Source organism: Cetorhinus maximus, unplaced genomic scaffold (assembly GCF_964194155.1).
Source record: "Cetorhinus maximus unplaced genomic scaffold, sCetMax3.hap1.1 HAP1_SCAFFOLD_1316, whole genome shotgun sequence".
Classification (NCBI taxonomy): Eukaryota; Metazoa; Chordata; class Chondrichthyes; order Lamniformes; family Cetorhinidae; genus Cetorhinus; species Cetorhinus maximus.
Genome location: NW_027597257.1, coordinates 2612 through 73789, shown reverse-complemented (window position 1 = coordinate 73789; position 71178 = coordinate 2612). Strand labels below are relative to the sequence as shown.

At 50.7% G+C, this 71178-nt stretch overlaps 1 protein-coding gene and 8 pseudogenes across 1 annotated transcript; 7 read left to right on the top strand and 2 right to left on the bottom strand.

Annotated features, from left to right (window-relative positions):
- Positions 1-10220: 10220 nt before the first annotated feature.
- LOC144676039 (zona pellucida sperm-binding protein 3-like) lies at positions 10221-11168 on the top strand (the record flags this gene model as incomplete). The annotated part of the gene is made up of 5 exons (XM_078536565.1): positions 10221-10336; positions 10425-10528; positions 10620-10797; positions 10884-11010; positions 11091-11168. Coding segments are annotated over 5 exons (603 nt in total), but the record flags the coding sequence as incomplete, so codon positions are not given.
- Positions 11169-15393: 4225 nt separating this feature from the next.
- Positions 15394-15564, bottom strand: LOC144676044 (U2 spliceosomal RNA; annotated as a pseudogene).
- An 18078-nt stretch (positions 15565-33642) lies between these two features.
- LOC144676042 (U2 spliceosomal RNA) lies at positions 33643-33819 on the bottom strand (annotated as a pseudogene).
- Positions 33820-40406: 6587 nt separating this feature from the next.
- LOC144676040 (U1 spliceosomal RNA) lies at positions 40407-40550 on the top strand (annotated as a pseudogene).
- An 8169-nt stretch (positions 40551-48719) lies between these two features.
- Positions 48720-48899, top strand: LOC144676047 (U2 spliceosomal RNA; annotated as a pseudogene).
- A 3360-nt stretch (positions 48900-52259) lies between these two features.
- On the top strand, positions 52260-52438 carry LOC144676043 (U2 spliceosomal RNA; annotated as a pseudogene).
- Positions 52439-57655: 5217 nt separating this feature from the next.
- LOC144676045 (U2 spliceosomal RNA) lies at positions 57656-57836 on the top strand (annotated as a pseudogene).
- Positions 57837-64666: 6830 nt separating this feature from the next.
- LOC144676048 (U2 spliceosomal RNA) lies at positions 64667-64847 on the top strand (annotated as a pseudogene).
- A 3346-nt stretch (positions 64848-68193) lies between these two features.
- Positions 68194-68373, top strand: LOC144676046 (U2 spliceosomal RNA; annotated as a pseudogene).
- Positions 68374-71178: the final 2805 nt, after the last annotated feature.

The window sequence follows — 71178 nt, the reverse complement described above, 5'->3', positions numbered from 1 at the left end:
ACTCTAGTTCTAACAAACTCTCCAAGGTTCTATTAACCTTGATACAACTGGCTGATATATCCTTGGTATCAGTTGATGCTTCCCTACTCCCCACTGCCAGTTTTTCTCCTCTCCACTCTGAATTTCCCCTCAGGGTCCCATCCCCATACCAATCTAGTTTAAACCCTCCCCAATAGCACTAGCAAAGCTCCCCGCGAGGACATTCGTCTCAGTCATATTCAGGTGTAGATCGTCCAGCTTGTACAGGTCCCACCTCCCCCAGAACCTGGCCCAATGCCTCAGAAATCTAAAGCCCTCCCTTCTCCTCCATTTCTCTAGCCACGTGTTGAACTGCTCAATCTTCCTATTCTTGTGCTCACTGGCACGTGGCACTGGGAATAATCCTGTCATTACTGTTCTTGAGGTCCTGCTTTTTAATTATCTTCTTAACTCCCTAAAATCTGGTTTCAGGACCTCATCCCTTTTCCTACCTATATCATTGGTACCAATGGGGACCACGACCTCTGGCTGTTCACCCTCCCCCAAAAGCATGTTCTGCAGCTGCCCTGTGACATCCTTGACCCTGGCACCAGAGAGGCAACATACCATCCTGGAGTCATGTCTATGGCCACAGAAATGCCTGTTTGCTCCTCTAACTATGGAATCCCCTACTACTATAGCACTCCCGCCCTTCCTCCTCCCCTCCTGTGCAGCTGAGCCACCTGTGGTGCCATGAACTTGGCTCTTGATATCGCCCTCCGAGGAACCATCTCGCTCACCAGTATCCAAAATGGAAAAGCAGTTAGAGAGTGAGGTAGCCTCAGCAGATTCCTGCACTACCTGCCTGTTTCTCCTAGATACTCTGGCGGTCACCCATTCCCTCTCTGTGTTCTTCGAACCTGCTGTGTGACTACCTCTCTAAAAGTGCTATCCACGTTATCCTCGGCCTTGTGGATGTACTGCAGTGACTCCAGCAGCCACTCAAGCTCCCCAAATCAGAGCTCAACTTTCTGCCACTAGTGACGCTTCCTGCAGATATGATCATTGAGTCCACTCTGTGCCTGCGCGACTTCCCACATCCCACAGGATGTACATTCCACATGGCCGAGCTGCGCTGACATACCTTAAACTTTGTATGAAGCATTTACTACGGTATTTATTTTATAATTTATTCTAAATTACTCATTTAAAAAAATTATTTTCTTAATTAATTTGGAATATTTCCCACGTATAGTACAGTACTGTGTTTATTAAATGCTAGCATCACCCACAATTACAACTAAAAGTTACACATTCCTTAATTACACGGGTATGTGTTTTAAGTATTTATTTTAATTATTTTATTTTAGCTATTTTATTTTACTTATTTTGTTGTATATATATTTTTTATTTTAAAGTTTTACTTCTTGTTATTTACAAGACCTACTTTAACTCCTGCATCCTAAGCTGGCTTTTAACACACTAACCCTTACACCAAGCTCTTACCAGCCAATCAGCTTCCTGGTTTCATGTGATGTCACAGTTGCTTTTACCACTCAGCTTCTACAGAAGCTGAAATGCTCCTGGTTCCAGACTTGCCTCTGCTCCACTCTCAGGCAAGAAAGGCTGTGCTCTGAGCCCAAGTATCTATTTATGCTGATCCTGGTTCCTGACTTGCCTCTGCTCCGCTCCCATAGCCACACCTTTTAGTTGGAGGAAGTGAGACAAGTTAAAGGAAAAGTTATTCAGTGGGAGAACAAGTTCAGCCAGACAGAGGAGAGTGGTGGTAGATGAGGATTGTTTGGGCCTCATTTCAATATATGACTGAATTCAATAACAAATGTTAAAACCTTAATAAGTTCTCAATCAAGCTAGTAACTTTGTTCTCAACCTGATGTATTTTACCCCACTTTATTTTCCTTCTTCACAGTTAACTTAATGGCGATTAGAATACTGTCTCAGCAAAAGTGCGGTCTCTCCAGATGTGTTACTTGCTACCTGGTGGCCATGGCAGTGGCAGATCTACTGGTCATTATCCTGGACCTGATATTAAGACACATACCAATTGTTTATGGGGAGCAGTTCCAGTTCCTGTTTTCCATTCCCGTGTGTAACATACACGCTGTTTTCCTTTATGTAGCCACTGACTGTTCTGTCTGGTTCACTGTCACTTTCACCATTGACCGATTTGTGGCCATTTGTGTCCAGAAGCTGAAAAGTAAATATTGCACTGAGAAAACAGCGACTGTGGTTCTGGGAACAGTGACTGTGCTGAGCTGTTTAAAGAACATTTTCTGGTATTTTATGTTCATAGGTGAATATTTGCTGTTGAATGTCCCCTGGTTTTGTGATGTAACAGGGGGTATTCAGTATTCTCAAGTCTGGGGATCAATCGAGTTCCTCCATAATATTCTAAACCCAGCGGTCCCATTTGTTGTGATTTTGCTGCTCAATGTTTTCACTGTCAGACACATTTTAGTGAGCGGCAGAGCCCGCAGGAGACTCCGGGCTGACAGCAGTGGGGAGAGTCCCAGAGACCCAGAGATGGAGAGTCGAAGGAAATCCATCATTTTACTGTTTGTTATCTCGGCAAATTTCATCCTGTTATGGACGACGTTAATGGTTTATTCCGTGTGGTACCGGATGTGGGATTTGGGATATGATTCTGTTTGGATTGATGAAGTTGTGCTGGAACTGGGCTTCATGCTGCAGCTCCTGAGTTGCTGCACAAACACTTGTATTTATGCCGTGACCCAGACTAAGTTTAGAGAACATCTGAAGGATATGCTGAAGTATCCCTTCACCCAAATTGTTCGACTCATTCATTGATCAGAAAAACTGAATCACTGAGAGCTTCAAGCACCTTCTCATTTTATTTCACATTTCCAGCAGGGGCCATGTCCTGTTCCCCATGGTGATAGGGAATGGGGGTGGGTCCTGTTTCCCACAGTGACAGTGAAGTGAGGGTAGAGCCTGCGGCCAATAGTGATGGGAGACTGAGGGTGGGGCCTGTTCCCATGGTGAAAAAGCATTAGGGGAGAGGCCTGTTGCCAAGGTGACATGGAACTGGGAATTGGGAGATTTCCACATGGTGACAGGACGTAGGGGAGGGCATTGGGTGATCTCTGGCACGGGATCAGCTCACTCAACGCAGGCCCGGGATGGAGCTCCGTGCTCCGTTTGGCTCGCTATCACACCAGGAGACTTCAGCTAACACAGCATAATCTGGAGCCTGGGCCTGTCCTGCTCTGGGGGCTCAGTAACAAACCCCATGAGATGAACTTTTAATAAACACTGCGGTGTATTTAACTCCTTGTCAAACACTGTGAGGCAGCTTTCAGTTTTTAGGTTGATTTCACAGGCGATCTCCAGCTCTGAATTCCTCAGCAGAGAGCTTCTGATCTCCAGATAGTCGGAGTCCGGATGGATGTACCCCGGAAGATGCGCCATGGGACATTATCGGAAGTCCCAACGCACTGACTCCACGGGAACTGCCAGGGAAGTTTTAACATCTGATGGGCAATTCACCTGCTCACTGGGACCCTCCGCAAAAGTCTCCAACTTCAAACAGTTCCCGTGTACTTACCTGAATAGATAACCAGGAAATGTTAGACCGATGAAAACCTAGTCTAACTCCTGGGTAACTGCACAGCTGACCGACCAATCACTCACCATGTCCCCCCCACCTGACTGCCTCGTGACCCCCAACTACCCCCGACCCCTGACTCCCCATTGACCTCCCAACACCCCCAACTCGACCTGACTAGCTGCTCCACCCGACTCCGCCGACGCACCCTATTCCCCCGACTCAACCTGACTAGCCTTTGCCCCAGCTACCCGCTTACCCACCTGCCAAACTGCCCACCTCACCCACCTGCCAACCTACCCAGCTTCCACCTTACCTACCTGACATCCTATCCCCTTACCCATTTACCTCACACAACCTACCCCCTTGCCCGCCCACCCCCATTACTCACTTACCTTCTCTCTGTAGCTTTCCAAAGAAGCTTTGGGACATTTAAACTCTTTACTTACTGGTCAAAGTCCTGGAGCTCCCTTCCTAACAGCGCTGTGCGTGTACCTACACCACATGAACTGCAGTGGTTCAAGAAGGCAGCTCACCACCTCCCTCTCGAGGGCCACTAGGGATGGGCAATAAATGCTGCCCCAGCCAGTGAAGCCCACATCCAGTGAATGAATAACAAAAAATCCGGGAGCTGGTGTTGTAAAAAGGGGGCGTGGCCTGTCCTCCCCCAACGATCCGACGCTAGGAAGAAGCAGTTCCATTTCAGGCTCGCTCCGCATTTCTGGAGAAGCCGGGATGGGAAGACCTGGTCAGGAACGCCGCGCTCCGGTGTGCTGGAGGATAGTAGGAGCGGAGTGGCAATCCGACAGTGATTGACATTCCTCGGAAGATTCTGGCCTCATCTTTCAATTGGATACTTTACAGCCTTCCAGACTCAACACTGAGTTCAACCATTACAGACTGGAATCTCTGTCTCCATACTGTCTCCATTTCTTTTCATGTTTCACTCTTACTCTTGTTCTCACATTCGGAATGCAGCACAACTGCTCGATGCACATCTTTTGTTTCTTTACTTGTCCCATTTCCACTCCCTTTGACTCTGCACGACTAACTCTTCTGTCATTTAATCTCTCCCTGTCTTACACCCAATCACAGAGCTTCCCTACTGTCCTTTTTCTCACCCTCCTGTTGCTTAAAGTCGATGACATTTCAAACTTGTCCAGTTCTGATGCCTGAAATGTTAACTCGATTTCTCTCTGTACAGATGCTGTCAGACCTGATGAGTATATCCAAGGATTTCTGAATGTATTCAGAGGAATTCTCTGTTACTCCAGCCCGGGATCACGGATGCAATGGATGTTATTGAAAACAAGTTCCCTGGGCCATTTTGTTAGAGCTTGTTTGCTTCTAAAATTGTATTTTTACTCTTCTGACATTGTCTCAAATTAACCATTAAACTTCTGACATGGATCCATGTATCCATTTAGCATGGGTGGATGATTGGACAATGGAGAAGTAGCAGAGCGTAGGGATAAACGGGACATTTTCGTTTTCTCAGCCGCTAACTAGGGGATTTCTGCAAGGATCAGAGCTGGGGCCTCAACTATTTACAATCCCTGTTAATGATTTAGACAAAGAGATCAAGCTGAGAGAAGTAGGGAAAGCGGAGGGGTGAAATCAAAAAGGAAATTAGGACAGTAAAGAGAGGGCATGAAAGAATATTGGCAAGCAAAATCAACACAAAGATGATTGATCAATTTAGAGTGAGAGGATCACGAAGGAAAGAGTGGTGCTCATAAAACACCGAAAAGGTAACCTGTGGGTGGAGGCGGAGGATGTGGGTGTGGGTCTGAATGAATACTTTGCATCTGTCTTAACAAAAGAGGGGGAGAATGCTGACATTGTAGTTCAGCCAATTTTGGATCCAACATGCCACTTTGCCTTGGATCCCATGGGCTCTTACTTTCATGCCCAGTCTGCCATGGGGGATCTTTTCAAAAGCGTTGCTAAAGTCAAATGCATTACCCTTATCAACACTCCTGGTTACCTCCGCAAAAAATTCGATCAAATTTTTCAAACACGACCTTCCCTTAACAAACCCATGCTGACTGTCCCCGATTAATCCTTGTCTCTCCAAGGCCAGATATATTCTGCCCCTCAGAATTCTTTCTAGTAACTTCCCCGCCACTGAGGTTAGACTGACTGGCCTGTAATTTCCTGATCTATCCATTCCTCCCTTTCTTAATATTGGAACAATTTTAGCAGTCCTCCAGTCCTCTGGCATCACACCTGTGGCCAGAGAGGATTTGAAAATTATTGCCAGGGCCCCTGAAATCTCTTCCCTTGGCTCCCTCAACAGCCTGGGATATATCTCATCCGGGCCTGTGGATTTATCCATTTCTAAGGCCGCTAGACCTGCAAGTGCCCCCTCGCTCTCTATGTTAATTTCCTCTAATATTTCACAGTCCTCCACCCTGATATCTGTATCTGAGTCGTCCTTTTCCATTGTGAAGACCGACGTAAAGGACTCATTGAGGACTGCACCCATGTCTTCCGGGTCCACACACAGATTACCTCTATTATCCCAAATTGGCCCTACTCTTTCCCTAGTTATTCTCTTACCCTATATATATTTAAATAACCCCTTTGAGTTTTCCTTTATTCTATCCACCAATGCTTTCTCATGCACTCTCTTAGCTTTCCTAATTTCCTTTCTAAGTTCCCTCTACACTTTTTACATTCCAGGAAGGACTCAGCTGTATTGAGCCCTCGGTATCTGCCATAAGCTTCTCTTGTTTTCTTCATCCTAACCTTTATGCCTCTTGACATCCAGGGTTCTCCAGGATTGGTTCCCCCCACCCGTTGCCTTTACGGGAACATAATTGCCCTGTGCTTCCGCTATTACCTCCTTGAAGACCCCCCACTGCTCTGACAGTTTTATCTGCAAGTAGCTGCTCCCAGTCCACTTGTGCCAAATCGCATCTCATCTTAGTAAAATTAGCCTTTCCCCAGTTTAGAACTTTTATTCCTGGCCCAACCTTATTCTTTTCCATAACTATCCTAAATCTAACTGAGTTATGGTCAATATCTCCAAAATGCTCCCCTACTGATATGCCTTCCACCTGCCCGGGCTCATTTCAGAATATTAGGTCCAGAACTGCCCCCTCCCTTGCTGGGCTTTCTACGCACTGTCTAAGAAAGTTCTCCTGGATGCAACTTCAGAATTTTACTCCCTCCCTACCTTGCACACTGAAACTATCCCAGTTAATATTTGGGTAGTTAAAATCCCCTACCATTACTGCCCTATTATTCTTACACTTCTCTGAAATTTGTCTACATATTTGATCCTCTATCTCTCCCTGACTGTTTGGGGGCCTATAGTACACAGATCATATCTGACTAATTAGATTGAAGTTTTTGAGGAAGTAACAAGTAGGATTGATGAGGGTGGTGTAGTTGATGTGATACACATTGAATATAACAAGGCTTTCGACAAGGTTCCACATGGCAGACTGCTTAAAAAAATAAAAGCCCATAGGATCCAGGGGAACGTAGCGAGCTGGATACAAAATTGGTTCAGTGGCAGGAAACAAAGGATGGATGTTTTTGTGACTGGAAGGCTGTTTCCAGTGGGGTTCTGCCGGGCTCAGTACTGGGCCCCCTGCTTTTTGTGGTCTATATTAATGATTTGGGCATAAAAGTAGAATGATCAAGAAGTTTGCAGAAAAATTGGTTGATAGTGAGGAGAGTTGCTGTGGACTGCAGGAAGACATCAATAGACTGGTTAAGTGGGCAGAAAAGTGGCAAATGGAATTCAACCCAGAGAAGTGTGAGATGATGCATTTGGGGAGGTCAAACAAGGCAAAGGATTACACAATAAATGGGAGGAAACTGAGAGGTGTAGAGGAAGTGAGGGGTCTTAGAGTGAATGTCCACAGATCCCAGAATGTAGCAGGACAGGTTGAGAATTTGGTTAAGAAGGCAGATGGAATCCTTTCATTTCTTAGCCGAGGTGTAGAATATAAGAACAGGGAGGTTATGCTGGAACTATAGAAAACATTAGTTAGGCCACAGCTTGAGTACTGTGTGCTGTTCTGGTCATCTTGTTACAGAAAGGATGTAATTGCATTCAAGAGGGAACAGAGGAGATTTACCAGGATGTTGCCTGGGCTGGAAAATTGCAAATATGAGGAAAGATCGGAGAGGCTGGGGTTGTTCTCCTTGGAACAGAGGAGGCTGAGGGGAGATTTGATTGAGATGTACAAAATTGTGAAGGGCCTGGATAGACTGGATGGGAAGGGCCTATTTACTTTAGCAGAGAGCACATTGACGAGGCGATATAGATTTTAAGTGATTGATAGAAAGATTAGAGGGGAGATGAGGAAAACCTTTTCTCACCCAGAGGATTGTGTGGGTCTGGAACTCACTGCCTGAAAGGGGAGTAGAGGCCGGAACCCTCAACTCATTGAAAAGGTGTCTGGATATGCACCTCAACTGCCGGAAGCTGCAGGGCTACGGACCAAGTGCTGGAAAGTGGGATTAGGCTGGGGGGGGTTCGTTCTTCAGCCGGGGCAGACACGATGGGCCGAGTGGCCTCTTTCTGTGTTGTAAAAATTCTACGATTCTACGTTACATTCAGACGGTTGCTATGCAGCCATTCACACCTCATCTGGACACATCTTTTGTTTCTTTACTTTACCCATTACCACTGCCTTTGGCTTTTGCACCATGAAACCTTTTATCCTTTAATCTCTCCTGCCCTCCACCCTATCACGCACCTTCCCTTTTGTTCATCGACATCATTCCCCCCCCCAGACCAACTCCTATTGGTCCAAATAAAATCAGCCTTCCTGGTAATAAATCCATGAGTTCTGTCATTGGTGGAGATTGTGGAGTTTGGGGCTGGTTAATTGGTTCAATGTTGCTGCTTCCGGTCTCATTGGTGTCAGGTGAGTGCAGCTTGTGTGTATAAAAGGTGCTGCTCGGTGGCTGAAGGGATGGTTGAGTTGTTTGGTATCATGGGTGATTTTGTAGTGAGGCCTTTGTTCCCAGTGCTGGTGTTAGCTGGAGCTGTTTGTGGCTCTGATACTTGGCAACTGTTTCTGGGCCAGAGGTTTCCATGGAGCAGAGTCAAAGCCACCCCTGTGCCTCAGACAGTCTCTCCTCCTGGGCCTCCCTTTGGTTCCCATTTCCGTGTGTCTGAGGGTGGAAGTGTGTCTCCACTGCAGACTGTGATGGTGCAGTGTGGAGAGGACAAGCTGCTGCTCAGGGTCCAGCTGGATTTATTTGGAACCAGGCACCTGATCAAAGCTGCTGACCTGACCCCGGGGACAGCAGGTTGTCGGCCAACCAGGATCTACTCTCAGAACCACACTGTCCTCTTTGACTATGGACTCCATGAGTGTGGCAGCAGGTTGCAGGTAATGGGAATCCTCAGCTCTTGCTCTAAGCTTGGGCTGTAGGTTGTTCCCCACTCTTCATTCCAACACTGGGTGAGATGTCAATGATATTGAGGAGATAGCTGTCTCCTGCTTTATAAAACTACAAATTAGCTTTCTATCTTGTATTGTACTTTACTTTAACTGATCCCTGAGTCTCTCCAACCTATGACATCAGCCCCATTGGTCTTGAACCTTCTCTTTGGATCCTCCAAGCTTTTCCTTTTGTTCTTTTGAGGATTTTCAGCTCTATTCCCCTCATTCAGATCAATCCAACTGGAGGTTTCAGTCCAGTTTAATCGAACCAGGTTTAGAATGAGATGTGATGAAAATTTGCTTTTTTATATAAATTTGGATAGCTTGAATTTCCAAGCAATGGTGGGATGTGACACCCAGCTTTCAGAAACTAAGCTGAAGTGTTAATTTTTTTCAAAAGGTTACTGATAAATTAGTACTAAAGTTTTATATTATGAAAAGTGAAGTTGCAACAAGATATGGGAACAATGGAATTTACCTGTAGAGAGGATGAGGCTGAGTCAGTATTGAAGACATCCTAAGATCTTTCATAAATGTGAGAAGCCTCCAGCCTCTGCATCAAGTTCCTGTCTAAAGGAACCAAGGATGTGTCAACTCGTATTGAATTCTCCTGTCCAGGTGGTGTTGCTTTGCCTGGGTCTGTACAAATCTGTTTTTTAACTGTTGCCTTAATGAAGGTGTCACTGGGAGCCAGATTAATCAGAATTTTGGGAGTTCTTATAGTAATTTGTAGACATAATGGATGTGCTTAATCTTTTCTTTAAATGTTTACATTTTTATCTAAACCTCCTGAATTTGTGGCAGTCTTTGCTGTTCCTGAATTCCGGACACTGATCTCAAAATAAAATACTAATTACAAAACAGTTGAGTGCCTAATCAAGCTTCCCTCGTATATTTGATCCACCTGACTAGCATCATCTGCCACATCATAACATTGCCTTCATTCCCCAAAATAAATCCATCTGTCTCCAATGTACTCGGTGACTGAGCATTCACAGCTCTCTGGGATAGAATCCCAAACATTCACCACCTGCTGTATGAAGTAATTCCCTGTCACATTAATCTTAAGTGACCCCCTGACCTGAGATGCCTACCCCTAATAATCAACTCTCCTCCGGCTGGGGGGAAGCAGCCTCTTCACACTGATCCTGTCCATCCCCCTCAGAATTGTTTTCAGGGGATGGGATGACTTCATTGTTAACCCCTGTGGAGAACATTCTCATTTCAGATCAGTTCTTCATTCCTTCACCTGATTCTTTCAGATGATTGGAGATTTCCTCATCTACACCACCCACCTGAACCACACCCCAGAGTATCATGGATCTGTCATTGTGAGAACGAATGGAGCTGTCGTTCCCATTGAGTGTCGTTATTTGAGGTGAGAATCTTTATTCGCTTTGTCAATAAGATCTACAGCTGCTGGTGGTCTCTGAAGATGTCCTAAAATGACTCCCCTGCCTTTCCAGGAAGGGCAATGTGAGCAGTGACCCCATCAAGCCCACCTGGATCCCATTCAGCTCCACCAAGTCTGGAGAAGGGCATCTGTCATTCTCTCTGCGCCTAATGAATGGTATGTGATGGGTGGATGGGGAGTGATTTCCTGTAGTCACTCACTGGGAGTTACAGCCGCTGTTTCTAACCCTTGTCCTCTTGTACTTCAGGTGACTGGCTTACAGAGCGCACTTCGACTGTCTACTACCTGGGTGAGCTCATTCACATTGAGGCCTCTGTTTCAATGATCAACCACATGCCCCTGAAGCTCTACATTGACCGCTGTGTAGCTACACTGAGCCCAGACAAGGACTCCACCTGGAGATACAGCTTCATTGACCACAATGGGCAAGGATCTCTCTGCTTTCTCCAGCTGGTCCCATCTCAATGGCTTCACTTGATTCACTTCCTGTCCCTTTTTAATCTTTCTTCAGTTGCCTCCTGGACAGCAAAGCTGAGGACTCCTTTTCAACCTTTGTGTTGCCAAGAGACGAGCGGGAGCTGGACAAGCTCCGCTTTGACCTGGATGTGTTCCGTTTCCTTGGAGATGACCGTTCCTTGGTAAGAGGAAGCTGATCATTGGGGTCTCCATGTTGGGAGGGAGTCACTGAATCATGACTTGTGTTGAATGTGTCCCTGAGATTTTCATCACCTGTCACCTGAAAGTTGCTCCATTGGATCAGAGGGATTCCAGGAACAAAGCTTGTACTTTCCAGAAGGTGCAGAATGTGTCAGTTCCCCCTCTCTCTCCCTCAGGGATGTTGTGTGGGGATGTGATGCACAACCTGGTTGATGGGCTCTTTCTCTTGATTAGCTGGACCCCATTGGAGGAATCGAGCATTGACATTTGTGCCTGTTGCCATGTGGGTAACTGTGGTGCCACAAGGGAGTTGTGGTTAGGTCCCAGAGGAAGGAGAGATCTTGTACCTGAAGCTGGTGGGACATTGATCCTCTAGATGTTGGACGTCCCCTTTTCCCCTCTCTAACTGGAATGTTTGATGTTGCAGAGAGTGAAGCTGGATTGAAGTGGGAGGGTGAGGCCTCACTTGGACCCCTGCAGGAGATGAGAAGTGGTATCGCACACTCCTGCAGAAACAACAGGTCAGCTTTGACCTTGGCAAGGTAGTCCAAGGTCGCAACACATCGAGTAGTAGATTTAATGCTACGCACATTTCTGGATACAATCTTTACACCCATTTTAAAGCATTTAGTCTCTTACCAAACCTGTTGTCTCTGAGAGTCCGAGGCCTTTGGTCTGCTCCTGCTTACCCATAGTGTTCACAAATTGCCTCACTTTGGATGGGCTGAGGAAACTGTCCTGAACCTCCCCATTGGAGATGTTCTGCTCAGGTGGCATCTGGGGATTCGTGTAGAGGACGGGATTTGAAATGTCCTCTGTTGGAGAAGCTTCCCCAATCCTCTCCCCCTCTGGGGCGTTGCTGCTCCCGGCTTCCCGGAGCTGGGGTGCGCTGAGCGCTTCACTGCTCCCAGATTGCTGGGGTTGGGGTGCACTGGCCTCTTCAGGTTGTGGGCAAAGTCGGGGTGCGCTGGTCTCCTCATTGTCGCCAATGTTCTGGAGCTCGGGTGTCTCGTCCTCCAACTCCCTAGAGCTTTTCCGCTTCTTCTGTAGGTGCCGCCCTTACCTTTCTTCGTCTGAAGAGCAGCTGTCCTTGTCATCCGTGTCGGATAGGAGACGCCTCTTGCCACTTGTCTGGGAAGTGGCTTGGTCCCTTCTTAGCCCCTTCTTCCTTTTGGCTCTCTTCACCAGCTGCCACTCCCCCTGCTGATTTTCCGCTGCTTCCTCCTCCATTGATTCGCTCTCCTGAGGAGTGGGAGGTTCAGGGGGCAGTGCTGTTGATTGGCTGTCTGCTGCCTCAATCTTATCCTCCACCTTGTCTCTCTCTGTGTCCTCCTTTGTCCCGTTGTTCTCACTGGGGGCCATGGTGTTTGGAGTGTTACAAGAGTCCTTGGTAGTAGTGACACGAAGCATTTCTTCTGCTTCCCCCTCATTGGCGTTGGCTGCCCGTGCATAAGTGAGGCAGCGTTTGGGGCAGGTCCTGTAGAGGTGACCTGCCTCGCCACACAGGTTGCAGCACTTAGTCTGTTTTCAGTCCTTTGTCTGGTGCCCTTCCTGTTTGCAGTTCTTGCAGAGGGCGGCGCTGCAGTTGGCCGCCACATGACCAGACTTGCCGCATGAGTGACAAAGTTTGGGTTGTCCAGCGTAGACCAGGTAGCCACGGCTTCCCCCGATAGCAAATCTGGAAGGAGGGTGGAAGACGGCTCCCTTACCGTCGGTCTTGAGCGTGACCTTAACCTGGCGTTTGCTGGTCCAAATCCCGAAGGCGTCTCTAACCTCGGTGCAGCTCCCAACCTTGTCGACGTACCTGGCGAGGAAGGTGAACACGTCGGCGACAGGGACTTAGGGGATGTAGAGATGCACCGTCACCACACGGTCCCGTTGCAACGGCAGAGCAAAGAGCGGCTCCACCGTCAGGATCTTCATCTCCGGCTGGTCTCTCTTCTCCTCGAACACCTTCAGGAACTTGACGCAGGCAGCAACATTCCTGAAGGTCACGTCGAAATATCCAGCGCTGGGGAAGTCTTGCAGGGAGTAGATCTCATCCGCTTCCAATCCAAACGCCTTCAACAGGATCCGCTTGATGAAGAAGGCCCGATCCATGGGTGCTCCTCCTTCACTGTCCTTCACTGTCACCCGAACGGTGTTACGTACCCCCTGGTTTGGGGCTCCTTTGGTTTTAGCCGTCGCTTCACTACAACTGATCTTAGCCAAAAGGCCGAGAAGCGATAACCCAGAAACCCATGCGCCCGTCCCGTCTTCCTCGGCCTCCGGCTTCACCGTCCGTTTTGCTGCGTGTGGCCGAACACGGGCTGAAGACCCGACAGCCAGCATTGAGCATCAGGACCTTTCTTGCTTGATGCTGCCTCCCTGAAGCAGCGCCTGCAACAGCTTCAAAACCCAACAGGGGGCATCGTCCAGTCCCGGGCTCCGCCCTGACAAGCAGCACAAGTGCACACCAGCAGCAGCCCTGCAGTTGTACCAATATCCAACAGGGGGCATTTTCCAGTCCAGGATTCCACCCTGACAAGCAGCACAAGCGCACACCAGCAGCAGCCCTGCAGTTGCACCAAAATCCAACAGGGGGCATCGTCCAGTCCCAGGCACCACCCTGACAAGCAGCACAAGTGCAAACCAGCAGCAGCCCTGCAGTTGCACCAAAATCCAACGGGGGGCATCATTCAGATATAAAAACAAAGAACTGCGGATGCTGGAAATCCAAAACAAAAACAGAATTACCTGGAAAAACTCAGCAGGTCTGGCAGCATCGGTGGAGAAGAATAAAGTTGACGTTTCGAGTCCTCATAACCCTTCAACAGAACTGAGTAAAACTAGGAGAGGGGTGAAATATAAGCTGGTTTAAGGTGGGGGGGTGGGGGGAGAGAAGTCGGGCGGGGGGGGGGGTGGTGTGGTTGTAGGGACAAGCAAGCAGTGATAGGATCAGATAACCAAAAGATGTCAGAGACAAAAGAACAAAGAGGTGTTGAAGGTGGTGGTATTATCTAAACGAATGTGCTAATTAAGAATGGATGGGAGGACACACAAGGTACAGCTCTAGTGGGGGTGGGGTGATATAAGACTAACAGGGCATAAAAGGTATAAATTTAAAAATAATGGAAATAGGTGGGAAAAGAAAAATCTATATAAATTATTGGAAAAAATAAAAGGGAGGGGGAAGAAACGGAAATGGGGGTGGGGATGGGGGAGGGAGTTCAAGATCTAAAGTTGTTGAATTCAATATTCAGTCCGGAAGGCTGTAAAGTGCCTAGTCGGAAGATGAGGTGCTGTTCCTCCAGTTTGAGTTGGGCTTCACTGGAACAATGCAGCAAGCCAAGGACAGACATGTGGGCAAGAAAGCAGGGTGGAGTGTTAAAATGGCAAGCGACAGGGAGGTTTGGGTCATTCTTGCGGACAGACCGCAGGTGTTCTGCAAAGCGGTCGCCCAGTTTACGTTTGGTCTCTCCAATGTAGAGGAGACCGCATTGGGAGCAACGAATGCAGTAGACTAAGTCAGAGGAAATGCAAGTGAAATGCTGCTTCACTTGAAACGGGTGTTTGGGCCTTTGGACGGTGAGGAGAGAGGAAGTGAAGGGGCAGGTGTTGCATCTTTTGCGTGTGCATGGGGAGGTGCCATAGGTGGGGGTTGAGGAGTAGGGGTGATGGAGTGGACCAGGGTGTCCCGGAGGGAACGATCCCTACGGAATGCCGCCAAGGGGGGTGAAGGGAAGGTGTGTTTGGTGGTGGCAGAACTGTTTTTGAAGGTAGCAGCATCAGAACAGATGCGACGGACGCAAAAGAACTGAGAGAATGGGATGGAGTCCTTACAGGAAGCAGGGTGTGAGGAGCTGTAGTCAAGGTAGCTGTGGGAGTCGGTAGGCTTGTAATGGATATTGGTGGACAGTCTATCACCAGAAATTGAGACAGAGAGGTCAAGGAAGGGAAGGGAAGTGTCAGAGATGGACCATGTGAGAATGATGGAGGGGTGGAGATTGGAAGCAAAATTAATAAATTTTTCCAGTTCCCGACGAGAGCATGAAGCAGCACCGAAGTAATCATCGATGTACCGGAGAAAGAGTTGTGGGAGGGGGCCGGAGTAGGACTGGAACAAGGAATGTTCCACATACCCCATAAAGAGACAGGCATAGCGGGGGCCCATGCGGGTACCCATGGCCACACCTTTTATTTGGAGGAATTGAGAGGAGTTAAAGGAGAAATTAAAGGTAAAGGGGGCATCACTCAGTCTGGCACCAATGAGCCTGTCCTGCCACTCAGCACAAGTTCAGTTCAACCAGATCAATGATGGAAAGCAGGACAATGCTCTGAATGACTTTTTCTTCTTTTCAGTTTCCCTTTCACCCTGTAGAGGGCAAAACTGCACCATTCCTGAAGACGCTGCAATACCAGGTCGATGTGTGGAATGGACGGAGAAAGATCCTGTTCCATCTCCCTGCTCCAAAAATAAATTTAATATTTGGTCCCCAGATAAAGGACGTATCGGATATTAAACTGATAAGAACAGATTTTTTTTTGAAAAATATACTTTATTCATAAAATATCTGGAGGAACATTCCAAAACATTTCAAAATCACCATCACAAAAGTACAATCAGATTCAACTTTTACACATTGATCACAAGGTGCATCGATACAATCAATGAATATTACAATCATTTCAATATGGTCAATGCAGACAATCAGACAAAAGTATTGGAGTTATCAACATACATCATGTTGCTCTCTGAGGTGCTTCAATATAATTAGTATTCACTGCAGACATTCATTTGGAGCTGTACAGCCCGAGGGGCTCTCAACATTTCCCAGTCCCTGGGTGCACTGTGGCAGAAAGGTCTTAGACAGCGACCCTTCCCCATTGCGCCTTTGCGGTGGCTGCCCCAAGCTTTAGTGCGTCCCTCAGCACGTAGTCCTGGACCTTGGAACGTGCCAGTCTGCAACACTCGGTCGGGGACAACTCTTTGCGCTGGAAGTCCAACAAGTTTCAGGCAGACCAAAGAGCGTCTATCACCGACGTCCAGACCTTCTTTGCAAAGGCACAACCACAAGGAGGTGAACAACGGTCTTGTCCCCACCACAGCCACCTCAAGGGGAACGTGCAGAGGGGGTGAGACTCCTGCCGTGTTGCGGAATCCCTCCCCAAATCTCATTTTGAGAGCACATCCACCATGTTTGTCCAGACTCTCCCATGTACTGTCATCAAAGCCCTTTGTAATGGAGGACAGGAAGGACTGGGACTCCGTACTGTCTGTGGGCTTCACGTCATACAATCCGACATAAAAGGATTTGCTGATCCTCAAAATGTCGGACTGCGATGACTTTACTGAGCCGTCTTCTTCCTTCAGGCTGCTGATCACAGAGCTCTCTCTGTGTACCTTTTGGAAGAAGAAACGTGAGCACGTCTCATCCTGCTCCACGGAGCGGACTCTGGAACGGAAGATGATCTTGGAGGCCTCCGAGGCAAAGAGCGAGGCTTGCTGGCCCTTCACCTATTGGAGTTCCTCCTTGACATCGACCCCCATCGACTGCAGCTGGAGCAGGTTTTTCTGGAGACAGGAAACGTTCCCCCAGCCTCTCCCTCTCTCTCTTGCCTTCTGAATACCTTTGAGGGTGAAAATCTCTTCATGTTACTAACAAAAACACATGAACATATGAATTAGCAACAGGAGTCGGCCTCTCAGCCTTTCAAGCCCACTTCGCCACTCAATAAGCTCCCGGCTGATCTGATCGTAACCTCATTTCCACATTACCCCCTACCCTCGATAACCTTTCACCCACTTACTTCCCAATAATTAAAAATATTCAACGATTCTGCTTCCATCGCCTGTTGAGGAAGAGAATTCCAAAGTCTCACGACCCTCTGAGAGAAAAGAATTTCCCCTCACCTCTGTCTTAAACAGTGGCCCCAAATACAAGATTCTCCCACAAGAGGAAACATCCTCTCCACATCCACCCTCTCAAGGCCCCTCAGCTTCTTGTATGTTTTAATCAGGTCGCCTCTTACTCTTCTGAACTACAGCAGATACAGGCCTAGCCTGTCCAATCCTTCCTCATAAGGCAATCCGCCCAATCCAGGTACTAGTTGGGTAAACCGTATCTGAATGGCTTCCAACGCATTGACATTCTTCCTCAAATAAGGAGACCAATAGTGTACACAGTGCTCCAGATGGGGTCACACCAATGCCCTGAATAACTGAAGCATCAGCTCTCTACTTTTCTATTCAACAGTGAGGCCCGAGTGCGCAGGCGCAACTGTTGCTGACGCCTTTCCAGTCAGCGGAAGGAGTTACAGTATTTTCAGTGGTAGCAATAGAATCAACATCAGTGCTGCCTCTATTAAATAGCTCAAGGAATGCTGCTTATGGAAAACAAAGAAAAGATTGCTTTCTATTATTCTGCCTGATTGCGTTGGTTGATCTTAGATTTTTCCTTTCTGATTGTGCAATTTAATTAACGGTAACTCGAAGCATAACCATACCAGTGCACTTTCAAACGCTATTTGGGCCCAATTTCCAGATGACAGTCGAACCGGAATTGTCCCGGCCTGTTTCTGTGCTGTAAACTTGTGTGCAGACGACTGAGATGATATTTACACCAGGGAATGGAAAGAAACATTAAAGAATTTCAAGACATCAGCAAAAAAAAAGTCAATGTGAAAAGCTAAGACACTGATGTGAGGGGGGCAGTGAGACAACTGAAAACAAAGAGGACATGTCGCTAAAGTCTGAATTTAAAATAGAAAATTCTGGTCAAACAGGTTAGGGACAGTTGCAAAAAACAACACAGCTTCCCCCTCTCCCCCACCCACCCAGCCAAAAGCTGTTTACAGAATGTCTGTGAAAAGAGCTACGCAGAGATTTAAAGAGACACTCCATTCAGCTGACTAAAAGTATCTTCACTTACATCAGTATAGCTCCAAACTCACGATCCAGCTCCATTTTCTCCTGTGCTTCACTTGCTGACTCTGTAGCCTCTCAAGCAGAAGGTTGTGGGTTCAAATCTCACTCCAGAGATTTGTGCACTTAATCCAAGCTGACAGTCCTGTTGGAGGAGATCGGAAATCAAGGCTTTAACAAGTAGCTGAAAAAGATCCCAGGTACGATTCAAGCTGGGGAATTCTCCCTGGTTTCCTGCTGAACATTTATTCTTCAACCAACATCAGTTAAAAGAGGTTATTTGTCATTATCCCGCTGTTGTATATGGGTCCTTGCTGGGTACAAAATAACTGCCACACTTACAACAGCAAAACACATTTCAACACTTCAAAAGTGCTTCATGGAGTAAAGTGTTTGGAATATTCAGTAATGAGCAGAAACAGATTATCTCTGTGATAATACACACAGAAAATGATGGAAATACACAGCAGGTTTTCAGCCTCTGTGTGGAGTAACAGAGTTAACGTTTCAGGTTGTGATGAAAGGTCATTCACCTGAAAAGTTCACTCAGTTTCTCTCTCCAAAGTGATCAAGGTAAGCATCAAGAGGTTTTTCATCCTCAAAGGCACCCAGAAAGCTAGAAAGGAACAGAGGGAAATGTCCCGACTCCAGAAAAACATGCAGAATCTGCTCTGGCTGCAGTCGATGGGGGTCGATGTCAAGGAGGAACTCCAAGAGGTGAAGAGCCAGCAAGCCTCGCTCTTTGCCTCGGAGGCCTCCAAGATCATCTTCTGTTCCAGGGACTAAGGCCCTTGAGTCCTTCGAGAAGAGTAAAACTCCTGGAAGCGACGGCTTGCTGGCGGAGTTGTATTCGGCTCTGTGGGACTTGATCGGCCCAGACCTGCTAGGATTGCACGAGAGTATGCTCCTGGCCGGCAGTATGTCAGAATCCATGAGGAAAGGCATCATCACCCTCATCTACAAGCACAAGGGGGAAAGGGAGGAAATTAGAAATTGGTGACCCATTTCACTGTTGAATGTGGACTATAAGCTTCTGTCCAAGGTCATCGTCAATCGGGTCAAATCCGCTCTGGAATTGGTGATCCACCCTGACCAGACCTGCACTGTGCCGGGCAGGAAGATCTTTGACAGCCTGGCGCTGCTCAGGGATACGATTGCCTATGTACAGGACAGGGGTGTGGATACCTGCCTCATCAGCTTGGATCAGGAGAAGGCCTTTGACAGAATATCGCACACCTACATGGTGGATGTGCTCTCCAAAATGGGGTTTGGGGACGAAATTCGCAACTGGATCCAACTGCTCTACACTAACATCAGTAGCGCAGTCTCAATCAATGGGTGGGAAACAGATAGCTTTCCCATTAAATCTGGAGTCAGGCAGGGCTGTCCTCTCTCGCCTGTCCTGTTTGTGTGTTGCATAGAACCCTTTGCTGAGTCCATCAGGAAGGATCCGGGCATAAGAGGAGTGACGATCCCAGGCAGTGGAGGCACTCAGGTCAAAGCCTCCCTGTACATGGACGATGTCGCCGTCTTCTGCTCGGATCCACTGTCGGTGCGCAGACTGATCCACATCTGCGACCAGTTTGAACTAGCCTCGGCAGCCAAGGTAAATCGTGGGAAGAGCGAGGCCATGTTCTTTGGGAACTGGGCTGACCGATCCTTTGTCCCCTTCACCGTCAGGGCTGACGGCCTGAAGGTGCTGGGGATATGGTTTGGAGGGTCCGGGGCATGTGTTAGAAACTGGAAGGAATGAGTGGCAATGGTAATAAGAGCACTGGGCATGCACCCAAACCCATTCTTAGGAAGGATGAGTGCCCATGAGTAGCATGTTGGCATGGGTCAGTGTGGAGAACAGTTAGGGGCTGGCCATCCCCCATGGACCTCAGGGGTGTTACAGTCAGTGGCAGCTGCCAATGATGCCGAAGTTCGCCAAGGGGGTGAGCCCTGGCTGCATGGACTGAGTGCCTTGCGGGTCGAGTGCCACGAATCGGATGTGCCCTGCGAGATGGTCCTCAGCTGGGGTTGGACTGGCTGCAATGGCGCTGCAGGTAGAGAGTGGACTCACTGCTCCTCTATACTTTCAGGAGAAGACATCCCATAACAATATTGAGAGGTCACAGACTGGCGGGGAACCCCACACCTCCTCATCCTCACTCACTATAAGCAGAAGGCCTTGGAACTCGAGGGGCAGCAAGTACCTCGGTCAACCAGCCATGGTGAGGTTGGGGTATCAGACGAAGGTCAGAGTGCAGCGCACTGAGGTGAGAACTTCAGCTTGTGCAACCATTCTAGTGTAGCCTCTTCATTGATGTGCGCCTCGAACCTGGAGTCCCCATTGACAATCAAAAGACGAGGGCACCATGAAGCAGATCTCCGTTGTCTCACCAGGGTGCCTGGCATGTACAGTGAGAGTCTGATGACTTTCACTAACGACATGTTCATCTTCTCCCTTTTGGGTTCAGCAGCAGGCGCTCGCACTCAGGACCCTGAAGGGCCACCCCTGACCCCGGAAGATCACCATGTTCCCCACGCGCCTGCCTCACACCCGCTCTGTCAAGCAGGCACCAGCGCAGATACCAGCATTAGATGGCCGTCCAGTATCTCAGTGCACATTGGTGAGGGAACTTCACACTCGTTTGAGGTGCAGGCGGAGGCAGAGAGTGCCCAGGGTGCTGGCAGTCGGAGGACTGCTGGAGACCAGGACGATGCTCAGTCGAAGGCTGATGATGAGCCTCTGGAGTCGTCCATTAGGAAGCAGATGCTGGACGTCCAGCGGGGTGTGCGGGAGGATCTAGCGGAGATCTATGAGGGTATGTGCGCCATGGTCTCCATTATGGAGGAGTCCATGCGGAGCATGACCACTGAGCGCACTGCCTCAGCCAAGGAGAGAGTGGTGACTGTCAGGGAGAGGCTGCCCCAGGGACAGGATCAGGGGTCCCTGGGGATACACTCGGACCTGCAAGCGCTCACACCGGCAATGACCTCAGGTGGTCAGTGTCCGTGTGTGAGATGGATGGGGTACCCAGTATACCAGCTAGGTGCCCGTCCATCAATGGTGAGCAGGGAGGTCCTGAGTGACCTCACGTTGGCGCACGAGCTGCCTGTTGTCTCTGCGGGCTCCTCTCAGGGCCCTACGGATGATGGCAGCAGCCCCTCTGCCCCTCTGCCAGTGACCGTGGCATCTGATGAGGCTGCGGCGACTGGGGAGATGGCAGCCATGGCACTGGCCGCTCCCTCCCAGGTGGGGACAGCACAGGCTCCACTGGCCAGAGGACGACCGCCAAGGTCACCCAGGCCAACAAGGCAGCAGAGTCAGCAGGCTGCCTCCAATGCCAGTGCCAGCGAGGGGGCAGCACCTAGACATAGCACCCACAAATGTAAATTTAAAGCACCTTAAGCACAAGATGGTCTTGTCACGGGTGATGTTTTGTTCCCCCATTTTGCTTTGAGTTTTTTAATGGTGTGACAAACAACACCGGTTAATGTTCAGTTCAGGAATCTGTCACCTGCAACATTAAATGACATTTGATTTTGTGTTATTGGCCTGAGTTTGCTTCATTTGTTCTGCAGGTGCAGCGTAGGCCAATATTTAATGATGCACCGAAATATCGCGAGAGTGCGCGTTGACGTTGGGACGCTCGGCTGATGTCAACATGTTTCATTTCAGGCTCGAGCGAATCGGACACGCGCCCACCCACCAAGCCAAAAATTCTGCCCATTGAGTTCAGTCTTTAGCCTATTTTGGGCAGTGAAAGAAGTTGTTTTGGACAATGGAGCCCCAAATCCTGGAAAACCGTTCATACAAAAGCACCATTCACTTGCAAATACACCTCTCCACCACTCTTTCTCTCTCTCTCACTCCACTGCAGCTTTTACCTCACAACATTTTAAACCAGTTCTCTGCTGCCGCTGCTGATACCGCTCTTAAAAGTACAGCAAGCTCCCAGCTCAAAGCTCATAGACTTTACACAGCTGCTGACAAGCGTCTAAATTCACGATCACACAATGGTTACGGTGCGTAAGCAGGCCAATCGGCCCATCGTGTCTGTACTGGCTCTCTGAATGAGCATCTCAATACCCAGTGCCATTCTCCTGCCCTCACCCAATAACCCTACAGATTGTTTCTTTTCAACTAATTATCTAATTCCCTCTTGAATGCTTTGATTGAACCACACTCTCAGTCAGTGCATTCCGGACCCTAGCCACTCACGGTGTGAAATCGGTTTCTCTTATGTCACTTCTGCTTCTTTGACCCGTTGCTTTAAATCTGTATCCCCTCATTTTCGATCATTTCACAATTGGGGACAATTTCTCCCTATCTACTCTCTCCAGACCTCTCATGACTTTCAATACCTCTATCAACTCTCTTCTCAGCCTTCTTTTCTCTCAGGAAAACAGTCTCAACGTCTCCAATCTTACTCCATAACTGATCTTCCACATCCCTCTTCGGCACTCTCTCCAATGCCTTCACATCCTCCCTAAAATGTGGTGCCCAGAACTGTACGCAGTACTCCAGCTGTGGTCTAACTCGTGTCTTATACAAGCCCCTATTAATAAAGCCTAGGATACTGAATGCTGTGTTAACTGCTCTCTCAACTTGTCCTGCCACCTTTAATGACTTATGCAAATACACACCCAGGTCCATCTGTGTCGACGCCCCCTTTATTTTGTGCTGTCTCTCTATGTTCTTCCTACCAAAATGCATCAGCTCATATTTCTCCACACTGAACTTCATCTGCCACATATCCGCCCATTCGACCAACTAGTCTGTGTCCTTTTCAAGTTCTCCACTGCCCTCTTCACGGTTCACAGTTGCTTCCAAGTTTTGTATCGTCTGCAAATTTTGAAAAATTTTCCTCTACTCTAAGGTCTAAACCATTCATATATATCAGGAAAAGCAAGGGTCCAATACTGACCCCTGGGGAACTCCACTACAAACCCGCCTCCAGCCCTAAAATCATCCATTAACTATTACTCTCTGTTTCTTGTCACTCAGTCAATTTTCTATCCACATTGCTACTGTCTGTTTTATTCCATGAGATATAACTTTTCTCACAAGTCTGTGTGGCACTGTATCAAATGCCTTTTGGAAGTCCATGTACACCACATCAACAGCATCACCTTCACCAACCCTCTCTGTTACCTCTTCAGAAAATTTCAGCAAGTTAGGGAAACGCCATTTTCCCTTAAGAAATCCATGCTGGCTCTTCTTAATTAACCCGCATTTGTCCCTGAATTTTCCGTGCCCGCTGGTGGTGGGCATGATAGGTGGCGCGATCGGTTTCACGATGGTGGGAAGGCAGGTTGTGATTGTCCGCTCAGCCCGCCAACGACAGGCCGCGTTTCCCACCATCGGTCATCGGGAACCTCATTGTAATACACCAGCATATCATTATCAGGCCATCCCGCCAGGCTCTTGCACCCCCGCTGGATCATCCGTCCACGTCAGCGGGAAAGCACGCTGACGTGTTTCACAACAGCACAGAGGTGACGTGCACTTGGCGGCTGCACTTTGGGTAAACTGGAGGTGAGTGAACAGCTCACTGGGGTTGCCTGTTGCTTTCCAGGCTTCAGGGGCACAGGGGGGGTCGGGGGTATGTGCTGCCCTGCCTCGGAGGCGACTTTTGTGGGTGAGGGGGAGTGGGGGGCAAGTGCAGCCTTGCCGTTGAGGTGACTGGTGGCTGAGGGTCATCGTTTGCTGTGCCCTTTACTCTGGGTAGGAGACGGCAATGTCCATTTCGCCAAGACTGGCTCGGTAGCACCACTACTGACCGAGCTGGCCGAGTCCTAAAGGACATAGCTGCTAGACTGGGTCTGTGGCAGGTGGTGAGGGAACCAACAAGAGGGGAAAGCATACTTGACCTCATCCTCACCAACCTACCTGCTGCAGAAGCATCTGTCCATGACAGTATCAGTAGGAGTGAGCACCACACGGTCCTTGTTGAGACAAAGTCCCATCTTCACATTGAGGATACCCTCTATTGTGTTGTGTAGCACTACCACTGTGCTAAATGGGATGGATTTCAAACAGACCTAGCAACTCAAGACTGCATCCATGAGGCTCTGTGGGCCATCAGCAGCAGTAGAATTGTACTCGAAACAATCTCTAACCTCATAAACCGGCAAGTTCCCTGCTCTGCCATTACCATCAAGCCAGGGGTTCAACCCAGGTTCATTGAAGAGTGCAGGGGGGCATGTCAGGAGCAGCTCCAGGCATACCTAAAAATGAGGTGTCAACCTGGTGAAGCTACATCACAGGACGACTTGCGAGCCAAACAGCATAAGCAGCAAATGACAGACAGAGTCAAGTGACTGACCTTGATATCAAGACAGCATTTGACCAAGTGTGGAGCGGAGCACATCAGTGTAAAAGATAAGGCTGAAGCACTTGCAATAATCTTCAGCCAGAAATGCCGAGTGGATGATCCATCTCGACCTCCTTCTGAGGTCCTCAGCATCACAGATGCCAGTTTTCAGCCAAAGCGATTCACTCCACTTGATATCAAGAAATGGCTGAAGACACTGGATACTGCAAAGGCTATGGGCCCTGACAATATTGCGGTAATGGTACTGAAACTTGTGCTCCGGAACATGCCGTGCCCCTAGCCAAGCTGTTCTAGTACAGCTACCACACTGGCATCTACCCGTCAATGTGGAAAATTGCCCAGGTATGTCTTGTACAGACAAATCAGGGCAAACGCAACCCAGCCAGTTACCGCCCCATCACTCTACTCTCGTTCATCAGTAAAGTCATGGAAGGGGGTCATCAACTGCGCAATCAAGCGGCCATTGCTTAGCAATAACCTGCTCACTGACAGGTTTGGGTTTGGCCAGGGTCACTCAGCTCCTGGCCTCATTACAGCCTTGGTTCGAGCATGGACAAAAAAGCTGAACTCCTGAGGTGACGTGAGAGTGACTGACCTTGATATCAAGACAGCATTTGACCGAGTGTGGAATCAAGGAGCCCGATCAAATCTGGAGACGATGGGAAATGGGGGGAAGCTCTCCGCTGGTTGGAGTCATACCCAGCACTAGGGAAGATGGTTGTGGTTGTTGGAGGTCAATCATCTCAGTTCCAGGACAACAGTGCAGGAGTTCCTCAGGGTAGTATCCTCAGCTCAACCATCTTCAGCTGCTTCATCAATGACCTTCCGTCCATCAAAAGGTCAGAAGCGGGGACGTTCGCTGATGATTTCACAATGTTCAGGACCGTTCGTGTCTCCTCAGTTACTGAAGCAGCCCATGTCCAAATGCAGCAAGACCTGGACAATATCCAGGCTTGGGCTGACAAGTGGCTAGTAACATTTACGCCACATAAGTGCCAAGAAATTACCACCTCCAACAAGAGAGAATCTAACCATCACCCCTTGACATTCAATGGCATTGCCATCGCTGAATCACCCACTATCAATGTGCTGGGGGTTACCATTGACCAGAAAATGAACTGGACTACCATCTCAATACTGTGGCCGCAAGAGCAGGTCAGAGGCCAGAAATCCTGCGCTGAGTAACTCACCTTCTGACTCCCCAAAGTCTGTCCACTACCTACAAGGCATAAGTCAGGAGTGTGATGGAATACTCTTCAATTGCCTGGGTGAGTGCCGCTCCAACAACACTCCAGAAGTTTGACACCATCCAGGACAAAGCAGCCCGCTTAATTGGCACCCCATCCACAAACATTCACTCCCAACACCACCAACGCACAGCGGCACCAGTGTGTACCTTCTGCTAGATGCACAGCAGGAACTCCCCAAAGTTTCTTAGGCAGCACCTTGCAAACCCACGACCACTACCATCTGAAGGACAAGGACAACGGACACATGGGAACACCCCCACCTACAGATTCCCCTCCAATCCACTCACCATCCTGGCTTGGAAATATGTCACCGTTCCTTCACTGTCGCTGGATCCAAATCCTGGAAGCGCTCCCTAACACAATGTGGGTGTATCCACAGCACATGGACTGCAGCGGTTCAAGAAGGCAGCTCAGCACCACCTTCTCAAGGGCAATTAGGAATGGGCAATAAATGCTGGTCCAGCCAGTGATACCCACGTCCTGTGTAAATGAATGAAAAAAGACTGGAAGAGCCTTTCTCACCACCGGCCAAGCCAAGTCTTGCTGGAAGCTGTGTAAAACCCCTCGGGCTGTATGTTTAACATGAAATGAATACTGTAATGTAACCTTTAACTCTAGGTGAGGCACCCTGTATGGAATGAAACTGATGTGTTAAATTTGAACTGTTCTGGAATGTAGCTTTACACATTTTATGAAACAAAATGTACTTTTTCACAAGCTTAGAGATCAACAGCAAATCAAGTACAGTGACTGTTGTTTACTGGGCTGAGGGGAGGAGTCAAGGTGTTGGGCTTCTCTCTGTCCCTGATATCTGATCGATTCAGCAGCCTGGAATGTTTATTCAAATTCAGTGTGAGGAAAAGACCAGACTAGGAGCAGTGAGCGAAGAGAGTAGCGGCATTTTAATTTCCGCATGGATGTTACTGATACAAGCCTTGATTGAAACAATCAAAGGTGAGCAGCCACTGCTGAGGACAGAAATACCGAGTGTTGATCTATCACGGAGCACTCACAAGAATTGACCAGCCCAGTGCATTGCCAGGAGGAACCTGAAAACTGTGCTAAGCACAAGAGACCAAGACAAATTCAATTGAAAAGAGGAAAGCTGAGATCTGGGAGAATTGAGCAGCAAAGACACTCAGGTAAGCATGCTAGTTTGAAGATCAAGTTCAAAATGTTGTGCAAGATGTATTTACAGCGCAGATAATTTTCACTTTCCTAGAACAAGCCTTTTCCTTTCTGCAAGTTGCTCAATCTGCACGGTTGTTCTTTTCTGCTGCCCCTTCCCACTCACCTTGCCTGTCGCACAGGGGCTTCATGAAATGATGGGGAGATGATTAAAAGTAAAGTGAGAGGAAATTGGTGCAACCTGGCAGATATTGTTCTGTGCTCACAAGTGATTTTGTTCCCAAGTTTGCCTTGCATTCAAATGCAGGTTGAGGTTGAAAAATTCCTAAAATGTTGTAGAAAATAACCTTGGAGAAGGACGGATAAACATTGTAAAAATGGAATCTCAAGTGATTGTGAAGGAAATAATGGTGTGACGGCAAAAGTTGATAATTTGTCTCATTGTATTGCACGGCCTCAATTGGGCTGAGCTGTGTCATGTTGCAGCTTCTGTAATTTTGAGATTGTTTTCCGAATGTCCGGCAGTAAAGCTTTTTTTAATAGTTTACTGTCGGCCCCACATGAAGCGTCTGGGTCCTGATTTGCACATGTAAGGGAGCCATCCACTCCAACAGGTCTTGTCTCGCTTTAGCTGTTGCCCCCATCCCCCACCAGGTTCCACCTCATGGCTAGGGGAGGGGTGCTGCTGAGGTGGGATTCTTTTGAAGAACTGAAACGTTTTTTGTGAAAAATATACTTTATTCATAAAATATCTGGAAGAACATTCCAAAATATTTCAAATTCACCATCACAAAAAGTACAGTCAGATTCAACTTTTACACATGGATCACCAGGTGCATCAATACGATCAATGAATATTACAGTCATTTCAATCTGGTCATTACAGACAGTCAGACAATGGGGTTGGAGTTATCAACATCCATCAAGTTGCTCTCTGAGGTGCTTCAATGCAATTATAATACAATTAGCATTCAATGCATTCAATGCATTGTGAGCTGGACAGCCCGAGGGGCTCTGATTTAAAGCAACTGGCAGAAGAAGCAAAAACGATTTGAGAGAAACCTTTTTCACACAGAGTGGCTAGGGTCCAGAACGCACTGACTGAGAGTGTGGTTCAATCAAAGCATTCAAGAGGGAATTAGATAATTAGTTGAAAAGAAACAATCTGTAGGGTTACTGGGAGAAGGTAGGAGAATGACACTCGGTATTGAGATGCTCATTCAGAGAGCCAGTACAGACACGATGGGCCGATTGGCCTGCTTATGCACCGTAACAATTGTGTGATCGTGAATTTAGACGCTTGTCAGCAGCTGTGTAAAGTCTATGAGCTTTGAGCTGGGAGCTTGCTGTACTTTTAAGAGCGGTATCAGCAGCGGCAGCAGAGAACTGGTTTAAAATGTTGTGAGGTAAAAGCTGCAGTGGAGTGAGGGAGAGAGAGAGAGAGAGAGAGAGAGTGTGGTGGAGAGGTGTATTTGCAAGTGAATGGTGCTTTTGTTTGAACGGTTTTCCAGTATTTGGGGCTCCATTGTCCAAAACAACTTCTTTCACTGCCCAAATCAGGCTAAAGACTGAACTCAATGGGCAGAATTTTTCGCTTGGCGGGCGGACGCGTGTCCCATTCACTCGAGCCTGAAATGACACATGTTGACATCAGCCGAGCGTCCCAACGTCAACGCGCACTCTCGCGATATTTCGGTGCATCATTAAACATTGGCCTACGCTGCACCTGCAGAACAAATGAAGCAAACTCAGGCCAATAACACAAAATCAAATGTCATTTAATGTTGCAGGTGACAGATCCCTGAACTGAACATTAATTACCGTTAATTAAATTGCACAATCAGAAAAGTAAAATCTAAAATAAACCAACGCAATCAGGCAGAATAATAGAAAGCAATCTTTTCTTTGTTTTCCATAAGCAGCGTTCCTTGAGCTATTTAATAGAGGCAGCACTGATGTTGATTCTATTGCTACCACTGAAAATACTGTAACTCCTTCCGCTGACTGGAAAGGCGTCAGCAACAGTTGCGCCTGCGCACTCGGGCCTCACTGTTGAATAGAAAAGTAGAGAGCTGATGCTTCAGTTATTCAGGGCATTGGTGTGACCCCATCTGGAGCACTGTGTACACTATTGGTCTCCTTATTTGAGGAAGAATGTCAATGTGTTGGAAGCCATTCAGATACGGTTTACCCAGCTAGTACCTGGATTGGGCGGATTGCCTTATGAGGAAGGATTGGACAGGCTAGGCCTGTATCTGCTGTAGTTCAGAAGAGTAAGGGGCGACTTGATTAAAACATACAAGAAGCTGAGGGGCCTTGAGAGGGTGGATGTGGAGAGGATGTTTCCTCTTGTGGGAGAATCTTGTATTTGGGGCCACTGTTTAAGACAGAGGTGAGGGGAAATTCTTTTCTCTCAGAGAGTCGTGAAACTTTGGAATTCTCTTCCTCAACAGGCGATGGAAGCAGAATCGTTGAATATTTTTAATTATTGAGAAGTAAGTGGGTGAAAGGTTATCGAGGGTAGGGGGTAATGTGGAAATGAGGTTACGATCAGATCAGCCGGGAGCTTATTGAGTGGCGAAGTGGGCTTGAAAGGCTGAGAGGCCGACTCCTGTTGCTAATTCATACGTTCATGTGTTTTTGTTAGTAACATGAAGAGGTTTTCACCCTCAAAGGTATTCAGAAGGCAAGAGAGAGAGGGAGAGGCTGGGGGAACGTTTCCCGTCTCCAGAAAAACCTGAACAAAAACAAAAATACCTGGAAAAACACAGCAGGTCTGACAGCATCTGCGGAGAGGGACACAGTTAATGTTTCGAGTCCGAATGACCCGTCAACAGAACTTCTCTGTTGAAGGGTCATTCGGACTTGAAACGTTAACTGTGTCCCTCTCCGCAGATGCTGCCAGAACTGCTGAGTTTTTCCGGTCTTTTTGTTTTAGTTTTGGATATCCAGCGTCCGCAGTTTTTTGCTTTTATCCAGAAAAACCTGCTCCGGCTGCAGTCGATGGGGGTCGATATCAAGGAGGAACTCCAAGAGGTGAAGAGCCAGCAAGCCTCGCTCTTTGCCTCGGAGGCCTTTCAAGATGATCTTCCGGTCCAGAGTCCGCTCCGTGGAGCAGGATGAGACGTGCTCACGTTTCTTCTTCCAAAAGGTACACAGAGAGAGCTCTGTGATCAGCAGCCTGAAGGGAGAAGACAGCTCAGTAAAGTCATCGCAGTCCGACATTTTGAGGATCAGCAAATCCTTTTATGTCGGATTGTATGATGTGATGCCCACAGACAGTACGGAGTCCCAGTCCTTCCTGTCCACCATTACAAAGGGCTTTGATAACAGTACATGGGAGAGTCTGGACAAACATGGTGGATGTGCTCTCCAAAATGGGATTTGGGGAGGGAATCCGCAACACGCCTGGAGTCTCACCCCCTCTGCATGTTGCCCTCGAGGTGGCTGTGGTGGGGACAAGATCGTTGTTCACATCCTTGTGGATTGTGCCTTTGCAAAGAAGGTCTGGAGAGAGATTTTTTTTTGCAAAAATATACTTTATTCATAAAATATCTTCAATCACATTCCAAACCATTTCAAAAACAACATTACAAGGGTACAATCCAGGTTAAACTTTTACAAAATGTATCACCAGGTGCATCAGTACAAACAATATTACAATCATTTACAGCCTTTCATTTTGAGCTGTACAGCCCGAGGGGCTCTAAACAGTTCCCAGTCTCTCGGTGCGCTGTAGCACAAAAGGTCTTAGACAGCGAACCTTCCCCATTGTGCCTTTGCGGCGGCTGCCCCAAGCTTTAGTGCGTCCCTCAGCACGTAGTCCTGGACTTTGGAATGTGCCAGTCTGCAACACTCAGTCGGGGACAACACTTTGCGCTGGAAGACCAACAAGTTTCGGGCAGACCAAAGCGCGTCTTTCACCGAGTTGATGATCCTCCAGCTGCAGTTGATGTTCCTCTCGGTGTGTGTCCCTGGGAACAGCCAGTAGAGCACAGAGTCCTGTGTCACAGAACTGATCGGGATGAACCTCGACAGAAACCACTGCATCTCTCTCCAGACCTTCTTTGCAAAGGCACAATCCATAAGGAGGTGAACAACGGTCTCGTGCCCAACACAGCCACCTCGAGGGCAACATGCAGAGGGGGTGAGACTCCTGGCGTGTAGGAAGGATCTGACGGGGAGGGCGTTTCTCACCACCAGCCAAGCTACGTCTTGGTGCTTGTTGGAAAGTTCTGGCGATGAGGCATTTTGCCAAATGACTTTCACAGTCTGCTGGGGAACCATCCGACAGGATTCTCCCTTTTTCCCGCAGGACCTCTAAGACGATATGTGCCGACCACTGCCTGATGGACTTGTGGTCAAAGGTGTTTCTCTGCATACATTTTTCCACCAGGGACGGTTGGTACGGCACGGTCCAACTACTTGGAGCGTTCCGCGGCAGCGTGGCCAGACCCATCCTTCGCAACACTGAGGACAAGTAGAACCTCAACACATAGTTACACTTGGTGTTTGCGTACCAAGGGTCTACGCACAGCGTGATGCAGCCGCACACAGTTTGAGGGCATGTTGGGAACGTATTCTCCCCCTTTATCCAGAGGCTTGTACATCGCGTTCCTGCGGACACGATCCATTTTCGACCTCCAGATAAAGCTAAAGATGGCTCGGGTGATCGCCATCGCGCAAGAGTCTGGAATGGGCCAGACGTGCGCCACGTACAGAAACAGCGAGAGTGCCTCACACCTGATGACCAGGTTCTTACCCGCAAATGAGAGGGAGCGTCGCTCCCACATGCCTACTTTTCTTTCCACTATTGATACTCGCTCTTTCAAGTTTCTAACACATGCCTCGGTCCCTCTGAACCATATCCCCAGCACCTTCAGGCCGACAGCCCTGACGGTGAAGGGGACAAAGGATCGGTCAGCCCAGTTCCCAAAGAACATGGCCTCGCTCTTCCCACGATTTACTTTGGCTCCCGAGGCCAGATCGAACAGGTCGCAGACCTGGATCAGTCTGCGCACCGACAGCGGATCCGAGCAGAAGACAGCGACATCGTCCATGTACAGGGAGGCGTTGACCTGAGTGCCTCCACTGCCTGGGATTGTCACTCCTCATATGCCCGGATCCTTCCTGATGGACACAGCAAAGGGTTCTATGCAACTCACAAACAGGATAGGGGAGAGAGGGAAGCCCTGCCTGACTCCAGATTTAATCGGAAAGCTATCTGATTCCCAGCCATTGAATGAGACTGCGCTGTTAGTGTACAGCAGTTGGATCCAATTGGGTTTTGAAACATGTACATGTTGGAAAGTAAAGAAAGCTTCGCTGTCCTTCACCGTCACCCGAACGGTGTTACGTACCCCATGATATGGGGCTCGACTGGTTATAGCCATTGCTTCACGACTACACTTGATCTTTGCCAAAAGGCCGAGAAGCGATTCCATTTGCCTTCCTTGTTACCTGCTGTACCTGCATACTAGCTTACAGCGATTCATGCGCGAGGACACCCAGATCCCTCTGTGCTGAAGCATTTCTGAACTTTCTCTCCATTTAAATAATAAGTCACCTTTTTATTCTTCTGACCAAAATGGATAACCTCACACTTATCCACGTTAAACTCCATCTGCCAAATTTTGGCCCATTCACCTAACCTGTCCAAATCCATTTGTAAATTTCTTATTTCTTCATTGCAACTTACTTTCCCACCTATTTTGGTGTCATCTGCAAAGTTAGCTATAGTACCTTCTACCCCTGAATCCAAGTAAATAGTTGGGGCCAAAGGACCGAACCCTGTGGCACCCCACTAGTTACAGCTTGCCATCCACAAAAGACCCATTAATCCTGACTCTCTGCTTTCTGTTGGTTAGCCAATCCTCTAGCCAAGCTAATATATTACCCTTAGCTGCGTGTGATCTTATCTTGTGTATTAATCTTTTGTGCGGCACCTTATCAAATGCCTTCTGGAAGTCCAGACATGCTACATCTACAGGATCCCCATTATCCACTTTGCTTGTCACATCTTCAAAGAACTCCAGCAAATTAGTCAAACACGATTCACTCTTCGTAAAGCCATGCCGACTCTGACGGATTGCAATTTGACTTGCATTGTAGGAAGGTAGTGAAGGCATTGGAGAGAGTGCAGAAGAGGTTTACGAGTTTGGTTCCAGGGGCGAGGAAGTTGAGTTATGAAGTAAGATTGGGGAAGCTGGGAATGTATTCCTTGGGGAATAGAAGTCCGAGAGGAGACTTGATAGAGGTATTGAAAATCATGAGGGGTCTGGAGAGAGTAGATAGGGAGAAACTGTTTGCACCGGGGCAAGGATCGAGAAGGAGAGGGCACAGGTTTAAAGTAACTGGCAAAAGAAGCAAAAGTGATAGGAGCAGCGAGTGGCCAGGGTCTGGAATGCACCGCCTGATAGCGCGGCGGAGGCAGGTTCAATTGAAGAGGGAATGAGATGATTATTTGAAAAGAAAGCATGTGCCGGGTTACGTGGAGAAGGCAGGAGAAAGGCACGAGGTGAAATGTTCATTGGGAGAACTGGTGCAGGCACGACGGGGGGAATGGGCTCCTTGTGCAATGTAAGGATTGTGTGAATGTGGATGTAGAGGTTTCGGAGTAGCTGTGTAAAGTGTGTGAGGTTTGAGGTGTGAGTTTTGATTGTTGCTGTATCAGCAGCAGCGGCAGCGGCAGCAGAGAGCTGGTTTAAAATGTTGTGAGGCGAAAGGTGCAGCTGAGAGAGTGAGAGGTGTATTTGCAAGTGAAAGATGTTTTTATATGAGTGAGGTAGAGTGTTTGTGAGATAAGAGTGCTGTGTGTGAGTGTTGGGTGAGCGTGCATGTTTTTTGTGTGTAGCTGCTGCGGCTGAGTGAGTGAGAAAGAGAGAGAGAGAGAGAGAGAGAGAGAAAGAAAGAAAGTTGGATTTTGGAACATGTACATGTTGAGAAGTAAAGAAAGCAGATGTTTGTAAGAAAACTATTTTTAGCATTGAAAATCCCCTGGAAAGGGGAGGGTGCACCGTTCCCAGAGATACTGCAATACCGGGTCGATGCGTGGAGTGGACGGAGCAAGCCCCTATTCCATCTCCCTGCTCCAAAAATCAATTTAATATATGGTCCCCAGATAAGGGACGTATCAGATATTAAACTGATAAGAACAGATTTTTTTTTCTTTTCTAAAAATATACTTTATTCATAAAATATCTTCAATCACATTCCAAACCATTTCAAAAACAACATTACAAGGGTACAATGCAGGTTAAACTTTTACAAAATGTATCAGCAGGTGCATCAGTACAAACAATATTACAATCATTTACAGCCTTTCATTTTGATCTGTACAGCCCGAGGGGCTCTAAACAGTTCCCAGTCTCTCGGTGCGCTGTGGTAGAAAGGTCTTAGACAGCGACCCTTCCCCATTGCGCCTTTGCGGCAACTGCCCCAAGCTTTAGTGCGTCCCTCAGCACGTAGTCCTGGACTTTGGATTGTGCCAGTCCGCAACAATCGGTCGGGGACAACTCTTTGTGCTGGAAGACCAACAAGTTTCGGGCAGACCAAAGAGCCTCTTTCACCGAGCTGATGATCCTCCAGCTGCAGTTGATGTTTGTCTCGGTGTGTGTCCCTGGGAACAGCCCGTAGAGCACAGAGTCCTGTGTCACAGAGCTGCTCGGGATGAACCTCGACAGCAACCACTGCATCTCTCTCCAGACTTTCTTTGCAAAGGCACAATCCACAAGGAGGTGAACAACGGTCTCTTCCCCACCACAGCCACCTCGAGGGCAACGTGCAGAGGGGGTGAGCTTCCTGGCGTGTAGGAAGGATCTGACGGGGAGGGCCTTTCTCACCACCAGCCAAGCTACGTCTTGGTGCTTGTTGGAAAGTTCTGGCGATGAGGCATTCTGCCAAATGACTTTGACAGTCTGCTCGGGGAACCATCACACAGGGTCCACCCTCTCCTTATCCCTCAGGGCCTCTAGGACGTTACGTGCTGACCACTGCCTGATGGACTTGTGGTCAAAGGTGTTTTTCTGCATCAATTTTTCCACCAGGGACAGGTGGTACGGCACGGTCCAACTACTTGGAGCGTTCCGCGGCAGCGTGGCCAGACCCATCCTTCGCAACACCGGGGACAGGTAGAACCTCAGCACGTAGTGACACTTGGTGTTTGCGTACTGAGGGTCTACGCACCGCTTGACTCAGCCACACACAAAGGTGGCCATCAGTATGAGGGCGATGTTGGGCACGTTTTTTCCCCCTTTATCTAGAGGCTTGTACATCGCGTCCCTGCGGACACGATCCATTTTCGACCTCCAGATAAAGCGGAAGATGGCTCGAGTGATCGCCGTCGCGCAGGAGTCTGGAATGGGCCAGACCTGCGCCACGTACAGCAACAGCGAGAGTACCTCACACCTGATGACCAGGTTCTTACCCGCAATGGAGAGGGAGCGTCGCTCCCACATGCCCAGTTTCCTTTTCACCATAGCCACTCGCTCCTTCCAGTTTCTAACGCATGCCCCGGTCGCTCCGAACCATATCCCCAGCACCTTCAGGCCGTCAGCCCTGACAGTGAAGGGGACAAAGGATCGGTCAGCCCAGTTCCCAAAGAACATGGCCTCGCTCTTCCCACGATTTACCTTGGCTCCCGAGGCCAGTTCGAACTGGTCGCAGATGTGCATCAGTCTGCGCACCGACAGCGGATCCGAGCAGAAGACGGCGACGTCGTCCATGTACAGGGAGGCTTTTACCTGAGTGCCTCCACTGCCTGGGATCGTCACTCCTCTTATGCCCGGATCCTTCCTGATGGACTCGGCAAAGGGTTCTATGCAGCACACGAAAAGGACAGGCGAGAGAGGACAGCCCTGCCTGACTCCAGATTTAATCGGAAAGCTATCTGTTTCCCACCCATTGATTGAGACTGCGCTACTGATGTTAGTGTAGAGCAGTTGGATCCAATTTCGAATTCCCTCCCCAAAGCCCATTTTGGAGAGCACATCCCCCATGTTGGTGTGCGATATTCTGTCAAAGGCCTTCTCCTGATCCAAGCTGATGAGGCAGGTATCCACACCCCTGTCCTGTACATAGGCAATCGTATCCCTGAGCAGCGCCAGGCTGTCAGAGATCTTCCTGCCTGGCACAGAGCAGGTCTGGTCAGGGTGAATCACCAATTCCAGAGCGGATTTGACCCGGTTGGCGATGACCTTGGACAGGATCTTATAGTCCACATTCAACAGTGAAATGGGTCGCCAATTTCTAATTTCCTCCCTTCCCCCCTTGTGCTTGTAGATGAGGGTGATGATGCCTTTCCTCATGGATTCTGACATAGTACCGGCCAGGAGCATACTCTCGTACACTCCTAGCAGGTCTGGGCCGATCAAGTCCCACAGAGCCGAATACAACTCCGCCGGCAAGCCGTCGCTTCCGGAAGTTTTACTCTTCTCGAAGGACTCAAGGGCCTTAGTCAGTTCATCAGGAGTTAGCGGTTTGTCCAGGCTCTCCCGCGTACTGTCGTCTAAGACCTCCGTGGTAGAGGACAGGAAGGACTGGGAGGCCGTGCTGTCCGTGGGCTTCACGTCATACAGTCCGGCATAAAAGGATTTGCTGATCCTCAGAATGTCGGACCGTGATGACTTTACTGAGCCGTCTTCTTCCTTCAGGCTGCTGATCACAGAGCGCTCTCTGTGTACCTTTTGGAAGAAGAAACGTGAGCACGTCTCATCCTGCTCCACGGAGCGGACTCTGGAACGGAAGATGATCTTGGAGGCCTCCGAGGCAAAGTGCGAGGCCTGCTGGCCCTTCACCTCTTGGAGCTCCTCCTTGACATCGACCCCCATCGACTGCAGCCGGAGCAGATTCTGCATCTTTTTCTGGAGTCGGGACATTTCCCTCTGTTCCTTTCTAGCTTTCTGGGTGCCTTTGAGGATGAAAAACCTCTTGATGTTTCCCTTGATCGCTTCCCACCAGTGTGTCAGGGACTCAAAGAGGGGTTTCACGGTTCTCCAACCTTTGTAATCCCTCTTGAGCTCCTCAATGTTCTCTGGGGTCAGCAGTTGCACATTTAGCTTCCATGCCCCCCTGCCCACCCTCAGGTCCTTCTCCAAGTGGCAGTCCGCCAGTAGGAGGCAGTGGTCAGAGAAGAACACCGGCTTGACCTCGGTGGATCTGACTGTGAATGCACGGGACACAAACAGGAAGTCTATCCTGGAACGAATGGACCCGTCTGGCCGCGACCAGGTGTATCTACGCTGCGCTCGGTCTGCAGGGTTGCTGAAGACGTCGTGCAGCTTGGCATCCTTAACTGTTTCCATCAGGGATCTGGACGTAGCGTCCAATCTGCTGCCGGCCCTGCCGGATCGTCCAGCCGCATCGATGATGCAGTTGAAGTCACCGCCCAGAATGACCGGCCTGGAGGTCGCCAGCAGCAGTGGGAGCTGCTGAAAAACCTCCAGCCGCTCAGCCCCTTGTGCCGGGGGGTACATGTTAATTAACCGGAGTGGAGCATTCTTGTACATTGCGTCTGCTACCAGGAGGCGCCCGCCCACCACCTCCTTAACCTCGGAGACGGCGAAGTTGCCTCCCTGCAGCAGAATACCCAGGCCGGAGGAACGAGAGTCGTTTCCTCCCGACCAGATCGATGGCCCATGGGACCACCATCGTGACTGTTGCCTGTAGGAGCTGAGGTGCGGTATCGCACACTCCTGCAGAAACAACAGGTCAGCTTTGACCTTGGCAAGGTAGTCCAAGGTCGCAGCACATCATGTAGTAGATTTAATGCTACGCACATTTATGGATACAATCTTTACACCCATTTTAAAGCATTTAGTCTCTTACCAAACCTGTTGTCTCCGAGAGTCCCAGAACTTTGGTCTGCTCCTGCATACCCATGGTGTTCACAAATGGAAGCTAAATGTGCAACTGCTGACCCCAGAGAACATTGAGGAGCTCAAGAGGGATTACAAAGGTTGGAGAACCGTGAAACCCCTCTTTGAGTCCCTGACACACTGGTGGGAAGCGATCAAGGGAAACATCAAGAGGTTTTTCATCCTCAAAGGAACCCAGAAAGCTAGAAAGGAACAGAGGGAAATGTCCCGACTCCAGAAAAACATGCAGAATCTGCTCCGGCTGCGGTCGATGGGGGTCGATGTCAAGGAGGAGCTCCAAGAGGTGAAGGGCCAGCAAGCCTCGCATTTTGCCTCGGAGGCCTCCAAGATCATCTTCCGTTCCAGAGTCCGCTCCGTGGAGCAGGATGAGACGTGCTCACGTTTCGTCTTCCAAAAGGTACACAGAGAGAGCACTGTGATCAGCAGCCTGAAGGAAGAAGACGGCTCAGCAAAGTCATCACGGTCGGACATTTTGAGGATCAGCAAATCCTTTTATGCCGGATTGTATGACGTGAAGCCCACGGACAGCACGGCCTCCCAGTCCTTCCTGTCCTCTATCACGGAGGTCTTGGAACACAGTACGCGGGAGAGCCTGGACAAACCGCTAACTCCTGATGAACTGACTAAGGCCCTGGAGTCCTTCGAGAAGAGTAAAACTCCCCGAAGCGACGGCTTGCCGGCGGAGTTGTATTCGGCTCTGTGGGACTTGATCGGCCCAGACCTGCTAGCAGTGTACGAGAGTATGCTCCTGGCCGGTAGTATGTCAGAATCCATGAGGAAAGGCATCATCACCCTCATCTACAAGCACAAGGGGGGAAGGGAGGAAATTAGAAATTGGCGACCCATTTCACTGTTGAATGTGGACTATAAGATTCTGTCCAAGGTCATCGCCAGTCGGGTCAAATCCGCTGTGGAATTGGTGATTCACCCTGACCAGACCTGCACTGTGACAGGCAGGAAGATCTCTGACAGCCTGGCGCTACTCAGGGATACGATTGCCTATGTACAGGACAGGGGTGTGGATACCTGCCTCATCAGCTGGGATCAGGAGAAGACCTTTGACAGAATATCGCACACCTACATGGGGGATGTGCTCTCCAAAATGGGCTTTGGGGAGGGAATTCGAAATTGGATCCAACTGCTCTACACTAACATCAGTAGCGCAGTCTCAATCAATGGGTGGGAAACAGATAGCTTTCCGATTAAATCTGGAGTCAGGCAGGGCTGTCCTCTCTCGCCTGTCCTTTTCGTGTGTTGCATAGCACCCTTTGCCGAGTCCATCAGGAAGGATCCGGGCATAAGAGGAGTGACGATCCCAGGCAGTGGAGGCACTCAGGTAAAAGCCTCCCTGTACATGGACGACGTCGCCGTCTTCTGCTCGGATCCGCTGTCGGTGCGCAGACTGATGCACATCTGCGACCAGTTCGAACTGGCCTCGGGAGCCAAGGTAAATCGTGGGAAGAGCGAGGCCATGTTCTTTGGGAACTGGGCTGACCGATCCTTTGTCCCCTTCACTGTCAGGGCTGACGGCCTGAAGGTGCTGGGGATATGGTTCGGAGGGACCGGGGCATGCGTTAGAAACTGGAAGGAGCGAGTGGCTATGGTGAAGAGGAAACTGGGCATGTGGGAGCGACGCTCCCTCTCCATTGCGGGTAAGAACCTGGTCATCAGGTGTGAGGTACTCTCGCTGTTGTTGTACGTGGCGCAGGTCTGGCCCATTCCAGACTCCTGCGCGATGGCGATCACTCGAGCCATCTTGCGCTTTATCTGGAGGTCGAAAATGGATCGTGTCCGCAGGGACGCGATGTACAAGCCTCTAGATAAAGGGGGAAAAAACGTGCCCAACGTCGCCCTCATACTGATGGCCACCTTTGTGTGTGGCTGCATCAAGCGGTGCGTAGACCCTCAGTACGCAAACACCAAGTGTCACTACGTGCTGAGGTTCTACCTGTCCCCGGTGTTGCGAAGGATGGGTCTGGCTACGCTGCCGCGGAACGCTCCAAGTAGTTGGACCGTGCCGTACCACCTGTCCCTGGTGGAAAAATTTATGCAGAAAAACACCTTTGACCACAAGTCCATCAGGCAGTGGTCAGCACGTAACGTCCTAGAGGCCCTGAGGAAAAAGGAGAGGGTGGACCCTGTGGGATGGTTCCCCCAGCAGACTGTCAAAGTCATTTGGCAGAATGCCTCATCGCCAGAACTTTCCAACAAGCACCAAGACGTGGCTTGGCTGGTGGTGAGAAAGGCCCTCCCCGTCAGATCCTTCCTACACACCAGGAGGCTCACCCCCTCTGCACGTTGCCCTCGAGGTGGCTGTGGTGGGGAAGAGACCGTTGTTCACCTCCTTGTGGATTGTGCCTTTGCAAAGAAGGTCCGGAGAGAGATGCAGTGGTTTCTGTCGAGGTTCATCCCGAGCAGTTCTGTGACACAGGACTCTGTGCTCTACGGGCTGTTCCCAGGGACACACACCGAGACAAACATCAACTGCAGCTGGAGGATCATCAACTCGGTGAAAGACGCGCTTTGGCCTGCCCGAAACTTGTTGGTCTTCCAGCACAAAGAGTTGTCCCCGACCGATTGTTGCGGACTGGCACAATCCAAAGTCCAGGACTACGTGCTGAGGGACGCACTAAAGCTTGAGGCAGCTGCCGCAAAGGCGCAATGGGGAAGGGTCGCTGTCTAAGACCTTTCTGCCACAGCGCACCGAGAGACTGGGAACTGTTTAGAGCCCCTCGGGCTGTACAGCTCAAAATGAAAGGCTGTAAATGATTGTAATATTGTTTGTACTGATGCACCTGGTGATACATTTTGTAAAAGTTTAACCTGGATTGTACCCTTGTAATGGTGTTTTTGAAATGGTTTGGAATGTGATTGAAGATATTTTATGAATAAAGTATATTTTTGCAAAAAAAAAGGTTCTCCCAGGACGAGGCTAGCCCATTGCACTTCGGGTGTGCTGACGCCTGCGATGTCCCCAAATGCGGGATACTCGACTGCAAAATTTGTGGTAGTGGGGGACTGCGTTCGCGCTCTCCCCTGATTCACGATTCAAAAAATAGACTTCACATCATATCTTTCATTTTGTCTTCTACTTCCTTTCATATAAAAACCCCCGGTGTGTGCTCTTCAAAATCTATACCATACTGGTTGGTTATTCATTTTTTCTTTCCGCCTCGCAAATATTATCCAACCCCCTTCCTTTTCCTCCCTGTCATTATCAGCCGGCAATTATTCCATCTCCACGTCATTTTCGCCCGACCATTTGTTTTGTCGCCACCAAATTACTCGCGCCATTTTTAACCCCGCATTTGCCCACTCAAAAATCTCTCTCAAACCCCCATGTAACACCCAACCCACCATCACAACAGTCCCCCGACTCCCAGCACCGCCCTCCACCCCCTACCTCTCTGGACTTTTGTGTAAATACAAACTCATATCAGTCAGCTATTAACTCATATGCATTCACCATTTAAAACATGTAGCAGCGACCCCTCACTACTTCAAACATGAACAAGCACCCTGTCCCCATGTTCATTCTAATTACCCCCCTCCGAAACGAACAGCAGCCTCCCTCCCCCTTGATCAGCCCCCTCTGTCACTCCTACCTTCTGAAACTCCTGCCCCCTCTCCCCATGTGTAAAGTCTTTCCCTGCCCCTTCTGCAGCTCACTTCCCCTGCTGTGGGTCCATCAATTCACCTGTGATTATTCCTTGAAGACTTAAATAGCGCAAAGCGAAGAAATAAACAGAAAGAAAACTGGAGAAAGGCAGATAGAAATCTAAACCCTCAGTAAAATGACCACCGGCAATCCCGTTTAACCGTCAGAATGATCGCACAGCCCAAAATACACGCATTATCCCTGAATTATAACAAGATTTTAGGCAGCTTCACATTAGGACTTTTCATTTCCTCTTGTGGGGCTCCTGTTCCTCACGCACCAGAGGCTAACATGTAAGTTTTAGATTGCAAGGCCGGGCTACTTTAACCCCAGGATTATCTTTTTGAAACTCCAGGCCCGCAGTCCAACAGGAACTGGTTAACCGGAGCCACCGAAAACCAGGGTCCCGGAGAGGAAATGAAATCTCAGGGTAAGAAACCGACACAAACTCACGTGGGCCCATGGGGCGCAGCCTTGGAGAAGGTCTCAGTCCGTCCCCTCTGGAGGAAGCTCCTGAAGAGGAAGAGTCCTTGTCCCGATCTGGATCTTCAGATTGCAAGTTTCAAAATAAAAATTCCTTGAGGGGTGGGGGAGAAAATTAATTTCATTAAAACAGAAAGCAAAGATCATTTTCAAACAAAATAGCACAAGAGCCAATGATTCACTCTCAGTTGCAACTCAGCAACATTCAAATACAAACAAGTCAAAAAGTTATAAAGCAGATTGAGACAGAGGGAACACACACACATTAAGCCAGAGTGGGGACTAGCTCCGCACTCTGGAGGCGGTCTTCGGATTGGGTTCCTAGCCAGGTATACCCTGAACGAGCAGTTTGCAGACTCCACCCCTGGCATGTTGGGAGGTCTTTCAATCTGCTCCCCAGGAGGCCTGTCCGTTGATATGTTCAGACAAGGCCATGTTCTTCGGGAACTGGGCTGACCGATCCTTTGTCCCCTTCACCGTCAGGGCTGATGGCCTGAAGGTGCTGGGGATAGGGTTCGGAGGGACCGGGACATGTGTTAGAAACTGGAAGGAGCGAGTGTCTATGGTGGAAAGAAAAGTGGGCATGTGGGAGCGATGCTCCCTCTCCATTGCGGGTAAGAACCTGGTCATCAGGTGTGAGGCACTCTCGCTGTTGCTGTACGTGGCGCACGTCTGGCCCATTCCAGACTCCTGCGCGATGGCGATCACTCGAGCCATCTTCCGCTTTATCTGGAGGTCGAAAGTGGATCGTGTCCGCAGGCACGCGATGTACAAGCCTCTAGATAAAGGGGGGAAAAACATGCCCAACATTGCCCTCATACTGATGGCCACCTTTGTGTGCGGCTGCATCAAGCGGTGCGTAGACCCTCAGTACGCAAACACCAAGTGTCACTACGTGCTGAGGTTCTACCTGTCCCCGGTGTTGCGAAGGATGGGTCTGGCCACGCTGCCGCGGAACGCTCCAAGTAGTTGGACCGTGCCGTACCACCTGTCCCTGGTGGAAAAATTTATGCAGAGAAACACCTCTGACCACAAGTCCACCAGGCAGTGGTCGGCACGTAACGTCTTAGAGGCCCTGCGGGAAAAGGAGAGGGTGGATCCTGTGGGATGGTTCCCCCAGCAGACTGTCAAAGCCATTTGGCAGAATGCCTCATCGCCAGAACTTTCCAACAAGCACCAAAACGTAGCTTGGCTGGTGGTGAGAAAGGCCCTCCCCGTCAGATCCTTCCTACACGCCAGGAGTCTCACCCCCTCGGCACGTTGCCCTCGAGGTGGCTGTGGTAGGGACGAGACCGTTGTTCACCTCCTTGTAGATTGTGCCTTTGCAAAGAAAGTCCGGAGAGAGATGCAGTGGTTTCTGTCGAGGTTCGTCCCGAGCAGTTCTGTGACACAGGACTCTGTGCTCTACGGGCTGTTCCCAGGGACACACACCGAGACAAACATCAATTGCAGCTGGAGGATCATCAACTCGGTGAAAGACGCTCTTTGGCCTGCCCGAAACTTGTTGGTCTTCCAGTGCAAAGAGTTGTCCCCGACCGAGTGTTGCAGACTGGCACATTCCAAAGTCCAGGACTACGTGATGAGGGACGCACTAAAGCTTGGGGCAGCCGCCGCAAAGGCGCAATGGAGAAGGGTCGCTGTCTAAGACCTTTCTGCCACAGTGCAGCGAGAGACTGGGAACTGTTTAGAGCCCCTCGGGCTGTACAGCGCAAAATGTATGTCTGCAAATGATTGTAATATTCATTGATTGTATCGATGCACCTTGTGATCCATGTGTAAAAGTTGAATCTGATTGTACTTTTCTGATGGTGATTTTGAAATGGTTTGGAATGTTCTTCCAGATATTTTACGAATAAAGTAAATTTTTCCAAAAAAAGCCGTTCTCCCAGGACAAGGTCGTTAAGCGATGGTTATAACCAGCCGAGCCCCATATGATGCGGTACGTAACACCGTTCGGGTGACGGTGAAGGACAGCGAAGGAGGAGCACCCATGGATCGGGCCTTCATCATCAAGCGGATCCTGTTGAAGGCGTGTGGATTTGAAGCGGAGGAGATCTACTCCCTGCGAGACTTCCCCAGCGCTGGATATTTCGACGTGACTTTCAAGCGAGGGGCAGCTTGCGTCAAGTTCCTGAAGGTGTTCGAGGAGAAGAGAGACCAGCCGGAGATGAAGATCCTGACGGTGGAGCCGCTCTTTGCTCTGCCGTTGCAACGGGACCGTGTGGTGACGGTGCATCTCTACAACCCCTACGTCCCTGTCGCCGACGTGCTCACCTTCCTCGCCAGGTACGTCGACAAGGTTGGGAGCTGCACCGAGGTTAGAGACGCCTTCGGGATTTGGACATGCAAACGCCAGGTTAAGGTCACGGTCAAGACCGACGGTAAGGGAGCCATCTTCCAAGCCGTGGCTTCCTTGTCTACGCTGGGCAACCCAAACTTTGTCGCTCATGCGGCAAGTCTGGTCATGTGGCGGCCAACTGCAGCGCCGCCCTCTGCAAGAACTGCAAACAGGAAGGGCACCGGACAAAGGACTGCAAACAGACTAAGTACTGTAACCTGTGTGGCGAGGCAGGTCAACTCTACAGGACCTGCCCCAAACGCTGTCTCACTTATGCACGGGCAGCCAAAGCCAATGAGGGGGAAGCAGAAGAAATGCTTCGTGTCACTACTACCAAAGACACTTGCAACACTCCAAGCAACATGGCCCCCAGTGAGAACAACGGGACAAAGGAGGACACAGAGAGAGACAAGGTGGAGGAAAAGATTGAGGCAGCAGATAGCCAATCAACAGCACTGCCCCTGAACCTCCCACTCCTCAGGAGAGCGAATCAATGGAGGAGGAGGCAGCAGCGGAAAATCAGTAGGGGGAGTGGCAGCTGGTGAAGAGAGCCAAAAGGAAGAAGGGGCTAAGAAGGGACCAAGCCACTTCCCAGACAAGAGGCAAGAGGCGTCTCCCATCCGACACGGATGAAAAGGGCAGCTGCTCTTCGGACGAAGATGTGCCGGGGCGGCACCTACAGAAGAAGCGCAAAAGCTCTAGGGATTTGGAAGACGAGACACCCGAGCTCCAGAACATTGGAGACAATGAGGAGACCAGCGCACCCCGACTTTGCCTACAACCCGAAGAGGCCAGCTCACCCCAGCCCCAGCAATCTGGGAGCAGTGAAGCGCTCAGCGCACCCCAGCTCCGGGAAGCCGGGAGCAGCGACGCCAAATAGGGGGAGAGGATTGGGGAAGCTTCTCCAACAGAGGACATTTCAAATCCCGTCCTCTACACGAATCCCCAGATGCCACCTGAGCAGAACATCTCCAATGGGGAGGTTCAGGACAGTTTCCTCAGCCCATCCAAAGTGAGGCAATTTGTGAACACCATGGGTATGCAGGAGCAGACCAAAGTTCTGGGACTCTCGGAGACAACAGGTTTGGTAAGAGACTAAATGCTTTAAAATGGGTGTAAAGATTGTATCCATAAATGTGCGTAGCATTAAATCTACTACACGATGTGCTGCGACCTTGGACTACCTTGCCAAGGTCAAAGCTGACCTGTTGTTTCTGCAGGAGTGTGCGATACCGCACCTCAGCTCCTACAGGCAACGGTCACGATGGTGGTCCCACGGGCCATCGATCTGGTCGGGAGGAAACGACTCTCGTTCCTCCGGCCTGGGTATTCTGCTGCAGGGAGGCAACTTCGCCGTCTCCGAGGTTAAGGAGGTGGTGGGCGGGCGCCTCCTGGTAGCAGACGCAATGTACAAGAATGCTCCACTCCGGTTAATTAACATGTACCCCCCGGCACAAAAGGGCAAGCGGCTGGCGGTTTTTCAGCAGCTCCCATTGCTGCTGGAGACCTCCAGGCCGGTCATTCTGGGCGGTGACTTCAACTGCATCATCGATGCGGCTGGACGATCCGGCAGGGCCAACAGCACATTGGACGCTACGTCCAGATCCCTGATGGAAACAGTAAAGGATGCCAAGCTGCACGACGTCTTCAGCAACCCTGCAGACGGAGCGCAGCGTAGATACACCTGGTCGCGGCCAGAGGGGTCCATCCGTTCCAGGATAGACTTCCTGTTTGTGTCCCGAGCACTCGCAGTCAGATCCACCAACGTTAAGCCAGTGTTCTTCTCTGACCACTGCCTCCTACTGGCTGAGTGCCACTTAGAGGAAGACCTGAGGGTGGGCAGTGGGGCATGGAAGCTACACGTGCAACTGCTGACCCCAGAGAACATTAAGGAACTCAAGAGGGATTACAAAGGTTGGAGAACCGTGAAACCCCTCTTTGAGTCCCTGACACACTGGTGGGAAGCGATCAAGGGAAACATCAAGAGGTTTTTCATCCTCAAAGACACCCAGAAAGCTAGAAAGGAACAGAGGGAAATGTCCCGACTCCAGAAAAAGATGCAGAATCTGCTCCGGCTGCAGTCGATGGGGGTCAGTGTCAAGGAGGAACTCCAAGAGGTGAAGAGCCAGCAAGCCTCGCTCTTTGCCTCGGAGGCCTCCAAGATCATCTTCCGTTCCAGAGTCCGCTCCGTGGAGCAGGATGAGACGTGCTCACGTTTCTTCTTCCAAAAGGTACACAGAGAGAGCTCTGTGATCAGCAGCCTGAAGGAAGAAGACGGCTCAGTAAAGTCATCACGGTCGGACATTTTGTGGATCAGCAAATCCTTTTATGCCGGATTGTATGACGTGAAGCCCACGGACAGCACGGCCTCCCAGTCCTTCCTGTCCTCTACCACGGAGGTCTTAGACCACAGTACGCGGGAGAGCCTGGACAAACCGCTAACTCCTGATGAACTGACTAAGGCCCTCGAGTCCTTGGAGAAGAGTAAAACTCCCGGAAGCGACGGCTTGCCGGCGGAGTTGTATTCGGCTCTGTGGGACTTGATCGGCCCAGACCTGCTAGGAGTGTACGAGAGTATGCTCCTGGCCGGTAGTATGTCAGAATCCATGAGGAAAGGCATCATCACCCTCATCTACAAGCACAAGGGGGAAAGGGAGGAAATTAGAAATTGGCGACCCATTTCACTGTTGAATGTGGACTATAAGATTCTGTCCAAGGTCATCGCCAACTGGGTCAAATCCGCTGTGGAATTGGTGATTCACCCTGACCAGACCTGCTCTGTGCCAGGCAGGAAGATCTCTGACAGCCTGGCGCTGCTCAGGGATACGATTGCCTATGTACAGGACAGGGGTGTGGATACCTGCCTCATCAGCTTGGATCAGGAGAAGGCCTTTGACAGAATATCGCACACCTACATGGTGGATGTGCTCTCCAAAATGGGGTTTGGGGAGGGAATTCGAAATTGGATCCAACTGCTCTACACTAACATCAGTAGCGCAGTCTCAATCAATGGGTGGGAAACAGATAGCTTTCCGATTAAATCTGGAGTCAGGCAGGGCTGTCCTCTCTCGCCTGTTCTTTTCGTGTGTTGCATAGAACCCTTTGCCGAGTCCATCAGGAAGGATCCAGGCATAAGAGGAGTGACGATCCCAGGCAGTGGAGGCACTCAGGTAAAAGCCTCCCTGTACATGGACGACGTCGCCGTCTTCTGCTCGGATCCGCTGTCGGTGCGCAGACTGATGCACGTCTGCGACCAGTTCGAACTGGCCTCGGGAGCCAAGGTAAATCGTGGGAAGAGCGAGGCCATGTTCTTTGGGAACTGGGCTGACCGATCCTTTGTCCCCTTCACTGTCAGGGCTGACGGCCTGAAGGTGCTGGGGATATGGTTCGGAGGGACCGGGGCATGCGTTAGAAACTGGAAGGAGCGAGTGGCTATGGTGAAAAGGAAACTGGGCATGTGGGAGCGACGCTCCCTCTCCATTGCGGGTAAGAACCTGGTCATCAGGTGTGAGGTACTCTCGCTGTTGCTGTACGTGGCGCAGGTCTGGCCCATTCCAGACTCCTGCGCGACGGCGATAACTCGAGCCATCTTCCGCTTTATATGGAGGTCGAAAATGGATCGTGTCCGCAGGGACGCGATGTACAAGCCTCTCGATAAAGGGGGAAAAAACGTGCCCAACATCGCCCTCATACTGATGGCCACCTTTGTGTGTGGCTGCATCAAGCGGTGCGTAGACCCTCAGTACGCAAACACCAAGTGTCACTACGTGCTGAGGTTCTACCTGTCCCCGGTGTTGCGAAGGATGGGTCTGGCCACGCTGCCGCGGAACGCTCCAAGTAGTTGGACCGTGCCGTACCACCTGTCCCTGGTGGAAAAATTGATGCAGAAAAACACCTTTGACCACAAGTCCATCAGGCAGTGGTCAGCACGTAACGTCCTAGAGGCCCTGAGGGATAAGGAGAGGGTGGACCCTGTGGGATGGTTCCCCGAGCAGACTGTCAAAGTCATTTGGCAGAATGCCTCATCGCCAGAACTTTCCAACAAGCACCAAGACGTAGCTTGGCTGGTGGTGAGAAAGGCCCTCCCCGTCAGATCCTTCCTACACGCCAGGAAGCTCACCCCCTCTGCACGTTGCCCTCGAGGTGGCTGTGGTGGGGAAGAGACCGTTGTCCACCTCCTTGTGGATTGTGCCTTTGCAAAGAAAGTCTGGAGAGAGATGCAGTGGTTGCTGTCGAGGTTCATCCCGAGCAGTTCAGTGACACAGGACTCTGTGCTCTACGGGCTGTTCCCAGGGACACACACCGAGACAAACATCGACTGCAGCTGGAGGATCATCAACTCGGTGAAAGAGGCGCTTTGGTCTGCCCGAAACTTGTTGGTCTTCCAGCACAAAGAGTTGTCCCCGACCGATTGTTGCGGACTGGCACAATCCAAAGTCCAGGACTACGTGCTGAGGGACGCACTAAAGCTTGGGGCAGCTGCCGCAAAGGCGCAATGGGGAAGGGTCGCTGTCTAAGACCTTTCTACCACAGCGCACCGAGAGACTGGGAACTGTTTAGAGCCCCTCGGGCTGTACAGATCAAAATGAAAGGCTGTAAATGATTGTAATATTGTTTGTACTGATGCACCTGGTGATACATTTTGTAAAAGTTTAACCTGGATTGTACCCTTGTAATGTTGTGTTTGAAATGGTTTTGAATGTGATTGAAGATATTTTATGAATAAAGTATATTTTTACAAAAAAAAAAAAAAAAATCTGTTCTTATCAGTTTAATATCTGATACGTCCCTTATCTGGGGACCATATATTAAATTGATTTTTGGAGCAGGGAGATGGAATAGGGGCTTGCTCCGTCCACTCCACGCATCGACCCGGTATTGCAGTATCTCTGGGAACGGTGCACCCTCCCCTTTCCAGGGGATTTTCAATGCTAAAAATAGTTTTCTTACAAACATCTGCTTTCTTTACTTCTCAACATGTACATGTTCCAAAATCCAACTTTCGTTCTTTCTCTCTCTCTCTCTCTCTCTCTCTCTCTCTCTCTCACTCACTCACTCACCCGCAGCAGCTACACACAAAAAACACGCACTCTCACCCAACACTCGCCGGCAGGGCCGGCAGCAGATTGGACGCTACGTCCAGATCCCTGATGGAAACAGTTAAGGATGCCAAGCTGCACGACGTCTTCAGCAACCCTGCAGACGGAGCGCAGCGTAGATACACCTGGTCGCGGCCAGACGGGTCCATTCGTTCCAGGATAGACTTCCTGTTTGTGTCCCGTGCATTCACAGTCAGATCCACCGAGGTCAAGCCGGTGTTCTTCTCTGACCACTGCCTCCTACTGGCGGACTGCCACTTGGAGGAAGACCTGAGGGTGGGCAGGGGGGCATGGAAGCTAAATGTGCAACTGCTGACCCCAGAGAACATTGAGGAGCTCAAGAGGGATTACAAAGGTTGGAGAACCGTGAAACCCCTCTTTGAGTCCCTGACACACTGGTGGGAAGTGATCAAGGGAAGCATCAAGAGGTTCTTCATCCTCAAAGGCACCCAGAAAGCTAGAAAGGAACAGAGGGAAATGTCCCGACTCCAGAAAAAGATGCAGAATCTGCTGCGGCTGCAGTCGATGGGGGTCGATGTCAAGGAGGAGCTCCAAGAGGTGAAGGGCCAGCAAGCCTCGCACTTTGCCTCGGAGGCCTCCAAGATCATCTTCCGTTCCAGAGTCCGCTCCGTGGAGCAGGATGAGACGTGCTCACGTTTCTTCTTCCAAAAGGTACACAGAGAGCGCTCTGTGATCAGCAGCCTGAAGGAAGAAGACGGCTCAGTAAAGTCATCACGGTCCGACATTCTGAGGATCAGCAAATCCTTTTATGCCGGACTGTATGACGTGAAGCCCACGGACAGCACGGCCTCCCAGTCCTTCCTGTCCTCTATCACGGAGGTCTTAGACCACAGTACGCGGGAGAGCCTGGACAAACCGCTACCTCCTGACGAACAGACTAAGGCCCTCGAGTCCTTCGAGAAGAGTAAAACCCCCGGAAGCGACGGCTTGCCGGCGGAGTTGTATTCGGCTCTGTGGGACTTGATCGGCCCAGACCTGCTAGGAGTGTACGAGAGTATGCTCCTGACCGGTAGTATGTCAGAATCCATGAGGAAAGGCATCATCACCCTCATCTACAAGCACAAGGGGGAAAGGGAGGAAATTAGAAATTGGCGACCCATTTCACTGTTGAATGTGGACTATAAGATTCTGTCCAAGGTCATCGCCAACCGGGTCAAATCCGCTCTGGAATTGGTGATTCACCCTGACCAGACCTGCTCTGTGCCAGGCAGGAAGATCTCTGACAGCCTGGCACTGCTCAGGGATACGTTTGCCTATGTACAGGACAGGGGTGTGGATACCTGCCTCATCAGCTTGGATCAGGAGAAGGCCTTTGACAGAATATCGCACACCTACATGGGGGATGTGCTCTCCAAAATGGGGTTTGGGGAGGGAATTCGAAATTGGATCCAACTGCTCTACACTAACATCAGTAGCGCAGTCTCAATCAATGGGTGGGAAACGGATAGCTTTCCGATTAAATCTGGAGTCAGGCAGGGCTGTCCTCTCTCGCCTGTCCTTTTCGTGTGTTGCATAGAACCCTTTGCCGAGTCCATCAGGAAGGATCCGGGCATAAGAGGAGTGACGATCCCAGGCATTGGAGGCACTCAGGTAAAAGCCTCCCTGTACATGGACGACGTCGCCGTCTTCTGCTCGGATCCGCTGTCGGTGCGCAGACTGATGCACATCTGCGACCAGTTCGAACTGGCCTCGGGAGCCAAGGTAAATCGTGGGAAGAGCGAGGCCATGTTCTTTGGGAACTGGGCTGACCGATCCTTTGTCCCCTTCACTGTCAGGGCTGACGGCCTGAAGGTGCTGGGGATATGGTTCGGAGGGACCGGGGCATGCGTTAGAAACTGGAAGGAGCGAGTGGCTATGGTGAAGAGGAAACTGGGCATGTGGGAGCGACGCTCCCTCTCCATTGCGGGTAAGAACCTGGTCATCAGGTGTGAGGTACTCTCGCTGTTGCTGTACGTGGCGCAGGTCTGGCCCATTCCAGACTCCTGCGCGACGGCGATCACTCGAGCCATCTTCCGCTTTATCTGGAGGTCGAAAATGGATCGTGTCCGCAGGGACGCGATGTACAAGCCTCTAGATAAAGGGGGAAAAAACGTGCCCAACATCGCCCTCATACTGATGGCCACCTTTGTGTGCGGCTGCATCAAGCGGTGCGTAGACCCTCAGTACGCAAACACCAAGTGTCACTACGTGCTGAGGTTCTACCTGTCCCCGGTGTTGCGAAGGATGGGTCTGGCCACGCTGCCGCGGAACGCTCCAAGCAGTTGGACCGTGCCGTACCACCTGTCCCTGGTGAAAAAATTGATGCAGAAAAACACCTTTGACCACAAGTCCATCAGGCAGTGGTCAGCACGTAACGTCCTAGAGGCCCTGAGGGATAAGGAGAGGGTGGACCCTGTGGGATGGTTCCCCGAGCAGACTGTCAAAGTCATTTGGCAGAATGCCTCATCGCCAGAACTTTCCAACAAGCACCAAGACGTAGCTTGGCTGGTGGTGAGAAAGGCCCTCCCCGTCAGATCCTTCCAACACGCCAGGAAGCTCACCCCCTCTGCACGTTGCCCTCGAGGTGGCTGTGGTGGGGAAGAGACCGTTGTCCACCTCCTTGTGGATTGTGCCTTTGCAAAGAAAGTCTGGAGAGAGATGCAGTGGTTGCTGTCGAGGTTCATCCCGAGCAGTTCTGTGACACAGGACTCTGTGCTCTACGGGCTGTTCCCAGGGACACACACCGAGACAAACATCGACTGCAGCTGGAGGATCATCAACTCGGTGAAAGAGGCTCTTTGGTCTGCCCGAAACTTGTTGGTCTTCCAGCACAAAGAGTTGTCCCCGACCGACTGTTGCGGACTGGCACAATCCAAAGTCCAGGACTACGTGCTGAGGGACGCACTAAAGCTTGGGGCAGCTGCCGCAAAGGCGCAATGGGGAAGGGTCGCTGTCTAAGACCTTTCTACCACAGCGCACCGAGAGACTGGGAACTGTTTAGAGCCCCTCGGGCTGTACAGATCAACATGAAAGGCTGTAAATGATTGTAATATTGTTTGTACTGATGCACCTGGTGATACATTTTGTAAAAGTTTAACCTGCATTGTACCCTTGTAATGTTGTTTTTGAAATGGTTTGGAATGTGATTGAAGATAATTTATGAATAAAGTATATTTTTACAAAAAAAAAAAAAAAATCTGTTCTTATCAGTTTAATATCTGATACGTCCCTTATCTGGGGACCATATATAAAATTGATTTTTGGAGCAGGGAGATGGAATAGGGGCTTGCTCCGTCCACTCCACGCATCGACCCGGTATTGCAGTATCTCTGGGAACGGTGCACCCTCCCCTTTCCAGGGGATTTTCAATGCTAAAAATAGTTTTCTTACAAACATCTGCTTTCTTTACTTCTCAACATGTACATGTTCCAAAATCCAACTTTCTTTCTTTCTCTCTCTCTCTCTCTCTCTCTCTCTCTCACTCACTCACTCACCCGCAGCAGCTACACACAAAAAACACGCACTCTCACCCAACACTCGCCGGCAGGGCCGGCAGCAGATTGGACGCTACGTCCAGATCCCTGATGGAAACAGTTAAGGATGCCAAGCTGCACGACGTCTTCAGCAACCCTGCAGACCGAGCGCAGCGTAGATACACCTGGTCGCGGCCAGACGGGTCCATTCGTTCCAGGATAGACTTCCTGTTTGTGTCCCGTGCATTCACAGTCAGATCCACCGAGGTCAAGCCGGTGTTCTTCTCTGACCACTGCCTCCTACTGGCGGACTGCCACTTGGAGAAGGACCTGAGGGTGGGCAGGGGGGCATGGAAGCTAAATGTGCAACTGCTGACCCCAGAGAACATTGAGGAGCTCAAGAGGGATTACAAAGGTTGGAGAACCGTGAAACCCCTCTTTGAGTCCCTGACACACTGGTGGGAAGTGATCAAGGGAAGCATCAAGAGGTTTTTCATCCGCAAAGGCACCCAGAAAGCTAGAAAGGAACAGAGGGAAATGTCCCGACTCCAGAAAAAGATGCAGAATCTGCTGCGGCTGCAGTCGATGGGGGTCGATGTCAAGGAGGAGCTCCAAGAGGTGAAGGGCCAGCAAGCCTCGCACTTTGCCTCGGAGGCCTCCAAGATCATCTTCCGTTCCAGAGTCCGCTCCGTGGAGCAGGATGAGACGTGCTCACGTTTCTTCTTCCAAAAGGTACACAGAGAGCGCTCTGTGATCAGCAGCCTGAAGGAAGAAGACGGCTCAGTAAAGTCATCACGGTCCGACATTGTGAGGATCAGCAAATCCTTTTATGCCGGATTGTATGACGTGAAGCCCACGGACAGCACGGCCTCCCAGTCCTTCCTGTCCTCTATCACGGAGGTCTTAGACCACAGTACGCGGGAGAGCCTGGACAAACCGCTAACTCCTGACGAACTGACTAAGGCCCTCGAGTCCTTCGAGAAGAGTAAAACCCCCGGAAGCGACGGCTTGCCGACGGAGTTGTATTCGGCTCTGTGGGACTTGATCGGCCCAGACCTGCTAGGAGTGTACGAGAGTACGCTCCTGGCCGGTAGTATGTCAGAATCCATGAGGAAAGGCATCATCACCCTCATCTACAAGCACAAGGGGGAAAGGGAGGAAATTAGAAATTGGCGACCCATTTCACTGTTGAATGTGGACTATAAGATTCTGTCCAAGGTCATCGCCAACCGGGTCAAATCCGCTCTGGAATTGGTGATTCACCCTGACCAGACCTGCTCTGTGCCAGGCAGGAAGATCTCTGACAGCCTGGCGCTGCTCAGGGATACGATTGCCTATGTACAGGACAGGGGGGTGGATACCTGCCTCATCAGCTTGGATCAGGAGAAGGCCTTTGACAGAATATCGCACACCTACATGGGGGATGTGCTCTCCAAAATGGGGTTTGGGGAGGGAATTCGAAATTGGATCCAACTGCTCTACACTAACATCAGTAGCGCAGTCTCAATCAATGGGTGGGAAACAGATAGCTTTCCGATTAAATCTGGAGTCAGGCAGGGCTGTCCTCTCTCGCCTGTCCTTTTCGTGTGTTGCATAGAACCCTTTGCCGAGTCCATCAGGAAGGATCCGGGCATAAGAGGAGTGACGATCCCAGGCAGTGGAGGCACTCAGGTAAAAGCCTCCCTGTACATGGACGACGTCGCCGTCTTCTGCTCGGATCCGCTGTCGGTGCGCAGACTGATGCACATCTGCGACCAGTTCGAACTGGCCTCGGGAGCCAAGGTAAATCGTGGGAAGAGCGAGGCCATGTTCTTTGGGAACTGGGCTGACCGATCCTTTGTCCCCTTCACTGTCAGGGCTGACGGCCTGAAGGTGCTGGGGATATGGTTCGGAGGGACCGGGGCATGCGTTAGAAACTGGAAGGAGCGAGTGGCTATGGTGAAGAGGAAACTGGGCATGTGGGAGCGACGCTCCCTCTCCATTGCGGGTAAGAACCTGGTCATCAGGTGTGAGGTACTCTCGCTGTTGCTGTACGTGGCGCAGGTCTGGCCCATTCCAGACTCCTGCGCGACGGCGATCACTCGAGCCATCTTCCGCTTTATCTGGAGGTCGAAAATGGATCGTGTCCGCAGGGACGCGATGTACAAGCCTCTCGATAAAGGGGGAAAAAACGTGCCCAACATCGCCCTCATACTGATGGCCACCTTTGTGTGCGGCTGCATCAAGCGGTGCGTAGACCCTCAGTACGCAAACACCAAGTGTCACTACGTGCTGAGGTTCTACCTGTCCCCGGTGTTGCGAAGGATGGGTCTGGCCACGCTGCCGCGGAACGCTCCAAGTAGTTGGACCGTGCCGTACCACCTGTCCCTGGTGGAAAAATTGATGCAGAAAAACACCTTTGACCACAAGTCCATCAGGCAGTGGTCAGCACGTAACGTCCTAGAGGCCCTGAGGGATAAGGAGAGGGTGGACCATGTGGGATGGTTCCCTGAGCAGACTGTCAAAGTCATTTGGCAGAACGCCTCATCGCCAGAACTTTCCAACAAGCACCAAGACGTAGCTTGGCTGGTGGTGAGAAAGGCCCTCCCCGTCAGATCCTTCCTACACGCCAGGAAGCTCACCCCCTCTGCACGTTGCCCTCGAGGTGGCTGTGGTGGGGAAGAGACCGTTGTTCACCTCCTTGTGGATTGTGCCTTTGCAAAGAAAGTCTGGAGAGAGATGCAGTGGTTGCTGTCGAGGTTCATCCCGAGCAGATCTGTGACACAGGACTCTGTGCTCTACGGGCTGTTCCCAGGGACACACACCGAGACAAACATCAACTGCAGCTGGAGGATCATCAACTCAGTGAAAGAGGCGCTTTGGTCTGCCCGAAACTTGTTGGTCTTCCAGCACAAAGAGTTGTCCCCGACCGATTGTTGCGGACTGGCACAATCCAAAGTCCAGGACTACGTGCTGAGGGACGCACTAAAGCTTGGGGCAGCTGCCGCAAAGGCGCAATGGGGAAGGGTCGCTGTCTAAGACCTTTCTACCACAGCGCACCGAGAGACTGGGAACTGTTTAGAGCCCCTCGGGCTGTACAGATCAAAATGAAAGGCTGTAAATGACTGTAATATTGTTTGTACTGATGCACCTGGTGATACATTTTGTAAAAGTTTAACCTGGATTGTACCCTTGTAATGTTGTTTTTGAAATGGTTTTGAATGTGATTGAAGATATTTTATGAATAAAGTATATTTTTACAAAAAAAAAAAAAATCTGTACAGAATATCGCACACCTACATGGGGGATGTGCTCTCCAAAATGGGCTTTGGGGAGGGAAATCGAAATTGGATCCAACTGCTCTACACTAACATCAGTAGCGCAGTCTCAATCAATGGGTGGGAAACAGATATCTTTCCGATTAAATCTGGAGTCAGGCAGGGCTGCCCTCTCTCGCCTGTCCTTTTCGTGTGCTGCATAGAACCCTTTGCCGAGTCCATCAGGAAGGATCCGGGCATAAGAGGAGTGACGATCCCAGGCAGTGGAGGCACTCAGGTAAAAGCCTCCCTGTACATGGACGACGTCGCCGTCTTCTGCTCGGATCCGCTGTCGGTGCGCAGACTGATGCACATCTGCGACCAGTTCGAACTGGCCTCGGGAGCCAAGGTAAATCGTGGGAAGAGCGAGGCCATGTTCTTTGGGAACTGGGCTGACCGATCCTTTGTCCCCTTCACTGTCAGGGCTGACGGCCTGAAGGTGCTGGGGATATGGTTCGGAGGGACCGGGGCATGCGTTAGAAACTGGATGGATCGAGTGGCTATGGTGAAAAGGAAACTGGGCATGTGGGAGCGACGCTCCCTCTCCATTGCGGGTAAGAACCTGGTCATCAGGTGTGAGGTACTCTCGCTGTTGCTGTACGTGGCGCAGGTCTGGCCCATTCCAGACTCCTGCGCGACGGCGATCACTCGAGCCATCTTCCGCTTTATCTGGAGGTCGAAAATGGATCGTGTCCGCAGGGACGCGATGTACAAGCCTCTAGATAAAGGGGGAAAAAACGTGCCCAACATCGCCCTCATACTGATGGCCACCTTTGTGTGCGGCTGCATCAAGCGGTGCATAGACCCTCAGTACGCAAACACCAAGTGTCACTACGTGCTGAGGTTCTACCTGTCCCCGGTGTTGCGAAGGATGGGTCTGGCCACGCTGCCGCGGAACGCTCCAAGTAGTTGGACCGTGCCGTACCACCTGTCCCTGGTGGAAAAATTGATGCAGAAAAACACCTTTGACCACAAGTCCATCAGGCAGTGGTCAGCACGTAACGTCCTAGAGGCCCTGAGGGAAAAGGAGAGGGTGGACTCGGTGGGATGGTTCCCCGAGCAGACTGTCAAAGTCATTTGGCAGAATGCCTCATCGCCAGAACTTTCCAACAAGCACCAAGACGTAGCTTGGCTGGTGGTGAGAAAGGCCCTCCCCGTCAGATCCTTCCTACACGCCAGGAGGCTCACCCCCTCTGCACATTGCCCTCGAGGTGGCTGTGGTGGGGAAGAGACCGTTGTTCACCTCCTTGTGGATTGTGCCTTTGCAAAGAAAGTCTGGAGAGAGATGCAGTGGTTGCTGTCGAGGTTCATCCCGAGCAGTTCTGTGACACAGGACTCTGTGCTCTACGGGCTGTTCCCAGGGACACACACCGAGACAAACATCGACTGCAGCTGGAGGATCATCAACTCGGTGAAAGAGGCGCTTTGGTCTGCCCGAAACTTGTTGGTCTTCCAGCACAAAGAGTTGTCCCCGACCGATTGTTGCGGACTGGCACAATCCAAAGTCCAGGACTACGTGCTGAGGGACGCACTAAAGCTTGGGGCAGCTGCCGCAAAGGCGCAATGGGGAAGGGTCGCTGTCTAAGACCTTTCTACCACAGCGCACCGAGAGACTGGGAACTGTTTAGAGCCCCTCGGGCTGTACAGATCAAAATGAAAGGCTGTAAATGATTGTAATATTGTTTGTACTGATGCACCTGCTGATACATTTTGTAAATGTTTAACCTGGATTGTACCCTTGTAATGTTGTTTTTGAAATGGTTTGGAATGTGATTGAAGATATTTTATGAATAAAGTATATTTTTACAAAAAAAAAAAAAAAAAATCTGTTCTTATCAGTTTAATATCTGATACGTCCCTTATCTGGGGACCATATATTAAATTGATTTTTGGAGCAGGGAGATGGAATCGGGGCTTGCTCCGTCAACTCCACGCATCGACCCGGTATTGCAGTATCTCTGGGAACGGTGCACCCTCCCCTTTCCAGGGGATTTTCAATGCTAAAAATAGTTTTCTTACAAACATCTGCTTTCTTTACTTCTCAACATGTACATGTTCCAAAATCCAACTTTCTTTCTTTCTCTCTCTCTCTCTCTCTCTCTCTCACTCACTCACTCACCCGCAGCAGCTACACACAAAAAACACGCACGCTCACCCAACACTCACAGACAGCACTCTCATCTCACAAACACTCTACCTCACTTATACAAAAACAGCTTTCACTTGCAAATACACCTCTCAAACACTCTCTCAGCTGCACCTTTCGCCTCACAACATTTTAAACCAGCTCTCTGCTTACGCTGCCGCTGCTGCTGCTGACACAGCAACAAACAAAACTCACACCTCAAAGCTCACACACTTTACACAGCTACTCCGAAACCTCTACATCCACATTCACACAATCCTTACATTGCACAAGGAGCCCATTCCGCCCGTCGTGCCTGCACCAGCTCTCCCGGTGAACATTTCACCTCGTGCCTTTCTCCTGCCTTCTCCACGTAACCCGGCACATGCTTTCTTTTCAAATAATCATCTCATTCCCTCTTCAATTGAACCTGCCTCCGCCGCGCTATCAGGCGGTGCATTCCAGACCCTGACCGCTCGCTGCTCCTATCGCTTTTGCTTCTTTTGCCAGTTACTTTAAACCTGTGCCCTCTCCTTCTCGATCCTTGCCCCGGTGCAAACAGTTTTTCCCTATCTACTCTCTCCAGACCCCTCATGATTTTCAATACCTCTATCAAGTCTCCTCTCGGACTTCTTTTCCGCAAGGAATACAGTCCCAACTTCTCCAATCTTACTTCATAACTCAACTTCCTCGCCCCTGGAACCAAACTCGTAAACCTCTTCTGCACTCTCTCCAATGCCTCCACTACCTTCCTAAAATGCAAGTCAAAATGCAATCCCTCAGAGTCGGCATGGCTTTACGAAGAGTAAATCGTGTTTGACTAATCTGCTAGAGTTCTTTGAAGATGTGACAAGCAAAGTGGATAACGGGGATCCTGTAGATGTAGTATGTCTGGACTTCCAGAAGGCATTTGATAAGGTGCCGCACAAATGATTAATACACAAGATAAGATCACACGCAGCTAAGGGTAATATATTAGCTTGGATAGAGGATTGGCTAACCAACAGAAAGCAGAGAGTCAAGATAAATGGGTCTTTTGGGGATGCCAAGCTGTAACTAGTGGGGTGCCACAGGGTTCGGTCCTCGGGCCCCAACTATTTACTTGGATTCAGGAGTAGAAGGTACTATAGCTAAATTTGCAGATGACACCAAAATAGGTGGGAAAGTAAGTTGCAATGAAGAAATAAGAAATTTACAAATGGATATGGACAGGTTAGGTGAATGGGCCAAAATTTGGCAGATGGAGTTTAACTAAGTTAAATAAGTTTAATAAGTGTGCGGTTATCCATTTTGGTCAGAAGAATAAAAAGGCGACTTATTATTCAAATGGAGAGAAACTTCAGAAATGCTTCAGCACAGAGGGATCTGGGTGTCCTCGCGCACGAATCGCTGAAAGCTAGTATGCAGGTACAGCAGGTAACAAGGAAGGCAAATGGAATCGCTTCTCGGCCTTTTGGCTAAGATCAAGTGTTGCAGGGGCGACACCATGGTCCTGCCAAGGCAAGGTCGGGATGGAAGGGCGATAACCAATCGCAATCCAAATCCATACCGTGGGTTACCTATCACCGTCCGAGTCACGGTGAACCACAGCGAAGGAGGATCACCTATGGATCGGGGCTTCTTCACCAGGAGGATCCTGTTGAAGGCGTGCGGCTTCCAAGCTCCGGAGATCTTCACCCTGCAGGACTCCCGCAAAGGTGGTTATTTTGACGTGACGTTCAAGCGGGTGGCAGACTGCGTCCGGCTCCTGAGGGTGTTCGAGGAGAAGAGAGACCTGCCGGAGATGAAAATCCTGACGGCGGAGCCGCACTTTTCTCTGCCGTTGCAACGGGAACGTGAGGTGATGGTGCATGTGTACAACCCCTTCGTCCCTGTCGCCGACGTGGTCACCTTCCTCACCAGGTACTTCGATAAGGTGGGGAGCGGCACCGAGATTCGAGACGACTTGGGGATCTGGACAGGCAAACGCCTGTTTAAGGTCACGCTAAAGACCGATGGTAAGTGAGCCATTTTCCACCCTCCTTCCAGTTTCGCTATCGGGGGAAACCGTGGCTACCTGGTCTACGCTGGGCAACCCAAGCATTGTCGCTCATGCGGCAAGGCTGGTCATGTGGCGGCCAACTGCAGCGCCTCCCTCTGCAAGATCTGCAAACAGGAAGGGCACCAGACAAAAGACTGCAAACAGGCCAAGTGCTGCAACCTGTGTGGCGAGGCAGGTCACCTCTACAGGACCTGCCCCAAACGCTGCCGTACTTACGCACAGGCAGCCAAAGCCGACCAGGGGGAAGCAGAAGAAATGTTTCGTGTCACTCCAACCACCAAGGCCCCCAGGGAGCTCAACGGGACAAAGGAGGACACAGAGAGAGACAAGGTGGAGAAAGAGATTGAGGCAACAGAGAGCCAACCAACAGCACTACCCCCTGAACCTCCCAGTCCTCAGGACAGCGAATCAATGGAGGAGGAGGCAGCAGTGGAAAAGCAGCAGGGGGAGTGGCGGACGGTGAAGAACAAGAACAAGAAAAGTAAGAGGGAGCGAAGAAGAAGCAAAGGCGTTTCCCAGAGAAGCGGCAAGAGGCCTCTCCCATCCGACACGGACGACAAGGGCAGCAGCTCTTCGGATGATGAAGTGCCAGGGCGGCACCGACAGAAGAGGCGGCAAAGCTCCAGGGCGTTGGAGGACGAGACACCCGAGCTCCAGGAAATTGGAGACAACAAGGAGACCAGCGCACCCCAACTTTGCCTGCAACCTGAGGAGGCCAGTGCACCACAGCCCCTGGAATCTGGGAGCAGTGAGGCAATCATCGCACCCCAGCTCCAGGAAGCCGGGAACAGCAACACCCCAGAGGGGGTGAGTTTTGGAGAAGCTTCTCCAGCAAAGGTCATCTCAAAACCCGCTCTCTACGAGAACCTCCAGATGCCACTGGAGCAGAACACGGCCAAGGAGATCTACCTCAGCCCATCCAAAGTGAAGGAATTTGAGCTCACTACGGGTATGAAGGAGCAGACTAAAGGTCTGGGACTCTCAGAGACAGTGGGTTTGGTAGGAGAATAAATGCTTTAAAATGGGTTTAAAGATTGTATCCATAAATGTGCGTAGCATTAAATCTACTACGCGATGTGTTGCGACCTTGGACTACCTAGCCAAGGTCAAAGCTGACCTGTTGTTTCTGCAGGAGTGTGCGATACCGCACCTCAGCTCCTACAGGCAATGGTCACGATGGTGGTCCCACGGGCCATCGATCTGGTCGGGCGGAAACGACTCTCGTTCCTCCGGCCTGGGTATTCTGCTGCGGGGAGGCAACTTCACCGTCTCCGAGGTCAAGGAGGTGGTGGGCGGGCGCCTCCTCGTAGCAGACGTAATGTACAAGAACGCTCCACTCCGGTTAATTAACGTGTATGGCCCGGCACAAGGGGCTGAGCGGCTGGAGGTTTTTCAGCAGCTCCCACTGCTGCTGGCGACCTCCAGGCCGGTCATTCTGGGCGGGGACTTCAACTGCATCATCGATGCGGCTGGACGATCCGGCAGGGCCGGCAGCAGATTGGACGCTATGTCCAGATCCCTGATGGAAACAGTTAAGGATGCCAAGCTGCACGACGTCTTCAGCAACCCTGCAGACGGAGCGCAGCGTAGATACACCTGGTCGCGGCCAGACGGGTCCATTCGTTCCAGGATAGACTTCCTGTTTGTGTCCCGTGCATTCACAGTCAGATCCACCGAGGTCAAGCCGGTGTTCTTCTCTGACCACTGCCTCCTACTGGCGGACTGCCACTTGGAGGAAGACCTGAGGGTGGGCAGGGGGGCATGGAAGCTAAATGTGCAACTGCTGACCCCAGAGAACATTGAGGAGCTCAAGAGGGATTACAAAGGTTGGAGAACCGTGAAACCCCTCTTTGAGTCCCTGACACACTGGTGGGAAGTGATCAAGGGAAGCATCAAGAGGTTTTTCATCCTCAAAGGCACCCAGAAAGCTAGAAAGGAACAGAGGGAAATGTCCCGACTCCAGAAAAAGATGCAGAATCTGCTGCGGCTGCAGTCGATGGGGGTCGATGTCAAGGAGGAGCTCCAAGAGGTGAAGGGCCAGCAAGCCTCGCACTTTGCCTCGGAGGCCTCCAAGATCATCTTCCGTTCCAGAGTCCGCTCCGTGGAGCAGGATGAGACGTGCTCACGTTTCTTCTTCCAAAAGGTACACAGAGAGCGCTCTGTGATCAGCAGCCTGAAGGAAGAAGACGGCTCAGTAAAGTCATCACGGTCCGACATTCTGAGGATCAGCAAATCCTTTTATGCCGGATTGTATGACGTGAAGCCCACGGACAGCACGGCCTCCCAGTCCTTCCTGTCCTCTATCACGGAGGTCTTAGACCACAGCACGCGGGAGAGCCTGGACAAACCGCTAACTCCTGACGAACTGACTAAGGCCCTCGAGTCCTTCGAGAAGAATAAAACCCCCGGAAGCGACGGCTTGCCGGCGGAGTTGTATTCGGCTCTGTGGGACTTGATCGGCCCAGACCTGCTAGGGGTGTACGAGAGTATGCTCCTGGCCGGTAGTATGTCAGAATCCATGAGGAAAGGCATCATCACCCTCATCTACAAGCACAAGGGGGAAAGGGAGGAAATTAGAAATTGGCGACCCATTTCACTGTTGAATGTGGACTATAAGATTCTGTCCAAGGTCATCGCCAATTGGGGCCAATTCCGCTCTGGAATTGGTGATTCACCCTGACCAGACCTGCTCTGTGCCAGGCAGGAAGATCTCTGACAGCCTGGCGCTGCTCAGGGATACGATTGCCTATGTACAGGACAGGGGTGTGGATACCTGCCTCATCAGCTTGGATCAGGAGAAGGCCTTTGACAGAATATCGCACACCTACATGGGGGATGTGCTCTCCAAAATGGGGTTTGGGGAGGGAATTCGAAATTGGATCCAACTGCTCTACACTAACATCAGTAGCGCAGTCTCAATCAATGGGTGGGAAACAGATAGCTTCCCGATCAAATCTGGAGTCAGGCAGGGCTGTCCTCTCTCGCCTGTCCTTTTCGTGTGTTGCATAGAACCCTTTGCCGAGTCCATCAGGAAGGATCCGGGCATAAGAGGAGTGACGATCCCAGGCAGTGGAGGCACTCAGGTAAAAGCCTCCCTGTACATGGACGACGTCGCCGTCTTCTGCTCGGATCCGCTGTCGGTGCGCAGACTGATGCACATCTGCGACCAGTTCGAACTGGCCTCGGGAGCCAAGGTAAATCGTGGGAAGAGCGAGGCCATGTTCTTTGGGAACTGGGCTGACCGATCCTTTGTCCCCTTCACTGTCAGGGCTGACGGCCTGAAGGTGCTGGGGATATGGTTCGGAGGGACCGGGGCATGCGTTAGAAACTGGAAGGAGCGAGTGGCTATGGTGAAGAGGAAACTGGGCATGTGGGATCGACGCTCCCTCTCCGTTGCGGGTAAGAACCTGGTCATCAGGTGTGAGGTACTCTCGCTGTTGCTGTACGTGGCGCAGGTCTGGCCCATTCCAGACTCCTGCGCGACGGCGATAACTCGAGCCATCTTCCGCTTTATCTGGAGGTCGAAAATGGATCGTGTCCGCAGGGACGCGATGTACAAGCCTCTAGATAAAGGGGGAAAAAACGTGCCCAACATCGCCCTCATACTGATGGCCACCTTTGTGTGCGGCTGCATCAAGCGGTGCGTAGACCCTCAGTACGCAAACACCAAGTGTCACTACGTGCTGAGGTTCTACCTGTCCCCGGTGTTGCGAAGGATGGGTCTGGCCACGCTGCCGCGGAACGCTCCAAGTAGTTGGACCGCGCCGTACCACCTGTCCCTGGTGGAAAAATTGATGCAGAAAAACACCTTTGACCACAAGTCCATCAGGCAGTGGTCAGCACGTAACGTCCTAGAGGCCCTGAGGGATAAGGAGAGGGTGGACCCTGTGGGATGGTTCCCCGAGCAGACTGTCAAAGTCATTTGGCAGAATGCCTCATCGCCAGAACTTTCCAACAAGCACCAAGACGTAGCTTGGCTGGTGGTGAGAAAGGCCCTCCCCGTCAGATCCTTCCTACACGCCAGGAAGCTCACCCCCTCTGCACGTTGCCCTCGAGGTGGCTGTGGTGGGGAAGAGACCGTTGTCCACCTCCTTGTGGATTGTGCCTTTGCAAAGAAAGTCTGGAGAGAGATGCAGTGGTTGCTGTCGAGGTTCATCCCGAGCAGTTCTGTGACACAGGACTCTGTGCTCTACGGGCTGTTCCCAGGGACACACACCGAGACAAACATCGACTGCAGCTGGAGGATCATCAACTCGGTGAAAGAGGCGCTTTGGTCTGCCCGAAACTTGTTGGTCTTCCAGCACAAAGAGTTGTCCCCGACCGATTGTTGCGGACTGGCACAATCCAAAGTCCAGGACTACGTGCTGAGGGACGCACTAAAGCTTGGGGCAGCTGCCGCAAAGGCGCAATGGGGAAGGGTCGCTGTCTAAGACCTTTCTACCACAGCGCACCGAGAGACTGGGAACTGTTTAGAGCCCCTCGGGCTGTACAGATCAAAATGAAAGGCTGTAAATGACTGTAATATTGTTTGTACTGATGCACCTGGTGATACATTTTGTAAAAGTTTAACCTGGATTGTACCCTTGTAATGTTGTTTTTGAAATGGTTTGGAATGTGATTGAAGATATTTTATGAATAAAGTATATTTTTACAAAAAAAAAAAAAAAAAATCTGTTCTTATCAGTTTAATATCTGATACGTCCCTTATCTGGGGACCATATATTAAATTGATTTTTGGAGCAGGGAGATGGAATAGGGGCTTGCTCCGTCCACTCCACGCATCGACCCGGTATTGCAGTATCTCTGGGAACGGTGCACCCTCCCCTTTCCAGGGGATTTTCAATGCTAAAAATAGTTTTCTTACAAACATCTGCTTTCTTTACTTCTCAACATGTACATGTTCCAAAATCCAACTTTCTTTCTTTCTCTCTCTCTCTCTCTCTCTCACTCACTCACTCACCCGCAGCAGCTACACACAAAAAACACGCACTCTCACCCAACACTCGCCGGCAGGGCCGGCGGCAGATTGGACGCTACGTCCAGATCCCTGATGGAAACAGTTAAGGATGCCAAGCTGCACGACGTCTTCAGCAACCCTGCAGACGGAGCGCAGCGTAGATACACCTGGTCGCGGCCAGACGGGTCCATTCGTTCCAGGATAGACTTCCTGTTTGTGTCCCGTGCATTCACAGTCAGATCCACCGAGGTCAAGCCGGTGTTCTTCTCTGACCACTGCCTCCTACTGGCGGACTGCCACTTGGAGGAAGACCTGAGGGTGGGCAGGGGGGCATGGAAGCTAAATGTGCAACTGCTGACCCCAGAGAACATTGAGGAGCTCAAGAGGGATTACAAAGGTTGGAGAACCGTGAAACCCCTCTTTGAGTCCCTGACACACTGGTGGGAAGTGATCAAGGGAAGCATCAAGAGGTTTTTCATCCGCAAAGGCACCCAGAAAGCTAGAAAGGAACAGAGGGAAATGTCCCGACTCCAGGAAAAGATGCAGAATCTGCTCCGGCTGCAGTCGATGGGGGTCGATGTCAAGGAGGAGCTCCAAGAGGTGAAGGGCCAGCAAGCCTCGCACTTTGCCTCGGAGGCCTCCAAGATCATCTTCCGTTCCATAGTCCGCTCCGTGGAGCAGGATGAGACGTGCTCACGTTTCTTCTTCCAAAAGGTACACAGAGAGCGCTCTGTGATCAGCAGCCTGAAGGAAGAAGACGGCTCAGTAAAGTCATCACGGTCCGACATTGTGAGGATCAGCAAATCCTTTTATGCCGGTCTGTATGACGTGAAGCCCACGGACAGCACGGCCTCCCAGTCCTTCCTGTCCTCTATCACGGAGGTCTTAGACCACAGTACGCGGGAGAGCCTAGACAAACCGCTAACTCCTGACGAACTGACTAAGGCCCTCGAGTCCTTCGAGAAGAATAAAACCCCCGGAAGCGACGGCTTGCCGGCGGAGTTGTATTCGGCTCTGTGGGACTTGATCGGCCCAGACCTGCTAGGGGTGTACGAGAGTATGCTCCTGGCCGGTAGTATGTCAGAATCCATGAGGAAAGGCATCATCACCCTCATCTACAAGCACAAGGGGGAAAGGGAGGAAATTAGAAATTGGCGACCCATTTCACTGTTGAATGTGGACTATAAGATTCTGTCCAAGGTCATCGCCAATCGGGTCAAATCCGCTCTGGAATTGGTGATTCACCCTGACCAGACCTGCTCTGTGCCAGGCAGGAAGATCTCTGACAGCCTGGCGCTGCTCAGGGATACGATTGCCTATGTACAGGACAGGGGTGTGGATACCTGCCTCATCAGCTTGGATCAGGAGAAGGCCTTTGACAGAATATCGCACACCTACATGGGGGATGTGCTCTCCAAAATGGGGTTTGGGGAGGGAATTCGAAATTGGATCCAACTGCTCTACACTAACATCAGTAGCGCCGTCTCAATCAATGGGTGGGAAACAGATAGCTTCCCGATCAAATCTGGAGTCAGGCAGGGCTGTCCTCTCTCGCCTGTCCTTTTCGTGTGTTGCATAGAACCCTTTGCCGAGTCCATCAGGAAGGATCCGGGCATAAGAGGAGTGACGATCCCAGGCAGTGGAGGCACTCAGGTAAAAGCCTCCCTGTACATGGACGACGTCGCCGTCTTCTGCTCGGATCCGCTGTCGGTGCGCAGACTGATGCACATCTGCGACCAGTTCGAACTGGCCTCGGGAGCCAAGGTAAATCGTGGGAAGAGCGAGGCCATGTTCTTTGGGAACTGGGCTGACCGATCCTTTGTCCCCTTCACTGTCAGGGCTGACGGCCTGAAGGTGCTGGGGATATGGTTCGGAGGGACCGGGGCATGCGTTAGAAACTGGAAGGAGCGAGTGGCTATGGTGAAGAGGAAACTGGGCATGTGGGATCGACGCTCCCTCTCCGTTGCGGGTAAGAACCTGGTCATCAGGTGTGAGGTACTCTCGCTGTTGCTGTACGTGGCGCAGGTCTGGCCCATTCCAGACTCCTGCGCGACGGCGATAACTCGAGCCATCTTCCGCTTTATCTGGAGGTCGAAAATGGATCGTGTCCGCAGGGACGCGATGTACAAGCCTCTAGATAAAGGGGGAAAAAACGTGCCCAACATCGCCCTCATACTGATGGCCACCTTTGTGTGCGGCTGCATCAAGCGGTGCGTAGACCCTCAGTACGCAAACACCAAGTGTCACTACGTGCTGAGGTTCTACCTGTCCCCGGTGTTGCGAAGGATGGGTCTGGCCACGCTGCCGCGGAACGCTCCAAGTAGTTGGACCGCGCCGTACCACCTGTCCCTGGTGGAAAAATTGATGCAGAAAAACACCTTTGACCACAAGTCCATCAGGCAGTGGTCAGCACGTAACGTCCTAGAGGCCCTGAGGGATAAGGAGAGGGTGGACCCTGTGGGATGGTTCCCCGAGCAGACTGTCAAAGTCATTTGGCAGAATGCCTCATCGCCAGAACTTTCCAACAAGCACCAAGACGTAGCTTGGCTGGTGGTGAGAAAGGCCCTCCCCGTCAGATCCTTCCTACACGCCAGGAAGCTCACCCCCTCTGCACGTTGCCCTCGAGGTGGCTGTGGTGGGGAAGAGACCGTTGTCCACCTCCTTGTGGATTGTGCCTTTGCAAAGAAAGTCTGGAGAGAGATGCAGTGGTTGCTGTCGAGGTTCATCCCGAGCAGTTCTGTGACACAGGACTCTGTGCTCTACGGGCTGTTCCCAGGGACACACACCGAGACAAACATCGACTGCAGCTGGAGGATCATCAACTCGGTGAAAGAGGCGCTTTGGTCTGCCCGAAACTTGTTGGTCTTCCAGCACAAAGAGTTGTCCCCGACCGATTGTTGCGGACTGGCACAATCCAAAGTCCAGGACTACGTGCTGAGGGACGCACTAAAGCTTGGGGCAGCTGCCGCAAAGGCGCAATGGGGAAGGGTCGCTGTCTAAGACCTTTCTACCACAGCGCACCGAGAGACTGGGAACTGTTTAGAGCCCCTCGGGCTGTACAGATCAAAATGAAAGGCTGTAAATGACTGTAATATTGTTTGTACTGATGCACCTGGTGATACATTTTGTAAAAGTTTAACCTGGATTGTACCCTTGTAATGTTGTTTTTGAAATGGTTTGGAATGTGATTGAAGATATTTTATGAATAAAGTATATTTTTACAAAAAAAAAAAAAAAAATCTGTTCTTATCAGTTTAATATCTGATACGTCCCTTATCTGGGGACCATATATTAAATTGATTTTTGGAGCAGGGAGATGGAATAGGGGCTTGCTCCGTCCACTCCACGCATCGACCCGGTATTGCAGTATCTCTGGGAACGGTGCACCCTCCCCTTTCCAGGGGATTTTCAATGCTAAAAATAGTTTTCTTACAAACATCTGCTTTCTTTACTTCTCAACATGTACATGTTCCAAAATCCAACTTTCTTTCTTTCTCTCTCTCTCTCTCTCTCTCACTCACTCACTCACCCGCAGCAGCTACACACAAAAAACACGCACTCTCACCCAACACTCGCCGGCAGGGCCGGCAGCAGATTGGACGCTACGTCCAGATCCCTGATGGAAACAGTTAAGGATGCCAAGCTGCACGACGTCTTCAGCAACCCTGCAGACGGAGCGCAGCGTAGATACACCTGGTCGCGGCCAGACGGGTCCATTCGTTCCAGGATAGACTTCCTGTTTGTGTCCCGTGCATTCACAGTCAGATCCACCGAGGTCAAGCCGGTGTTCTTCTCTGACCACTGCCTCCTACTGGCGGACTGCCACTTGGAGGAAGACCTGAGGGTGGGCAGGGGGGCATGGAAGCTAAATGTGCAACTGCTGACCCCAGAGAACATTGAGGAGCTCAAGAGGGATTACAAAGGTTGGAGAACCGTGAAACCCCTCTTTGAGTCCCTGACACACTGGTGGGAAGTGATCAAGGGAAGCATCAAGAGGTTTTTCATCCGCAAAGGCACCCAGAAAGCTAGAAAGGAACAGAGGGAAATGTCCCGACTCCAGGAAAAGATGCAGAATCTGCTCCGGCTGCAGTCGATGGGGGTCGATGTCAAGGAGGAGCTCCAAGAGGTGAAGGGCCAGCAAGCCTCGCACTTTGCCTCGGAGGCCTCCAAGATCATCTTCCGTTCCATAGTCCGCTCCGTGGAGCAGGATGAGACGTGCTCACGTTTCTTCTTCCAAAAGGTACACAGAGAGCGCTCTGTGATCAGCAGCCTGAAGGAAGAAGACGGCTCAGTAAAGTCATCACGGTCCGACATTGTGAGGATCAGCAAATCCTTTTATGCCGGTCTGTATGACGTGAAGCCCACGGACAGCACGGCCTCCCAGTCCTTCCTGTCCTCTATCACGGAGGTCTTAGACCACAGTACGCGGGAGAGCCTAGACAAACCGCTAACTCCTGACGAACTGACTAAGGCCCTCGAGTCCTTCGAGAAGAATAAAACCCCCGGAAGCGACGGCTTGCCGGCGGAGTTGTATTCGGCTCTGTGGGACTTGATCGGCCCAGACCTGCTAGGGGTGTACGAGAGTATGCTCCTGGCCGGTAGTATGTCAGAATCCATGAGGAAAGGCATCATCACCCTCATCTACAAGCACAAGGGGGAAAGGGAGGAAATTAGAAATTGGCGACCCATTTCACTGTTGAATGTGGACTATAAGATTCTGTCCAAGGTCATCGCCAATCGGGTCAAATCCGCTCTGGAATTGGTGATTCACCCTGACCAGACCTGCTCTGTGCCAGGCAGGAAGATCTCTGACAGCCTGGCGCTGCTCAGGGATACGATTGCCTATGTACAGGACAGGGGTGTGGATACCTGCCTCATCAGCTTGGATCAGGAGAAGGCCTTTGACAGAATATCGCACACCTACATGGGGGATGTGCTCTCCAAAATGGGGTTTGGGGAGGGAATTCGAAATTGGATCCAACTGCTCTACACTAACATCAGTAGCGCAGTCTCAATCAATGGGTGGGAAACAGATAGCTTCCCGATCAAATCTGGAGTCAGGCAGGGCTGTCCTCTCTCGCCTGTCCTTTTCGTGTGTTGCATAGAACCCTTTGCCGAGTCCATCAGGAAGGATCCGGGCATAAGAGGAGTGACGATCCCAGGCAGTGGAGGCACTCAGGTAAAAGCCTCCCTGTACATGGACGACGTCGCCGTCTTCTGCTCGGATCCGCTGTCGGTGCGCAGACTGATGCACATCTGCGACCAGTTCGAACTGGCCTCGGGAGCCAAGGTAAATCGTGGGAAGAGCGAGGCCATGTTCTTTGGGAACTGGGCTGACCGATCCTTTGTCCCCTTCACTGTCAGGGCTGACGGCCTGAAGGTGCTGGGGATATGGTTCGGAGGGACCGGGGCATGCGTTAGAAACTGGAAGGAGCGAGTGGCTATGGTGAAGAGGAAACTGGGCATGTGGGATCGACGCTCCCTCTCCGTTGCGGGTAAGAACCTGGTCATCAGGTGTGAGGTACTCTCGCTGTTGCTGTACGTGGCGCAGGTCTGGCCCATTCCAGACTCCTGCGCGACGGCGATAACTCGAGCCATCTTCCGCTTTATCTGGAGGTCGAAAATGGATCGTGTCCGCAGGGACGCGATGTACAAGCCTCTAGATAAAGGGGGAAAAAACGTGCCCAACATCGCCCTCATACTGATGGCCACCTTTGTGTGCGGCTGCATCAAGCGGTGCGTAGACCCTCAGTACGCAAACACCAAGTGTCACTACGTGCTGAGGTTCTACCTGTCCCCGGTGTTGCGAAGGATGGGTCTGGCCACGCTGCCGCGGAACGCTCCAAGCAGTTGGACCGTGCCGTACCACCTGTCCCTGGTGGAAAAATTGATGCAGAAAAACACCTTTGACCACAAGTCCATCAGGCAGTGGTCAGCACGTAACGTCCTAGAGGCCCTGAGGGATAAGGAGAGGGTGGACCCTGTGGGATGGTTCCCCGAGCAGACTGTCAAAGTCATTTGGCAGAATGCCTCATCGCCAGAACTTTCCAACAAGCACCAAGACGTAGCTTGGCTGGTGGTGAGAAAGGCCCTCCCCGTCAGATCCTTCCTACACGCCAGGAAGCTCACCCCCTCTGCACGTTGCCCTCGAGGTGGCTGTGGTGGGGAAGAGACCGTTGTCCACCTCCTTGTGGATT